This window comes from Nicotiana sylvestris, chromosome 2 (assembly GCF_000393655.2).
Source record: "Nicotiana sylvestris chromosome 2, ASM39365v2, whole genome shotgun sequence".
Taxonomy (NCBI): Eukaryota; Viridiplantae; Streptophyta; class Magnoliopsida; order Solanales; family Solanaceae; genus Nicotiana; species Nicotiana sylvestris.
Genome location: NC_091058.1, coordinates 70,116,002 through 70,188,090, shown reverse-complemented (window position 1 = coordinate 70,188,090; position 72,089 = coordinate 70,116,002). Strand labels below are relative to the sequence as shown.

General features: G+C 38.1%; 3 protein-coding genes across 3 annotated transcripts; all 3 read right to left on the bottom strand.

Annotated features, from left to right (window-relative positions):
• Positions 1-22,150: 22,150 nt before the first annotated feature.
• LOC104229529 (amino acid transporter AVT3B-like) lies at positions 22,151-24,262 on the bottom strand. Its single transcript, XM_009782182.2, has one exon. The coding sequence runs from the start codon at positions 23,926-23,928 to the stop codon at positions 22,651-22,653; it is 1,278 nt and encodes a 425-aa protein (XP_009780484.1). The 5' UTR covers positions 23,929-24,262; the 3' UTR covers positions 22,151-22,650.
• A 10,822-nt stretch (positions 24,263-35,084) lies between these two features.
• Positions 35,085-37,934, bottom strand: LOC104229530 (large ribosomal subunit protein uL11m-like). Its single transcript, XM_009782183.2, has 3 exons — positions 37,804-37,934; positions 37,328-37,409; positions 35,085-35,726 (listed from the first exon to the last, which is right to left on the bottom strand). The coding sequence occupies exons 1-3, from the start codon at positions 37,932-37,934 to the stop codon at positions 35,247-35,249; spliced, it is 693 nt and encodes a 230-aa protein (XP_009780485.2). The 3' UTR covers positions 35,085-35,246.
• A 3,614-nt stretch (positions 37,935-41,548) lies between these two features.
• LOC104229531 (probable protein phosphatase 2C 47) lies at positions 41,549-45,587 on the bottom strand. The gene is made up of 4 exons (XM_009782184.2): positions 44,902-45,587; positions 43,922-44,116; positions 43,128-43,333; positions 41,549-42,371 (listed from the first exon to the last, which is right to left on the bottom strand). Exons 1-4 carry the CDS (start codon positions 45,109-45,111, stop codon positions 41,816-41,818), a joined length of 1,167 nt encoding a protein of 388 aa, XP_009780486.1. The 5' UTR covers positions 45,112-45,587; the 3' UTR covers positions 41,549-41,815.
• Positions 45,588-72,089: the final 26,502 nt, after the last annotated feature.

Genomic DNA, 72,089 nt, shown 5'->3' with positions numbered 1-72,089 from the left:
TTCGACCAACTCCGCTCTGATTCGCGCAAAACTAGTAGGGGACTTGGGACGAGGGTGGTCTAGTGGTCAAAAGGTATGGGTTTGGTAGTTATCGGAGAAGGTGAGGTTTTTGGTTGATTCTTTGATTGAAGATTCGAGAAGATCGGGGATGATTCGAAGGTAGTGGTTTGAGGGGTTAGGGTGGGGAGGTTGAGGGGAAGCTATGGTATGAAATTGGGGGTCATTGGACGGATTAGGGTTTGGTTCGATTCTTCGATCTAAGATTCAAAGCGTCTGGTACTGATTCAAAGAAAACAGATTCGGGATTTGGAAAGATGAATGTCACACCTCCTTTTTCCGCACCCGCGAGGGTACAAGGGAGTTTTTTCCAATTAAAGGACAATCGAAACATGATTGGTTTATTTATTTCAGAGTCGCCACTTGGGAGATTTAGGGTGTCCCAAGTCACCAATTTTAATCCCGAATCGAGGAAAAGAATGACTCCATATTACAGTCTGCATACCAGAAATCCGGATAAGGAATTCTGTTAACCCGGGAGAAGGTGTTAGGCATTCCCGAGTTCCGTGGTTCTAGCACGGTCGCTCAACTGTTATATTCGGCTTATTTATCTGATTTTAAATACAATTATGAACCAATGTGCCAATTTTAACTTTTTACCGCTTTATTATTGTTATTTCAAAAGAATGTGAACATCGCTTAAAACACGTCTTTGGATTGCGTCACATGAAATGCACCCACAATCCGGAACGCATTTTATTTGATGTTTTGAGATTTGGATTCGCATGAAATGCACACCCAAGTTTAAGAAAGTAGATTATTAAACACGTGCCTAAAGAGACTATCGCGTTATTATTTTGGGTAGGGCCGTGAAATTCGCTAAACGGCATGTCCCGAATTCTAGGTATTTTAATATATACATTTAGAGGGCCCCGCAGCTTGTGCATTTTTGTTTGTCGAGGCTCGTCCCATTTATTATTTTAAAAATAAATTTGCAACGTCATGGAAATGCATCTCAGACCACGTCACAGTCAATGTACCCGTGATTAGAGACACATTTCGATTTCGTTGAGATTTGGATTTGGGTCACATAAATGTGCACCCGAGTTTTAGGGAGATAACATTATTAAAGGCGCGCCTAAAACAACTAGCGCATTATTATTTTTGGGTAGGGCCGTGAAATTTGCTAAACGGCCCGTCCCGGAATCTAAGTATTTAATACATATATTTTGTGAGGGCTCCACAATCTGTACATTTTTATTTGGCGAAGCTAGTCTCGTTTTTTATTTACTTATTTATTTATTATTATTTTATTTTATTTTTTAAAAGGATGCCATTTTTACGCCTTTAACAATACTAAACCTTACGGCTTCTTTACAACTAAAATCTCATAACTTGTCAAAAAATTAATAAAATGAGTTTAGTGAACGAGTGTTTCGGAAGTAGTAACAACAAGATACTAATGCTAATTTTGTCCGAATGAACTAAGCAAAGGACCCCGAACAAATTAACGTCAAACTTGTGTCATAGAACAACTAGTCAAACTTAATTAAATGACATCAAATAAACAAGAATAACATAGCGCAAAATGAGCAAAAATGCATACGGTGAGAACATAAGCAGTACATTATCATACCAATTTCCATATTGCATATTCGAACATTTAACGTACCATTTCCTTATCTAATACTCGAGGTTTACCAACCTGAACAAACAAACGGATAGCGCCATGGACCAGCCCTCAACATCGACCTCAACGGACAAGGACGACCTCGACCGAAACAGAAAGCTCAGACCAAAGGCTGTCAACGACCCGAGATGAAGCAGAAGGGGTCGAGGGACAGTGACGACGCAGCAGCAACAGCTGCTGCTTGCCGGGGCTCCGGTGGTCGTTTGGCGTGAGGAACAGGTTGTTTGACGTAGGGTCGACTGCTGCAGCGATGGTTGCTGCTAGACTGGTTTGGGTGGTGGTTCCGACGTCGGGGGGAGGTGCGACTGGTTCGGGTTACGTCGAAGTAGAAGGAGTGGTCGACGAACGTAAAGGAGTGGTGACGGGGGACAGTGGGGGTGGCGACTGGACGATCGCCTTGGTGATGGTTGTTTGCTGGGAACTTCTGTTGGTCGACAAGGCTGGACGGTGAGCTGGTTGCGACAGTAGGGGTACTGGGGAAGGTGACAGAGTGGCCGTTTGGTGGTGTTGTTTGTGGTGGTTTTGGCGGTGGAAGGGTCTGTTTGGTGTAGGGTTTGGTTGCGACAGTAGGGGTGCCGGGGAAGGTGATGGAGTGGTCGTTTGGTTGATGGTTATGGTGTCGACGTGATTGGTTGTTTGGTTGTCGACTGGAAAATGACGACGAGGGGGGGGCTGGTTGCTCGGTGGTGAAGAACGTGAGGCAGTAGGGTTTTGGTTCTTCTTCCCTTGGAAGAAGAAGATGAACAGTGGGTTTTTCCAATTTTTCCCCGTCCTCCTATTTTCCAGTCCCCAGTCCGTGTCTTTGTATGGTTTTGCCCAGGGAAATGAGCCCCACGCGTGGTGGGGTTCGAGACTTGTGTCCCCCACGCGTGGTGGGGTTCCCCATGTGTCGTGGACTCGGTTTATTATGGGCTAGGTCCGAAAATTAGGCCTAAAACCGGGTAGTTTGAACCCGAATATTATTCTTTTGCCCGGATCCGAGAATAAGAAAACGTTGCTTAACTAGTCCTGTGTAAGCAAAATAACTACCAAAAATAAGACTAATATTTAAACAAAATTATATCTTTTTTAAATATTTTTTCAAGATTTAAAATAGCTACAAAATATTAATAAAACTATTTTTTTTGTAATTTTCATTTTTTATATAAAGATAAAATATAAAGTAATATTTTTTATTTTTTTTCAACAATTAAAATGACTACAAAACATTAATAGAATTTCTTTTGGTTATTTTTCGAAATTATATAAAGCACAAAAATAAAGTGCAATTTTTGTATTTTTTTCAAGTTTATGAGAAGTACATAAACTAAAATTTATATATATATTTTTTGTAATTTTTCTTTTACGAGGAAAATAAAGTAAAAATAGTTAAAATGGCTATATTAGACCCAATTTCACATATTCACGCTAAAAATGTGAAAATTTTCGGGGAGGGTCAAAAATCAGGTGTCTACAGCTGCCCCTCTTTGACTGGAAACACAAAGAGTTTTCCGACAAAGAACGACTAGACATGTTTTTGACCCGACCATTATTTGGAGGGACTACACTAAGGAAAGGAAGGGAATGTGACCGAGCCCTGGTATCTGAGCTGCCTACATATCCTTGGTTATACAGGAATCAGGCCACGTGTAGTTCGGAAATGAGAGAGATGGTAAAGTGTACCGAGGTGAAGAGCCGATCGAGGTGCCGTTCCGTTGAGGTTCCGGTCCGCGGTCCTGCCATTACAATGAAAACTGAAAAAGACTAACTAAGCCTATCAACTACTAGTTACAAAGATGTCTATCTTTAAGTCTTCTGAAACTTGATCTTGAGTCTTGAATGGTGCTTCATACAGACTTTGGATTTGAACCTTAACTTGCTAGTTGTAGGTGTTAGTTCTTGAGCAGACCATATCTGTTCTCCACTTCCGTACTCTGGGTTCTTTTTCTTTTTCTTTTTTCTCTTTTTTCTTTTTTTTTTCTATGCTTGCCTTTTTTCTCTTCTTGTTTTTGTTTTTGTGACCAGCTTCTATTGATCATCCCAGACTATTGACTCGCATTCTTGAGGCGAGCTTCTACTATTTCTAACTTGGATTGAATGCTGGGGATTTCTGTTGTAACCTTCTACTTTCCAGTGGGTCACTGCTTGATCTTGAAAAATGTTCCTCTGTTCTACAGGCGGACTCCTGACTTCTTCGATCTTCGACATACCACAAACTCCGTTCTACAGGCGGGTCCCTGACAACCAAAACAAACAAAATTTCCTAACCCAGTTTGTACTGGGAAGATTTGTGAGTCGTTAGCAAAATTGTAACTCACTTACACTACTGATGCAATGATGAGAGTAAACTAAAGACTAGGCTAGGATGTGCATCTCCTATGAGTAAAACCAAAACTCTTGCTAGCAAATGTGTCTGCTAAAATAAAAACCTCAATGACTCAAACTAGAAAGTGTGTCTTCTATGGTTGAATCGGAATGAGCTAAACTAGGAAGTGCGTCTCCTAAGGGTGAAAACTTCAGTGACTAGAACTAGGAAGTGCGTCTCCTATGAATAAAATCTCGATTAGGAAGTGCGTCTCCTACGGGTAAACTTCAAAAACTGGACTAGGAATTGTGTCTCCTATGGTCGAACTTAAAATGAATCAAACTAGGAAGTGCATCTCCTAAGGGTGAAATCTCAATTCCGGAAGTGCGTCTCCTGAAATAAAATATAATCTGAAAAGCCAAACTAGGAAGTGCGTCTCCTAAAGCAAAAGTATAACCTGAGCGAACCAGACTAGGAAGTGTGTCTCCTAATAATGAAAACTTAATTCAGGAAGTGCGTTTCCTGTGCACGAAATTAAACTTAGGAAGTGCGTCTCCTAGGGGTAAAATAGTCTTAGGAAGTGCGCCTCCTAGGGGTGAAACCTTAATGATTTTGAACTAGGAAGTGCGTCTCATATGAATGAAAATAATTTAGGAAGTGCGTCTCCTATGCGTGAAATCTTAATTTAGGAAGTGCGTCTCCTATGCGTGAAATCTTAATTTAGGAAGTGCGTCTCCTATGGGTGAAACCTTAATGATTTTAAACTAGGAAGTGCGTCTCCTATGAATGAAAATATTTTCGGAAGTGCGTCTCCTATGGAAAGTAAACTTAGGAAATGCGTTTCCTATGGGCAAAACTAAACTTTAAGGAAGTGCGTCTCCTATTGGGTACAATAAACTTAGGAAGTGCGTCTCCTGTGGGTACAATAAACTTAGGAAGTGCGTCTCCTGTGGGTACAATAAACTTAGGAAGTGCGTCTCCTGTGGGTACAATAAACTTAGGAAGTGCGTCTCCTATTGGGAAAAACTGTTCTTAGGAAGTGCGTCTCCTATTGGTAAAACTTGCTTAGGAAGTGCGTCTCCTTATGGGTGAAACTATTCTTAGGAAGTGCGTCTCCTTAGGTGAAACTATTCTTAGGAAGTGCGTCTCCTTAGGAAGTGTGTCTCCTATTGGTGAATTTATTTTTAGGAAGTGCGTCTCCTATTGGTGAAACTTATCTTAGGAAGTGCGTCTCCTTAGGAAGTGCGTCTCCTACTGGTGAAACTTGCTTAGGAAGTGCGTCTCCTACTAGTGAAACTTATCTTAGGAAGTGCGTCTCCTATTGGTGAAACTATTTTAGGAAGTGTGTCTCCTATTGGTGAAACTTATCTTAGGAAGTGCGTCTCCTATTGGTAAAACTATTTTAGGAAGTGCGTCTCCTATTGGTGAAACTTATCTTAGGAAGTGCGTCTCCTATTTGTGAAACTTATCTTAGGAAGTGCGTCTCCTATTGGGTGAAATAAGCTTAGGAAGTGCGTCTCCTATTGGGTAAAATGAACTTAGGAAGTGCGTCTCCTATGGTAAAACTGAACTTAGGAAGTGCGTCTCCTATTGGTACAACTATTCTTAGGAAGTGCGTCTCCTATTGGGTGAAATAAACTTAGGAGGAAATGCATCTCCTATGGGTAAAAATAAACTTTAGGAGGAAATACATCTCCTATGGGTAAAAACAAAAACAAACTTAGGAGGAAATGCATCTCCTATGGGTGAAACTAAAACAAACTTAGGAGGAAATGCATCTCCTATGGGTAAAGACGTGGAACGTATTCCCTTGTTATACAGGTGGACGCCTAATGGTAAAGACACAAAATGTATTCCCTTGTTATACAGGTGGGCGCCTAAAAATATGAAATGCACAGACAAAAAGTATTCCTCTCGTTATTCAGGTGGGCGCCTGTCTAAACTAAGACATAAAGTATTCCTCTCGTTATTCAGGTGGGCGCCTGGTATGAAATTTAAAGACTGAAATGTATTCCTCTCGTTATTCAGGTGGGCGCCTGGTATGAAATTTAAAAGCTGAAATGTATTCCTCTCGTTATACAGGTGGGCGCCTGGAATATGAAATGAACAGACAAAAGTATTCCTCTCGTTATTCAGGTGGGCGCCTATCGGTAAAGACGTGAAATGTATTCCCTCGTTATGCAGGTGGGCGCCTAACAGTAAGGACATGAAAAATAATATGCCCGCATTATACTGGTGGGTGACCTAGAATAGAAATGAAAAGACAGAAATGTATTCCTCTTGTTATTCAGGTGCGCGCCTGGAACAGAAATGAAAAGACAGAAATGTATTCCTCTCGTTATTCAGGTGGGCGCCTGTCTTCATCAATAATTTTGAAAATAACATCCTATTTGAGGGTGGATGAACCCAAACTATCCTATTTGAGGGCGGATGAACCCAAACTATCCTGTTTGAGGGCGGATGAACCCGACATATCCTATTTGAGGGCGGATGAACCCGACATATCCTGTTTGAGGGCGGATGAACCCGACATATCCTATTTGAGGGCGGATGAACCCAACATATCCTGTTTTGAGGGCGGATGAACCCGACATATCCTCTTTGAGGGCGGATGAACCCGACATATCCTATTTGAGGGCGGATGAACCCGACATATCCTGTTTTGAGGGCGGATGAACCCGACATATCCTGTTTTGAGGGCGGATGAACCCGACATATCCTTTTTGAGGGCGGATGAACCCGACATATCCTAGTTGAGGGCGGATGAACCCGACATATCCTGTTTTTAGGGCGGATGAACCCAACATATCCTATTTGAGGGCGGATGAACCCAACATATCCTATTTGAGGGCGGATGAACCCAACATATCCTGTTTGAGGGCGGATGAACCCAACATATCCTATTTGAGGGCGGATGAACCCGACATATCCTATTTGAGGGCGGATGAACCCGACATATCCTATTTGAGGGCGGATGAACCCAACATATCCTGTTTGAGGGCGGATGAACCCGACATATCCTATTTGAGGGCGGATGAACCCGACATATCCTATTTGAGGGCGGATAAACCCAACATATCCTATTTGAGGGCGGATGAACCCGACATATCCTGTTTTGAGGGCGGATGAACCCGAAATATCCTTAAGACTTGAAAATGTCTTACCCCGAATACTTGGTGGAGATTGGGATGGATTTCCCTTTCTACCTTCCCCATTTTATTTTTTTATTTTTTTTATATATATTTTTTTTTTATTATTATTAGCTTCTTCCTTTGAAGACTAACTCCTTTGAGACTCGTTTTGCCTTATCCTGAAAGGAACCGCTGAGGATACCGATTTTCACCAAACTTGTGTTGGACTCCTCAAACCTGCTAGGGATAACACTGTTGGGATTATTTACTTACCTGTTAGGGGGTAAAATGTTATCAGCCGGGGATAACGCTTTCGAGGATAACACTGCTGGGGAATTCTGATTCCGTCAGAACTAGTGCTTCACTGAGCTCAAGTTTCATCCATTTGCCAGGGGACAACTTCCTCCCCTTGAAACTTATTATGTTGGGGGCAACGCTGGTTCTAAGACCATTTCCCTTGAGACTGACGTTATCTTTTATTCTTCCCCGAATGGGAATTTGACTTTCAGAAAATTTTCTAAATGAAAAGAGAATTTTCTGCCCCAATTTGATAATCCCTTGTGGCATGCATTTCTGTCATCAATGTCACTTCCTTTACTTGTTAGTTTAAAACACGGTGGTTGGTTATGATACTCCCACTGGGATGGTTTTCCCTTTCTCCTTCCTTGCTATGCGCTCAACAACTCGTTGGGGATGATACTATTTGCTGGGGATATTTTCTTGACACTGGTCTCGCGCTTGTTCCTTGCTGACTATACCATTTAGATGTACTAGTCAGATCCCGCTCTTGCAGAATTGGAAAGCTGATGGCCTATTTTGAAGTCATTTCCCACTGGCTTTGACCAAACAGACTCTATTGGGGATTTTTCTATGAAAGGAAAAAGATAAAAGAGAACAGAATAAAAAAACAAAGGAAAAAGAATGACTCTTTAACAAAAGAAACTATAAATAAAAACCTACCAAATGCAGATACCGACTCTAATGGCCATGACATGCGTATGTGGCCTATCCTCCGTCGTCAATCATCTTTCAAGATCTTCAATTGGCGATTCCCCATCTGATTCTCAATCTTATTCGACTTGTAGTGCCCGAAGGGTTTTCACTATCAAGTCTCTCTCATTTTTGGTTCTTCTCTCAGCTTTCATCGCCTTATGGTGCCTGTGAAGGTTTTCACCTATAAGACTCTCTCATTTGTATCACTTTCCAGCTGGGGGTTTGGAGTGTCGCCGGTATGACTCTTTCTGCTGGGGATCAGAGTCCTTTCTGCTGTGGAACAAAATGTTATGCTCACCGGTGAGACTCTCATTTGTCTGACTTGGCATCTTTTGAAGACTGATCAGAAGGTCTTTCTTTGGACCGTAATGTGGGTTTTGGACAGGGTTAAAAAGAAAGGATATAAAAGGCTCAAAAATTCAAAATAAATTCTGGGTTAAAAAATTACAACCTTCGGAACTAGATTTATTTACAACAAACGCAACCTTTGCCCCAGTTTCTTGCTTGGGGATATTTTGATTGATTTTTTTTTTCATTTTTCCAAAACTATGACCGAGCCGTGAAGCGCCTACGTATCCTCTTTGAGGAATCAGGTCAAACGTAGTTCCCAATTCCTCTTTTTTTTTTTTTTACTTTCCTCTTCTTCTTTTTTTTTTCTTCTCTTTTTTCATCATTTTTCTTTCCTTCTTTTTTCATTTTTCTTTTGTCGTTTTGTTGATTTTTTTTTAGTTGCTACTGATTCCGAACGAGGGGTATGAAAGAAAATAAATAAGGCTCAAAAGGGGTAACGAATGATAAAGTGTTTAGGTAGCAGAACAAAATGCCTTCGTCATTCCAGTCTTCAAAACATGCCAAGTGCAAACAACACGATTAAACAATAGATTTATAGTCTCTTCCGATGGTGCTGGGCTTGACAATTATGTTAAACATTTGCTTTTTCCTTTGTCATTTCTAAATCACCGTTGGGCGACACTCTCATTATCATGAATGACCCTCATGCCAATTTGGCGAATCTTGCTTTTAAACGGTTTTCTTTGTGTTTAACTTGCCCCAGTTCCACATGACTCGAGCTCTGAATAATCTCAAACCGTCGTTATTTTCTTTAAATGGTTTGATCGCCTTACTGGGGTTTTATGATTAACTTTAAATACTAGGCTCAAACTGTGTGTACATGTCATGTCCCTAGAATCGGCATTGAATCAAAAATGATAAAAGGACTAAACAAAAAGATGACTGGAAATAAATAGAAGACCGGATTTTGTATTAGATTACCGGTGAAATGGTTTGAAAAAATAAAAACAAACCGGAATAAAAATCCTAAACAACCTGGACAAAACTTAAACAAACCGCTATGACAAAAAAAATGGAAAGATAAGAAGGTTTGACACAGGACAAAATCCGAATTACAATCCTAATAATCCGAACAACAGAAATGACAACAAAATAAACCACCACAAGCTTCTCTCTTGCTAACCAAGGAACGGAGCGTCCTCCCACTTTATCAAAATTGGCATCTTAGCCACTGAGCTTCGCATCAGTATTGTCCAGACCATTGCCAGCTTTAATATCATCAACCTCCATCAACAAGTTCCCAATAGGATTCAAGTGCTTCTGTTATCAGGCCTGATCCCCGCAGAGTGTGCATCATGAGGTGCAAGTAAAGGATTCCGGGTGTCATTGTCCGGCTTACCACAAACCAACCACCTTAACTTTATTTGCAAAACAAACAGGTTAGAATGGACTCAGTCGGTCCTCATTATTGGCAACATCTTTTTCTTTTTCTTCTTTTTTTTTCTTTCTTTTTTCTTTCTTTTTTCGATATTTTTTTCATCGATTTTTCTCATTTTTTTTTTGCTTTTTTTTTTGTTGTGTTGTGGTCGAATCTTATGGAGATTGCCTACGTATCATGACCCCGCATGAATCAGACCTTGCGTAGTTCGGACCAATAAAAGATAAACTATACTAATCATTTTTTTTTCAATTTACATATTAAAATAAACTGAAAAATCAAACAAACCACATATTTTAATTAAAGATTTATAAACTCAAAAACAACAGGCTAGCTTCCTTTCCCCGTTTGTCAAATGCAACCAAACGGCTATTTTTGCAAATGTTGCCCCTTCCAAATCTCACATGAATTTTGAGGCCGGGGAGGATTATTTTGACACTTTACAATTTTGTCCATTCTTTTACGAAAATAACCTTTCGACAATTGAAAGATACTCTAAGGCTATTTCGGCAAGAACGGTTTAAGGCGCGGCCGAAGCTAGCTCGACTTATTTTTGACTAAAAATTCAAACGGTATTCACCTAACCGCTGACTCTTTGTTTTTTTTTTCAAATTACAATAAAAACCTGGTGTTGCAAACACGACCCTTCAGTTCCTCGGGGACGAAGATTTTTTAAGGCTGTGTGGGTCAATTGGACCAAATCTAAAACAATGACCCAAAGGTGGTTGTTTATACAAAGTCAGCCTTTCGGCGTCCCTTTCGGGAACATTCGGCTATTTATGACAAAACAACATCACCTGACTTATTCATGACTCTTTTTATCGTTTTCCACATTAGAAAACTCAATATTGCAAACACGGCCTTTCAACGTCTCGGGGACGAGGATTTTTAAGGCTGTGTGGGTCAACTGGACCAAATCTTAAAAAATGACCCAAAGGTGGCTGTTTATGCAAAGTCAGCCTTCCGGCGTCCCTTTTGGGAACATTCGGCTATTTATGACAAAACAGCATCACCCGATCTCTTTATGACATAATTGCAATTTTGACATGTTTTTTTTTTATTTGTTTTTGGCTATTTTAGCAAAAGGAGGTTGGACCCGATGAGGGTTGCCTACGTATCTCACATCCGGTGAGAATCAAACCCGCGTAGTTCGGGCAAATAAACTATTTTTGAGAAGACCCTTTTCCATTTTCTATATATTTTGTTTTTATTATTTTCACAACAATCAAATAGACTATTATTTTTCATTCATAACGAACAAACAAATTAACGAAAAACATAAAGCATTCCTTCCTTTTTTTTTGAAGAGGTGGGGTTGGACCCGATGAGGGTTGCCTACGTATCTCACATCCGGTGAGAATCAAACCCGCGTAGTTCGGGCAATCAGGAATAAGTAGATAAACTAACTCCCTTTTTTTGTGAATTTGTGAAAGAACTACTTTAAAAGAAGAACTGAAGTATTTTTTTTTTGGATTTTTGATTGATCTTCTTTTTGAAAGAAATACTTCTAAGATATATTTTTTGAATTTCATTTGCTTTTTTTTTATTCTAAAGAAGAAGAAGAAAATATTTTTCGGAATTTTACTTTTAATAAAAGAAATGCTTCTCAAAATGTTTTTGAATTTTGAATTTTCTTTTCAATTTTGAAAGAAGAATCAAAATATTTTCGGATTTTTTATTATTATATATATATATATATTTTTTAAAACAATTAGAAAGACTTTCTAAAGAAGTCAATAATGGAAAATATTTTTGGATTATTTTAATTTCGGCATTTTCATAAACAAATAAATAAACCTATTTTAAAAACAAGACTTTTTTTTTTATTTAGAAAAACAAGACAAAACAATGATGATTTTTTCTACTTTTCCTTTGCTTTTAATAAAACAAACTAATAAGACATATTTTTTTTATTTTCTCAAAATTTCGGCAGAGTTTCGACACTACTTGGACATTTGCTTTTTTTTTCCTAACAATAAGTAGCCATATCTCTACACTGTTATTTTCTCCTCTTTTCCACTATTTTCTAATTTGTGGATGATGATGAAAACATACACAATCTTTTTTTTGAATTTTCAATGTTTTTTTTATATATATACATATATATTTTATTTTTTATATTTATTATATTTTCAAAAATGTGGCATGGGGGACATAGGGAATTTCAAGACTTCTTGGATTCCGCAAATATTCCTCATGTGCTTTTCCCAAAAATGAAGCGTGGGGGACATAGGTAATTCCAAGACTTCTTGGATACCACAAATGTTCCCCATGTGCTTTTCCCAAAAATGCAGCGTGGGGGACATAGGGAATTCCAAGAATTCTTGGATTCCACAAATGTTCCCTAGGTGCTTTTCCCAAAAATGAAGCGTGGGGGACATAGGGAATTCCAAGGCTTCTTGGATTCCACAAATGTTCCCCATGCTTTGATTAAAATAACACCATGCTGGAAATGACCAAATGACCCATTCGCCCTTGACTAAATACAACATGTAGCACATAGGATGCCGAAAGATGGTCTATTATTTTCAGGTTGCTTGTCCTAGACGGACCCAACCCCTGTGTTGAGTCCCCTAAGTCAAATGCACATGATGCAAATAAACGCTCTTACTAGGGATCCGGCATGAAGTTGAGTTATTCTAGGTTCAAAACCTGGGTATTTGTTCTAGACAGTGTACCCAAGCGGACAACTCGAGTCGAGGAGGGGGCTACGTACCGGGACCCGCGGGATCGTCCGGCTTTGTAACTTATCCGGCCTCTTTCTTATTTCAGGTATCGACACTAACAAAATAGGGAGTCTCGGCCAGCGAGCTTCTCCCCGGAGGTAAGAAGTGAATGGTTTCGGCACAATTTATATGTACAGTTCAAATAATATCAAAGCGGTAAAAGCAGCATTTAGCACATTAGACTCAAAACATGTAATAAAATCAGATAATAAATAAAGCCAAATAATAACAATTATTCTAAGCTCGAATTCTTAACCCTGAACCGGTGGTTCTGGGTCTAATCCCCAGCAGAGTCGCCAGAGCTGTCACACCTCCTTTTTCCGCACCCGCGAGGGTACAAGGGAGTTTTTTCCAATTAAAGGACAATCGAAACGGGATTGGTTTATTTATTTCAGAGTCGCCACTTGGGAGATTTAGGGTGTCCCAAGTCACCAATTTTAATCCCGAATCGAGGAAAAGAATGACTCCATATTACAGTCTGCATACCAGAAATCTGGATAAGGAATTCTGTTAACCCGGGAGAAGGTGTTAGGCATTCCCGAGTTCCGTGGTTCTAGCACGGTCGCTCAACTGTTATATTCGGCTTATTTATCTGATTTTAAATTACAATTATGAACCAATGTGCCAATTTTAACCTTTTGCCACTTTGTTATTGTTATTTTAAAGAATGTGAACATCGCTTAAAACATGTCTTTGGACTGTGTCACATGAAATGCACCCACAATCCGGAACATATTTTATTTGATGTTTTAGGATTTGGATTTGGGTCGCATGAAATGCACACCCAAGTTTAAGAAAGTAGATTATTAAACACGCGCCTAAAGAGACTATCGCGTTATTATTTTGGGTAGGGCCATGAAATTCGCTAAACGGCATGTCCCGAATTCTAGGTATTTTAATATATACATTTAGAGGGCTCCGCAGCTTGTGCATTTTTGTTTGTCGAGGCTCGTCCCATTTATTATTTTAAAAATGAATTTGCAACGTCATGGAAATGCATCTCAGACCACGTCACAGTCAATGTACCCGTGATTAGAGACACATTTCGATTTCGTTGAGATTTGGATTTGGGTCACATAAATGTGCACCCGAGTTTTAGGGAGATAACATTATTAAAGGCGCGCCTAAAGCAACTAGCGCATTATTATTTTTGGGTAGGGCCGTGAAATTTGCTAAACGGCCCGTCCCGGAATCTAAGTATTTAATACATATATTTTGTGAGGGCTCCGCAATCTGTACATTTTTATTTGGCGAAGCTAGTCTCGTTTTTTATTTACTTATTTTTTTTTTATTTTTTTTTAAAGGATGCCATTTTTACGCCTTTAACAATACTAAACCTTACGGCTTCTTTACAACTAAAATCTCATAACTTGTCAAAAAATTAATAAAATGAGTTTAGTGAACGAGTGTTTCGGAAGTAGTAACAACAGGTACTAATGCTAATTTTGTCCGAATGAACTAAGCAAAGGACCCCGAACAAATTAACGTCAAACTTGTGTCATAGAACAACTAGTCAAACTTAATTAAATGACATCAAATTAACAATAATAACATAGCGCAAAATGAGCAAAAATGCATACGATGAGAACATAAGCAGTACATTATCATACCAATTTCCATATTGCATATTCGAACATTTAACGTACCATTTCCTTATCTAATACTCGAGGTTTACTAACCTGAACAAACAAACGGATAGCGCCATGGACCAGCCCTCAACATCGACCTCAACGGACAAGGACGAACTCGACCGAAACAGAAAGCTCAGACCAAAGGCTGTCAACGACCCGAGATGAAGCAGAAGAGGTCGAGGGACAGTGACGACGCAGTAGCAACAGCTGCTGCTTGCCGGGGCTCCGGTGGTCGTTTGGCGTGAGGAACAGGTTGTTTGACGTAGGGTCGACTGCTGCAGCGATGGTTGCTGCTGGACTGGTTTGGGTGGTGGTTCCGACGTCGGGGGGAGGTGCGACTGGTTCGGGTTACGTCGAAGGAGAAGGAGTGGTCGACGAACGTAAGGGAGTGGTGACGGGGGACAGTGGGGGTGGCGACTGGACGATCGCCTTGGCGATGGTCATTTGCTGGGAACTTCTGTTGGTCGACAAGGCTGGACGGTGAGCTGGTTGCGACAGTAGGGATGCTGGGGAAGGTGACGGAGTGGCCGTTTGGTGGTGTTGTTTGTGGTGGTTTTGGCGGTGGAAGGGTCTGTTTGGTGTAGGGTTTGGTTGCGACAGTAGGGGTGCCGGGGAAGGTGACGGAGTGGTCGTTTGGTTGATGGTTATGGCGTCGACGTGACTGGTTGTTTGGTTGTCGACTGGAAAATGAGACGAGGGGGGCTGGTTACTCGGTGGTGAAGAACGTGAGGCAGTAGGGTTTTGGTTCTTCTTCCCTTGGAAGAAGAAGATGAACAGTGGGTTTTGCCAATTTTTCCCCGTCCTCCTGTTTTCCAGTCCCCAGTACGTGTCTTTGTATGGTTTTGCCCAGGGAAATGAGCCCCACGCGTGGTGGGGTTCGAGACTTGTGTCCCCCACGCGTGGTGGGGTTCCCCATGTGTCGTGGACTCGGTTTATTATGGGCTAGTTCCGAAAATTAGGCCTAAAAACGGGTAGTTTGAACCCGAATATTATTCTTTTGCCCGGATCGAAGAATAAGATAACGTTGTTTAACTAGTCCTATGTAAGCAAAATAACTACCAAAAATAAGACTAATATTTAAACAAAACTATATCTTTTTTAAATATTTTTTCAAGATTTAAAATAGCTACAAAATATTAATAAAACTATTTTTTTGTAATTTTCGTTTTTTATATAAAGATAAAATATAAAGTAATATTTTTTTTTTCAACAATTAAAATGACTACAAAACATTAATAGAATTTTTTTTGGTTATTTTCGAAATTATATAAAGCACAAAAATAAAGTGCAATTTTTGTATTTTTTTCAAGTTTATGAGAAGTACATAAACTAAAATTTATATATATATTTTTTGTAATTTTTCTTTTGCGAGGAAAATAAAGTAAAAATAGTTAAAATAGCTATATTAGACCCAATTTCACATATTCACGCTAAAAATGTGAAAATTCTCGGGGAGGGTCAAAAATCAGGTGTCTACAATGACGTCGTGGGGAGGCTGTGGTGTAATTTTGGGGTTGTTTGGACCACCGGAACCGCCGTGAGGCGATTTCCGGTGGGCGGAGCACGGTGGTGAAGGGTGGCAGATGCGTTTGGTCTCTGATGTTTGGAGACGAAGAGGTGAGGGGGGTTTGGCTTGGGGGGGGGGGGCGGGGTATGGTTTTAGGAATATATAGTGGGGTGGGGATTTGATCTTGGCCATTGGATCATTCACGATCAACGGCCTGGATCACTTCACTAATGAGGAACGACGTCGTTTGGTTTCAACTGGGGCTGGACCGGGTGGGGAACGGGTTTTGGGCTGATTTGGGGCGGGTATTGGGGTGGATTTTGCTTGGGCTTGGGTAAAAATGAGAAATAGCCCAACAAACTTTGCCCCTCTTTTATTTAATCATTTCCATTTTCTTTTCTTCCAAAAATTAAAAGTAAAACCCTAATTAACTTTAAAAAGATTAATTAACTTTAAATAATACCTATCACAAATAATTAAATACCAAATTAAAAGATAATCACAAAAATTTGACTAAAATTACAAAACATGTTATTATTTTTGAATTTTCATTTTGTAAGACACCTGATTATTAATTAATTCCAAAAAATCAAAAAATCAGATCTTAAATGCAAACGCTATATTTTTGTATTTTTAATGCATTAATAAAATTAAACATGCACACAAATATATGCAAACAATCAGGGAAATCCCACAATAATTCCTAAAAATAACATATAATTAAAGAAAAGACCTAATTTTGGGAATTCTTTTGGGGTAGTTTGTATGAGGCAAAAATCACGTGCTCACAAGACCCAAATGGTAATTTATTGATCCTAATTTTACAACAAATAAAGAGCATCAAATCGAAAAAAATTAAAATTTTTCTAATCGGACTCTTTCGATTAGCATAATATTATCACTGCTTTTGTTCGAAAAGGGAGGAATGGAGCAAACATGAAAATCATGGTTGTGGTGACGGTGTGATTGTTATGGAGGAAAGTGGGTGGTGGCAACTATGGTGATGGTAGAGTTGAAAAGATGGAGAAATTAATTTTTTTTAACAGTCAAGAGCATGGTTATTTTTTTAGGTGGGTCGGATTTTGGGGTTGGGTTAAAAAAAGGGTTAAGGGTGAATTTATTTAATTGGGATCATAGTTTTAAATTTGACCAAAAAAAATATGTCATGTACAATTTAAATATTTTTTTTTAAATACCGTTAGTCGTAGGGGGCGTAAGTGAGCTAGAAAGATAATTGTGGGGGTGTTTTTGTCTCAATAGGTGGACCGAGGGTATATACCAAATCGAATAGTCCGAGGGTAGTTTTGACCCTTTTTCGTATGATTTATACACACATGTAGGGGTGGCAAACAAGTATGTCGGGTCAAATAATGGGCGGGTAAAAAAATGCAAAAACGGATAAAATATCTGACCCGACACATTTAATACGGATAAATATGTGTTAACCGACGGATAATATGAATATTCATATTATCCACGGCTTCTTGAATATGATCATACCCCAAAGGAGCCCCAATTTAAGTCTTTGCAAATGTAAAATTTAAACTATTGGTTATCTTCTTTTTTTTAAGGGATAATATGAATCTTATTCATATTTGATCCATTTTAAAAATGTTTATTATCCAACCAATTTTTTTAGTAGTAGATAGTATGAATGGATAATTATTATTTGTAGCGATTTTGCCACCAGTACGCACATCCCTTCACCTTTGTCTAAGTACCAACTTACCTTCCCAATTTGCGTGTTAGATTATATAAGCTTTCCAATTGGCAAGATTTTGTATAATAATACCATTAAAATACCTAAAACGAGGCAAATAACTATTGAGCATATTTACCATGTAGGATAATGCTTAAAAACACCACGTCTATTATTTTACAAATATTTGGATGAAGTATTATATTGGATGAAATTGATACGCGTATTGATGTTTTACCGTGACTGATTACTTCAAACTTTTCAGATTCTTCTATTTCTGCATGTATAGTACGGATTAATGTGTGATCTTTTGGTTCATGAACTTGTTAGTATCTCATTCCGTATAACTATAATTATGCTTCAGTCTTAGACCTGTTAAATGGATCGACCCGAATCCGTTGACTCTTGGCCCGTGGGTCCTTAATCGGGCCGGGCCGGTTTAATTTATTTAGGACCGGTCCGGATTAGACCCATTAATCAAAACATGTTGATCCGATCCGGACCCGTAACCCCTTAACCCGGGCTCTAATGGGCCAAATCTAATTTAATTAAAAAATGTTAAAAACTAATAAATGATAAAAAATTCAAACTTTTATACATATATACGAACTTGAAATTACTACATGTTCTTGAAGCCAATTAAAATAAAAATGAAAGAAAAATCATACTTTAGTAATATAGAATTCAATTATTTCTGTATCTAATACATAAGAATAATAATATTCTAATATAATATACTCTAATTCTCATTAGTTACTCCATCCACTCCTTCAACATCGGACATGGTCAGATCTTCAGTTGAGTCTGAATCGTCATTTATATTTCCTTGATTTCTTCTTTCTGCATATATCCAATCTCTAAAAGTTACGAGGACATCCAAAGTGCGAGGGCTTAAAGATAATCTTCGCTCTCCAAGTTGTAATTTTCCTTGGCTAAATGCACTTTTTGAACCAACAGTTAAAACCGGAACCGCCAAAAAATCACGAGCCATTGTAGATAGTGGGTTGAATGGATTTAGTTTCTTTTTATAAAAAAATATATGTAATATTTTATTAAAATAAATCTTACTGAGCTGGTCGACGTCCAATTAGTCAATTACCCGCTCTACTACCACATTCATAAGGGTGGTCCGGTTCAGTGAGTCAAAATATTGTAGCCCAGGCCAGGCCCCTTAAATTTAATGGGTTGGTCCGGTTAGGGTTATGTGGGTCACGGGCTGGTTAAAGGGTCAATTTTAATGGGTTATGTGGGCCGGTTCGTGGGTCGATCCAGCCCATTTGACAGGTCTATTCAGTCTCATATAAGTCAAGGTTGATTATATGAATTCTCACTATATTTCTCCATTTAATTCCATCTCACCTCATGCTAACATTATACAAATAAAACAAAAATAATAAGTACTAGATTTTATTTTATATTTTCTATTGGTTCTTACGTATCTTATTGCATACAGGACAATATTTCGGGATCCTTTACCATACTCCATCAGAGGCGGATTTATAGCCCATATATGGGACAAAAGAACCCATCTCTCTATCAAAATGTATTTTATCTACATATTGTTTAGAATTGCTCTAATATTATCGGTTGGAACCCATGCTCTAAAGAGGCTAAATGGTGCACTTGGTTGAATGTTGAGTTATTTACGTAGAGGAATATAGATCAATTTCCACTTAAGACTTTCTTTTTTATCCTTTCTATAGTGGTGCACCCATATTATAAAAATTCTAGATCTGCCCCTACACTCCATTAGTTACCAATATAGCTTTAATTTGCATCAGCAGGCCTCGTATTAATAATTAGTTAAATAAAAAGTTGAAAATAAGGAAGATTTTCTATAATAATGGACACATAAAAGAGGTAAGTGTGATATTTGAAAGCATTCTTCTTTTTATAAGGAAGATTTCCACTCTCTTTTTAAAAGCATATTTTATTGTCAAGTTTATCATTCAATGAATTGAAACAACTAGAAGGCGAAAAAGCTTTATGGTAGGAACTAAGGTTGTATTGTGGGTCGGGCCTGGGCCTAAATGGGCTAAACGGGCCGGGCCAAACGGTCCCGGACTCTGGCAGGCCGGTCTCGAGCCAAATGGTCTCGGGCTTAGCGGTCCTGGAGGGTGGAACCGGCCCACTACGGGCCTAAGCCCACATGGTACCGGGCTAAATGAGTCGGGCCCACGGGCCTAAACAGGCTAAACGGGCCTAAGTGTTCCGGGCTATTTTTTTTGAAATTGTTTTTATCTAAAGCAATTTCTTGTAAATTATATATATATATATATATATAAGCTATATAATTTACAAGAAATTGTCTTAGATAAAAAAAAATTAAAAAAAATAGTCAAGGCCCGTTTCGTCTTTATTTTAACAGTACAACACAAACACAAACATAGAAACTTAACATAACTTAAATTCAGTACAACTAATGAAAACACATGACACGGGAAACATAAAGATACACTACCAGGCTCAACACGTACATGTCATTGTTTAATCACGACCGCCTAGTATTCTCTGCTCCAACCACTTAAATTTGTCTTCCAGCTTATTTTTTTCTTCTTCCACCTCTTTGAGTTTCTCCTTCAACTCCGCAACTTCTCGTTTGGATTGTCGCTCTCTTTCCCACTTATTCAAACACAAACAATGAAGATACTGCAACTTTTCTTTGTAGTATTCCTGCTGACAGGGTTCATCAATCCATACCTCAAAATTGCAACTTGTTCATACACGCCCAGTAGCGGCGTCTAGCTTCACCATCATCCCAACAGTCTTGCATCATGCATTTTTTGCCGCACTCGCACCTTGGCACATAAAAGGATTCAGACATTTGTTAAAGCGTAAAGAAAAAATTGAAGACTTAACAATTAAGAAATGAGTGATGAGTGAAGACTTGAAGGCTTCAATTTGAGTTTGAGAAATGAGAGAGATTGATGATTTTGTGAGTAAAAATGAAAGAATGAGGGGGTATTTATAGTGGAGAATAGGGAAAAAGTGTAATTATAAAAGGTTTGGGATTAAAACAAAGTTTGGTGTGTATATAAGATATGACAATATACTAACTACTAAGTGTATAATATATAAGCTATATTCGAACTTCGATATAACATTAGCTCTCTCTCTCTCTCTCTCTATATATATATATATATATATATATATATATATATGAACTCGGTATCAAAGCTAAAAATTAAAGTTTACATTTAATACTTCAAATTAAAGTTCAATGCCTTCAACATAATACTTCAAATTAATCTAACAAACTAAAACATTAAGCATAATACGTCTAATAATTTTAAAATAACACAAATTGTCTCAAATCAACTTAAAATCTTAAATACGAATGTCTGGAGAACGCGCAAGACAACTCTTTATATGCCTCCTTAAACTGCATATGCCCTCCTTTGGACGACGAGTGTAGACTCGACCACAGTTCTTGCACTTTATTATGTAAACTTCTTCATTTTCTTCTACCACATTAAAGTGTTCCAAAACAAATGGGTGCAATCTACCATCACCGGACATGATTTAACTTGAATTAAGAATTTGAGTTTGAGAAATGAGAGATGAGTGAAGACTTGAATACTTCAATTTGAGTTTGAGAAATGAGAGAGATTGATGAATTTGTGAGTAAAAATGAAAGAATGAGGGAGTATTTATAGTTGAGAATAGGGAAAAAATGTAATTATAAAAAGTTTGGGGTTAAAACAAAGTTTAGGGGCCAAATGGCTATTTTTTAAAAAGCCAAACGGCTAAAATTGCAGGCCAACAACTACTTTTTAAATTTCAGACCGTTGGCCTTTTTTTTTTTGAAAAATAGCCGTTGGGCTCGTTGGGCCCGGTTGAACCGGCCTAGGCCCGCCTGTCGGTCCCGGGCTCGCGGGCTATTTGGTGAGGACCGGCCCACAGTGGGCTTTAAGGACCGGTAGGGACCGGCCCGTTTGCTAACGATCCCGGGCTAGGCCCGGCCCACAATACACCCTTAGTAGGAACAAGAAAAGTAACATCTGCTTCACTGCACCAGAGAAAGATTTTGTCACCAATCTTGATATACTTAGGAAGATCAGTAGAGTGATGTTGTAGTTGGAACAAAATTTGATGGCAAAGTGTCTAATGCAGCCTCAAACTGTGTTAGTCTATTGTTATAAACTTGTAAGTGAAATTGGGGCTAGGACTATGTTGATTTTAAAGTTTTATTTCATGCCACAACAACAACAACAAACACAGTATAATCTCATCACTGGGATCTGGGGAGGGTAATGTGTATGCAGACCTTACTCTCTACCTTCGAGGCTATTTCCGATAGATCCTCGGCTCAAGGATCAACGAAAAGGCTATTTCCTCACAAGATAAATGGCTTCTGTAGTCGACCCCCCGACATGAATTCGAACTGGTTCTTAGAAGTACACACTTCTCCTCACCCACCTTTCTACCACCCTCTTCCAAACTTTTATAGTGCGATTCGCCAACTTGATACCCCTATTGTTGCAACTCTAGACATCACCTTTATTCTTTTACAAGGGAACCATCAAACTCATGTATTCATGAGCATTTTCCAAATCCACGGGATAAATTTCAACAAACTAATGAGTTCTGCTTTGCTTATTTATATTTTCAAACTCATAAGAGCTAGAAATGATCTTGTATTTCGATCATAATCATTCCTAAGCAAAGATGGAGAGGAAACAGAAAGAAGCTTCAACCCAAAACTTCAATATGGAACCAATAATTAATCAAAACTTCATTTTTAGAAAATATAGATTATCAAATGCAATCAATTCCCAAAGAATATTATATATGCATGATAACAAGTAGTGCTTAGCATTAAGAAGAGAAAACCAATCTGGCCAATTGAGCAATTACACGTTGCATTGCAACAATTAATACACAAGAATATGACCCTCACACACCTCACACCAATACTGTATATCATTTGTGAAAGGATAACTTAACAAACTTATTACTAATAAGAACAAAGAGTGAGCTTACTCTTTGCTAAAAAATAATTTCTTAAAAAGTAATCTGAACTCAATCTAAACCAAGAGTTCATAATATACATCTTCTGAAATAAAAGGGCAACCCGGTGCACTAAGCTCGGGTCCAGGGAAGGGTCGGACCACAAGAGTCTATTGTACGCAGCCTTACCCTATATTTCTACAAGAGGTTGTCTCCACGGCTCGAACTCGTGACCTCCTGGTCACACGGCGGCAACTTTACTAGTTAAGCCAAGTCTCTCCTTCGTACATCTTTTGAAATGCTATGGGAAAAGTTATGCCTTTTTTGCTAAGATCTCCATCAGGGAAGAAGAGGTGCCATAGACTGCAAAAACTGTGCCCATAACAATAAGAGCAGAATCAAAAGCCAAACCATTCCAGCTCAGCTCATCCTTAAACACAATCAGGTGAAACAAAGCAGGCAAAACAAACCCCAAAATAATACACACACTGCTCCCAACAAGTGACAAGAAATCAGCAAAATTAGGCACCACTAATGCCACAAAAGTCACTGCCAAAACCACAAGCCATCTAATCCACAAGCAGTAACTGCCTTCACAAAATCTCCTTTCCATCACTTCATAGACAGGATTCATCATCAGTGGGAAAGTTAAAAACAAGTTTATGCAAAGGCCAATTTGAACCAAACTGCTGAGCAAACCTTGCCCAAGATTTGTAGTGATTATATCCTTAGTATCTTCTCCAAAAGCAAAATAACCCAATATTCCAAAAGCACCAAACATCAAAGATATGAAAGCCATTGCCAAACCCAAGATTTTCCCAAATTTGTCCTTGTCTCTTGTCTCTGATTCCAGAGGCAAAACCATTCCAATCCCTTCAAAAGCATAGACAGCTACACCAAGACCATAGAAAAACACATTAAACCCACCAAACATTTCAAGAACTGGTCTGTTTGTAAGGTAAATCATTACATCCTCAACCATCACTACACCCATAGCTCCTAAATCAACAATATCAGCAAATATGCTCAAAGGGGCTAAAAGGGTCAGTGTGGGAATTGAATTCAACCCCAACTGGAATGGGAAACAGCCCCAAATATACACTGATTTGGGTGAAAATCCCAAGATTTTGGGATCTGGTTTTGTGATGGAGTAATTGAACAAATATGCTAAAGTATTAGCTACAAAAATCAAGTAGCTGATACAAAAACCAGCTTGGGATAGAACAATCATAGCATCAACAGCAAATCTACCCACAGGTCCACACACAGCAAATCCCAAGTCACCAAAAGATGAAACTTTTACAGCTTTGAGTTGGGATTCAATCCTACGCCTTGAATAAACCAAAAGCATCATACAGTGGTAGGTAAGAAAGGCAACTGAGAAAAGCATAATTGAACCTAAAACCCATCCAGTTCTCTTGAAAGTGTAAGGAAGACCAAGAACTCCAGCTCCAACTATTGCTATGAAAATATTAGCAAAAGTTTTTGAAGGAGAAGAGAGGTGTTGAGTCTTGCCTATAAGTGGTGTATCTTCTCTTGGGATGCTCAATACATGGGATGATGAACTTGCTTCATCTTTCTCAAACCCCATATTCTTATCCTCAAATCAAGAATTCAACCCAAGATAATGCAAATTTTACACAAACTAAGAAAAAAGATCAAAACTTCAGATTTGATATACAAGAACAAAGGTCAAGATTGAAACTTTTTCAACTTTTCTTGCTCTTTGTGAAACTTCTAGGAAACAAAAAGGAGGAGAACAGAGATAGAAAATGGGAGTGTGGTATGGTTTCCCCTGTGCTATGTATTATAGTACTAGTCTTTAGGCCGCCGACGGCTGTGGGAGCGTGTTGAAATGTGGTGGGGAGTTGCCGAGCTGTAAGATTTACAAATTGATCAGAGCAAGTTTAAATTATTCAACACGGACAAAAATGAACAGGGACAATAAAATACTATAATTATATTGCATAAATTTCACTTATTTTAATTTTGGTCTGACGAAACCATTAAAATACCTAAAAGATGGGAACTTTTATTTGTTGAAAATGTAGCACTCAAGAATATTTGTTTATATCAGACCAAGTGTCTGCATATTCTCTCTCATTTTTCTTCTAAATATGTTTTTCTCAAGAATCATAAAATTTGATCATATTTTTTGGGTATTATTCTAGTTGATTACTACTTCATTCTGCTATTTTTCGTGGTTGTGTATTCTTGTTGTTGTTGTACACGTTATGACTTGCTTCTTTTTTTTTTTCGTTTTGGATTCATTTATTATTTCTATTCGTACGGCAACTTATTTTTTAGAGGAGGAAGCAAAATGCCTTAATGGACTGATATAATACTTATGTAAGTGTACCTATAGGAAGACAATTTATCGTGGCTCCAAGATTTTCATTCCTAAACATTAGTTGTATAATAATTTAAATAAATAAGAGAGATTTATGTAATATAGGAAACATCAGAAAGGTAAGTGTTACATAACCAAAAATTGCAGGAGGTTTGCTTTCAATTTTTTCTTTTCTTTTTCGTTCTTTTTTTCTTAGGTTTGTGGTTGAAATAAAAAGATGATAAGAACGTTGCTTTCACTCTATCATGATTCATGAAAACTGTTAAAATGGTGTATAAAGGCTTCGCTAACAGTGACTTGTCTACCATTAATTAATTAAAATAAGTAAAATGCTAAAAAAAATTGTGGTAGGAACGAGAAAGCAACACCAGCATCACTGTGGATACGTTGAACCGTAGGAGAAAAAATGGTTTTATTATACAACAACAACAACAACCCAATATAATCCTACAAGTGGGGTATAGGGAGGGTAATATGTACGCAAACCTTACTCCTACCCCGAGGGGCAGAGAGACTGTTTCCAGGAGACTCTCGGCTCAAGAAAGCAACAAGAGACGATATACTAGTGTCATCAATAGAATCATAATAAAATAACAACAATATAAGAAATACGAAATAGATGGAAGGTATAATAATAACCAACAGATAAAGCCTGCATCAGTAGATGACCACTAGCATCCTAAAACTAACTCCTAACTGGCTAATCTCACTCTAGTGCGCTGTAGAAATATTCATAACTTTCCCCTAGCTTACAACCTTAATGCTCGACCTCCATAATTCGCTGGGTCATGTCCTCAGCAATCCTAAGTCGCACCATGTCCTGCCTGATCACCTCTCTCCAATTCTTCTTAGGTCGCCCTCTACCTCTCCTCGTGCCCACCACAGTCAGTCGCTCACACCTCCTCACCGGTGCATCAGTGCTCTTCCTTTGAATGTGCCCGAACCATCTGAGTCTTGCTTCCCGCATCTTGTCCTCCATGGGGGCCACACCCACCTTCTCTCGAATATCTTCATTCCTAATCTTTTTATAAAGACTGTTATGATAAATATCATATTATGGTGGATGTCTACTCTTCCTCCGTGATCTTCCTCTCAAATGCTTAATGACATATTCAATAACATATTTTCTATGTTCAATGACATATTTTCTTCACTTTTCATGCCTATATAAAGGCCTTGTAATAGATAGGAAAATACACACAATTGAAGAAGAAAATCTCTTCCTTCTCTCTATCTCCATTTCTTGTTCATGTTTTACTAAATCGCTTTTATTTTCTTATTCCATATTGTTACTTTGAGTTATATTTCATAACACGTTATCAGCACGAGTCTCTGACCAATTGTATATATATCTACAAAAAAAATTCTACATCCAGAAAAATTGCAATTAGAAGCCATACATATCATCTCATGGTTTGATGTAAAGAGAAACTACATATGGTAAGTAATGAAACGTAAGAAAGTATGTTTATCTTATACTTGTCATTCCTTTAATATCTCATATGCACATAACTCTGTATTACACCTGTATTGCATAAGCATATATTAATATTACATCTTTTATATCACATAAATGGAATGAAATTTTCGAAGTTTTATATGTGAAAATCATAGTAACTAGTTAATTGTTGATATGATGCATGTCATGGTAACCAAAGATATGTTATATAAGTTGTCTTATGCATATTTGTATGTTGACTATCTTCAATATGTCCTGCAGCTTTTAATATTTTCTTTAACTTGGATGAATATTTTTTCCTTTTGGGTTTTTGTACTTGCATATAAATAAATAAAAAAAGGAATTAAAAAAAAATTGGTCATACTGATTAGAAGCATAAATCATCTTGAAGAAAACAAGAAATACTTCACATCTTTATCTAGGTTGATTAATTACTTCTTTGAAATTTGGAAAACAAACCAGCTATTAAGAAAGTACACTTCATAATTTATGATCGTATCATTTGAAAGTAAACAGTGATTAGTATGACTACTAGAAGAGGTATTTTCGAGTATTTATGATCTACTTGATGCTTGCTATTGACTTACCATTTTTAAGTATTTTATATGAATGATGCATAAGCTACAACTAGGAAGTTGTTATCTATAATGTCACTTTTCAGGTAATATAAATGTTGAATTTATGTATTAGTATTATATATGTGTTGTTACCTATATGTTGTACTTTTGATAAATTTATTCACTAATTACTTGGTTGAATTGAGTGAAGGAAAGTCATGGCATTAATTCAAATCCAATAGGTAGGGTATACCCCGAAAACAACAATATTTTTTAGAGAAGCTCAATAAATATTATGACAATGATTTTATAATCCATTTAAACTCTAATAGAATTTAGAAGAAATATTCTGACTACAAACGATTGTATTTCATATAGATGCTACAAATAATTAATAAAACTTTAAACTGATTTGAGATTTGTACACTTATTTAAGAAAGCAAATTTGATTTGCTAAGTTGTAATTTAGTTGTGTATAACTTTCTTGGCATGTGATTGAAATTAAGGCTTGAGAATGAATCTCAATATTGTTTAGTCTATTATACCATTGATTGAGGGTAAGACATTGGGATGCTCCATAATGATAAGAGTTGGGTTTGAGTCCCAATTTATTATGGCCTAACATGTCTTTATATTGATAAGAAATTGAGTTTGAGTCCCACTATACCATATTGATGATATAATGATGACTAAAGAAAAATAATATATTTTTCATTAAAGGCATGAAGATTGTCCCACTTGATTTGCTCCATTCTTGAAGTGAATGTGGTAGCAGTGTATAATAAGTTTAAATGAAGACAAGTGGTTGAACAACGAACGTGGGCGTTCCAAAGATCAAAATAATAATAATTATCACTATGATTATAAAAGGAGAACAATAAGGGTTCTCAAAATAGTCCTTCAAAATGTGAAGGCAATGTTTACCATCAAATTGGTGTGAAAATAATAAAGCACGTCGCTGATTATGATCCATTTCTTGAAAAGAATGTGACTTGTGATAAGCATTGAGAATGCAAACTCATTCCTAAAGTTGAATGTGACAATATGTGATAAAAATAATGAATAAAGACATGTAATTCATGATTATATGAATACCACACAACTCACCTCTAAAGGAGGTTTGAGTGAAATAAAGAGAATAAATATTATTGTATGGTTACATGAATATGTCATTGGTCGCGTACATATGATACGCCAAATATTATTTTTGTCATGCCTTATAAAAGTTATTAAAGGCAAAATTAAAGCAAGAAATGATTTTGCTTATGATAATTCTGACCATGACAATTTATTATGATATAAGTTTCTCCATGAAGGAGACATTTACCATATGAATGGTATGATAAAAGATCTTGTAGTACAAAAATTGTTAAGAGCTCCGAAAAAACTAATTTGTTACTACCCGGATGAATAAAATTATTCATGACATTGATATTGTAAAATCTCAAAAGAAACTTTTTGAGTTTCAAATGTATAAGTCAAAGTGGTTGGCATATTGAGACTATAAATGAAAGGAAGATTGAATATATTCATATTTCTACAATCATACCAGGTAAATATGAAAGGTTACCCGATTTTCTTTCTATTTGTACTACACAAATATAAGTATGATGATGGAATCATATGCCACAAGTAAACTAGAGGTTTACTAAAACAAATATTAGTTAGCATAACCGGTTGACCATCCTGGTTCAATTATGATGCAAAAAATTAATTGAGAATTACATTGGCATATATTGAAGAATAGAAGATTCTTCAAGAATTATCTTGTGCTGCTTATTCTCATGATACACCAGTTAAGGTTGGGATTGAATCCCTTGATTTCTGGAACAAATAAAAAGCTAATAAATATATGGACCCAGTCACCTGCCATATAGACCGTTTACTACTATATGATTTTAATAAATGCATTTATTCTATGGTCACATATGCATTTGTTATCAACTTGCAGTTTGGCTTTTGCAAGATTACTTGCTCAAGTTATTAGAGCACAATTCCAGAATATAAATTATGATGATTTATCTTAATAATACTGGTTTAAATCCAAGTTGGTTTAGCAGAAATTGTATGCCTCCAATTATAGCTAAATCATTGGTTATGAGAACAAAACTAACAAAAATGAAATTTGGTATGAGATGTATTATTTAATATACAGCAGCACTTGTACGCATCTAGCCAACTTATAAAAATTTCTCCCTATCACAATCGGTTCAGGGTCAGAAACTAAATAATTTCTATATAGAAATATGGATATGCTATATGATTTGATTATGCCACCAAAATGCACAAATATGAGTTCCCAAAGAAGGTTGGAAAATGTGTTGGTGATCCCAACTTGAAGTTCAAGTGATAATTCATTTACAAATTATTGCCAGACGCATTTGCTGACCCAAAGCTAAATGTCATATTTCAGCTGCTACTGTTCCAAATAGAATAAAGTCCATGAGGGACAGAGTCTATGGCACGCATGAAGCGTAACAGACCAATCGGTTCCAAAGATAAAACTCCTTGAAGAAGGAGATGGACAAATATTCAAAATGGTCATAATAAGGAGGCAAGTGCCCTAGAAGAGAACCACGACATAACACTTCATAAGACCTCATGGGTGAGGCTCAGGTACCTGAAAATAATGAGATAAAGAGATCTCAATAAGTTATATCTTTATTAGGTAATATGGAACCGACGTAAAGTGATCATCGACGATATTGTTAATATAATGTAGCACTCAATATTATTAATATTGACGAGGATCTTGAGCTCAAATCTGTCATGAAATTTGGACAGATAAATGATTGGCCAAAAATAAAATTAAAAATAAAACACAATCAAGATTGATTTTACCTGAAAAATGTGAAGTTGGACGGATAGTCCAAACACCTGAAAGTATAAAGCCAGTGGAGGTATAAATGTGTTCTTGTGCGAAAAAAGACAAGTCGATAGACATAAAGACGACTTGTGTCACAAGAAGATTTGTAAATAACCTGGCATTTCAGGTTTTAATCTGGCAATATATGAAAAACGTGATATGCGTATAATGAAAATTATTGAAGGATTTAAATTGTTCTGAAGCATATTATGGTTCCCAAGAAATTTATTAAATAAAGCTTCAATAATCCTTATACGGATTGATACAATCAGTGCGCATGTGGTATAATCACCCACGAGAGTACTTGTTGAAAGAATGGTACAAAAATAATTCAATTTGTCCTTGTGTCTTTATAAAAGGATCTGGATTTGAATTTGTTATAATCGTCGTGTATGTTGATGATTTAAATATCATTAGAACTCCCAGGGAGCTTCCTGAAGTAGTAGACTGTTTAAAGAAAGAATTTGAAATGAAAGATCTTGTAAAGACAAAAACAAAATTTTGTCTTGGTTACAAATTGAGTATATGAAAGATGAAATTTTTGTCCATCAATCAGCATACACTTAAAAGATTTTAAAGTGATTCTATATGGATAAAGCACATCCATTGAGTACCCTGATGGTTGTGAGATCACTCGATATAAATAAAGATCCATTCAGACCTCATGAAAATAATGAAGAACTTCTTGGTATTGAAGTATTATATCTTAGTGCAATTGATGTACTAATGTATCTTGCTAACAATACAAGGCGTGACATAACTTTTTCAGTTAATGTCTTAGCAAGATATAACTCTGCTCATACAAGGAGACATTGGAATGAAATCAAACATATATTGCGTTATCTAAAAGGGACTACCGATGTGGGCTTATTTTATGGCAATGATTGCAGTCCTGGTCTTGTTGGTTATACCGATGCAGGGTATTTATCTGACACACACAAGGCTTGATCTCAAACATGCTATATGTTTACATATGGAGGCACTGCCATATCTTGGCGATCGACTAAGCAATCAATCGTGGCTACTTTATCTAATCATGCTGAGATAATTGTTATTCATGAAGAAAGTCGAGAATGTGTATGGTTGAGGTCTATAATAAATATTATTCGAGACAAATGTGATTTGAAGTGTTGCAAACTACCCACAATTTTGTATTGAAGGGAAGATTCATAATATGGCTGATTTGTTCACCAAATCTCTACCGACGTCAACCTTCAAGAAACTAGTGTACAAGATTGAGATGTGAATGATCAAGGATGTGAATTGATGCTCTCATCAGGGGGAGTATATACGCGTTGTACTCTTTTTTCCTTACAAGGTTTTGTCCCACTGGATTTTCCTTGCAAGGTTTTTAACGAGACAACCAAAATGCGTATTTCTAAACATGTGTACTCTTTTTCCTTCACTGAGATTTTTTTTTCCATAGAGTTTTTTTCCTAGTAAGGTTTTAACGAGGCACATTATCTATGGACATCCAAGGGGGAGTGTTATGATAAATATCATATTATGGTGGATGTCTACTCTTCCTCCATGATCTTCATCTCAAATGCTTAATAACATATTCAATGACATATTTTGTATGTTCAATGACATGTTTCATGACATATTTTCTTCACTTTTCATGCCTATATAAAGGCCTTGTAATTGATAGGAAAATACACACAATTGAAGAAGAAAATCTCTTCCTTCTCTCTATCTCCATTTCTTGTTCATGTTTTACTAAATCGCTTTTATTTTCTTGTTCTATATTGTTATTTTGACTTATATTTCATAACAAAAACCTAATATAACAAGATTTTTAGCAAGGGGAGTCTAAATATGAGGAAGTAAAATACGAATAAGATAAATGCATTCAACATCTAGTATATATAGATAAAATATTTTTTTTATCTATCTATATAATACAGTATAATTTTTTCGGCGAAAGGATGTCAATTGTTTATGTATCTCTTGAAATTCAGTTTTATTATAATCTTCCATGAAGTTCTTCTGCCTGATACCCATATAAATGAATTTAGATGCCTTTTTAATAAGGCAAACACTAATTATGTATTTATGTTTTACTATTCTCATTTGTGTGCTCAAAAATTTGTAGGATATCTTGTACAGATATGTCGACCAATTTGGACTCTCCAATTCACAGCTGCATTGGCAGGTAATATAAGAACCATAGTGTTGTACTTTACAGGACTTATCAGGAAAAATATCTGAAATTTTGATGGTGAAAGCAAAAAAGAAGCTTCATTTTTCAAAAGAAAAAAGCATTACTCATTGAATATCCAAAAGCATACTGAGAATTGATTTATTTTGCTCTTCTTTAGTCGAGTAGTATTTAAATAATCAAGTAAGATTGTTGTTTTCTAGGTCATCGTTCGTTTTTTCAATGTCTTATCGTAAAAAAAGTTGGTTGATCACCTATCTTCCCCTTTTGGATAAGGGATCCTGTCCTTTCAGACTTTTGCTCTTTTTAACTCTTTTTTGGGACCCCTAAATATTTGTCCTTTCCAAATAAGATACAATAAAAATATTGAGAAAGCAACTTGAGATCTTGGGGAGAATGTCACTGTCCCTTTGCAATGATCTGGACACAACGCTTAATTTTGCAACCACAAATTAAAGCCTTGAATATTTAACACTAGTGTGATATTGAACCCAACTTTGTTAGTTTTGCAAACACAAAGGTAGCTTTTAGAGTCGATGGATGGAATATTTGACCCTGGTATATATCATATTGAACCAAGATGATCCCTGAAGTTTTTTAAAAAAATTAGCGTCAAAATGTATTACTAATATTTGAACAGTTTGAGTGTTCTTAGTTGAACTAACTTGCTTCATAAAATATCAGAACTTTGCAAAGATAACAGTATGCGCCATTCAATCTATACCTAGTCAAAGTCATGTCTCTAGAAAGGACTGAATTTGGCTTATTGCCTTCTAGCCAGTTCTTTTTTACAATGAATAGTAATCAGGAAAAGTACTATTTATACAATGAATTACAAGTAGCACATTGTTGTATATCATTTGGACCATAAAATACAACTCACTCAACAATCTCTTTTCTTAAATTTTCCCATATAACATAAGAAAGAACTAAATAGGAAACACCAGCAAAAATTAGAAGTTTAAACAACCAGATTTCAAGATTTCAGAGAAACTGAAATGCACTTCTTTAGGGAACAACTATCTAGATTACAATTCTGAGAAACAACTTTCAATATTTTAGTGGAATTAATACACCTCGGATGATTAACCTCAAGCGGGGTATATCATTCTCAGAAAGACAGAAACTTCATTCATGCACAAACAAGAATATGGACTAGCAACAACCACCACTGCCAAATAACTATTATAGGAAACATGCTACCTTTGCAAGCACAAAGGTAGTGTTTAGAGTCCTTTTCCCTTCTTCACACCAGAAGGAAAAGTGAATTTTACCATCTAACACCAGAGTGATCATGAGACGATAATACTTTCTCCTAGCTCCCGCTACCCAAAATAAAATTTGCAAAATGCAAATCTTTTCAGGACTCTCTAGGTTAATGAAAACTAGTACCACATAAAATAGTAACTTCAAATAAAGCCATAACACTCGATCTCAACCCATAACGTATTGCTGTCATAGCATGAAGAATTGTTCCTTCATGCCCTATACTAGAAGGAAAAATGCAAGACACAGAAGCATTAAAAGTCTAGATCAGATTTCTTTGTATCCAATTAAATAACTATGCTGACAAGGTCAAAATCACCAAAGTTCTTTCAGTGGGTCTGCCTATTCTCTTCACATTGTTAAACTAACAGAAGCCATACTTTCAGCTAAGGTGCTTGTCTTTGTATCAGATACTATAAAAAAACTAGCAAAGTTCTGGCTTCAGTAAGTTTGTTTTTCTGAATGACTCCCGGTAATTGCCTGTTACTATGATGCAAGTCTAAATAGTTAAAGAACAGCAACAACAACAACGACCCAGTGAAATCCCACTAGTGGGGTCTAGGGAGGATAGTGTATACGCAGACCTTACCTTTACCCCGAGGGATAGAGAGGTTGTTTCCGAAAGACCCGCGGCTCAAAAGACGAAAAGAGGCAATATATCGGTACCATCAATAAAAACCATAGAAAAAGAAAAAATAACAGCATCATAAGAACCAAAAAATATATGAAAAGCACAATAATAACCGGTAGATTACTAAGATGAACGAAAGAGTAGTGAGAACTCAACACTAACCACTAGCAGTCATACATATACATATACATATACATACATACATATATATATATATATATATATATATATATATATATATATATAACATTTGATATAGAGGTTACAATTTGCAATGCCGATCTATACGTACAACCAGCAATGCCAGATCTATCTCATTTAGCTCTAGATATGCAACTATGATCGCTCGAATTACAGAGCTGTTAAGACTTAAGGTAACAAGGATAAAAGAAAAGCAAGAACCTACTAGGTAGATGCCTACTACACTTAAGCAGAAGTTCTCAGTAAGGGCTTTTCAAGTACTCTAGTAAATAGTTAAAGAACAACATTTATGGAAAATGGCAATCAATGATCAAACCTGACAACTGGCTTACAATCTCCTGCCAGGAAACTTAGATGCATAAAATGAGGAAAAGAATAGGATATGGCAAATAAAATACACAAGCAACTATGGTTTCAACAGCTTAAGGATGCTAAGAGGGATTGATAATTAAAGATAAGACAGACACCAAGCGCCCAACTCGATGCAAGAGATGGCTATGGAATCTATACTTACATTAGGGCATTAAAGATATGGTCTATTTTATAAGACTAAGATTAGAGACTACCTCCAATGGAAGAGTTAAAAAAATTGTGAAACGGCAAATGTAGAAATGGAAGACTTGACTAAAAAATTGCACGAAATGCTTTCTAGATGAATGCCAAAACTAACAGCAGAGAACTCAGCAAACTTATCAAATAAAAGAGCTAAATTTCAAAGAAAAAAATCCGTGAGAAAACACTACAGAACCTGTCTTATTCTATGACAAACATAGGCTAACTTTTGAACCTTTTCCCTTTTCGTGGGTGTCATCATTCAGCAGGAGTCGTGCTAATATTCCCTGTATAATCCAATTCTGTCAGAAGTACCCAGAGCAACAGGCAAAAACAGACAGTTACTTGAACATACAATTCAAAAATCCAGAATAAGTTGTGACAATCAGTATGACATAACACCATAACCACTATTCGTTGGCTACATCCTTCTTACCGCAGCCATCCATTCTCTAACCTAACAAGGAACATTTCCCTAAACCAAGATTGCACCATATAAGGATTACTATCATCGTAACAGACCTTGTATCAATAGCAAAAAATGATCGGTCTAATTTTCCATCCTCGGCTCTACCTACGATAACTAATGCTTACACACACAAATAGAAAAAGAGAGGCAGTAGAATCCACATAGGTTAGCTCATTCTTCTCGATTCACAGTAACGGTATCAAAAAGCATTAATCTTGCTCAAACAACTCTAATGGACTTCAAAAAAACTAACTTTATTGCTAAGAAAACATTCATAATTCATATCATGCTTCCTTAAACAGCAAAATCGTTACTTCAACCAACTTTACTACTCTTCATTTCCAAATCTTAGTACAAAAACTACAGAAATAGCAAAAATACAGTTCAATAGTTTCATTTAATCCAGCTCCTTCTGAACTTTAATCCCCATAGAATTCGACGTCCCAATAATAGACTTACAAATCGACTCCAAGGGCATGTACTGGCAAAATAGATCACTCTGTTTGATTTTAGCAATCTCATAAACATGCTTTAGGGTTAGAGTTGACGTCGTTACATGACCAGGGCGACCACTTCCCAGCTCAATTCCAGTAGCCTGCTTTAGGTACCATGTAACTGACGGAGACTTAACGGTGAACTTGAAAGTCCCGTCCTTGAACGCCGATATGGTGATGGCCATAGGTGTACCGGGCTTGAACTTCTGGGTCCGAGCATTGAAGTCCTTGCAGAAAGCCATGGAGTTGAGCTTGTATTGACCCAGGGCCGGTCCTACTGGTGGGCCGAGCTTAGCTGCACCCGCATCGACGGTGAGACGGATCGTGGCTGAGATAGGGCGGCGCGTTAAGATCTCTTTTAGTGTCGTAAAAGGGGGGTTTTGCTACTGCTTTAGCTGCGCCGGTGATGAGGCAGCGGTGATGAGGGAGGGGCTTTGCTACTGCTTTAGCTGCACCGGTGACGAGGCTTTTTGTTCATTTGTGGTGCTTTTTTAACTTATGGGCTTATGGCCCATAATGTTATGGGCTGCCTCATTTATGTCAATAAGAAGAAAAAAGTAAAAATTGCACAGGGCGCCCTATTTGGTCGCCCCCATTTAACCTATACCCATATTTTTTAAATTTTTTTAACTTGTACCTACTTTTTAAATAACTTCAACCCCCTTTCTCCTACTCCTTCTCCTCCTTCGTTTTATTCTTCTTCTTCTTCTTCTTCTTCTTCTTCTTCTTCTTCTTCTTTTTCTGCTGCTGTTGGTGCTGCTATGTAACTTTAGTTATTAAAATTTTGTGTAGACATATCTAGTTCAATTATAAGACGAAAATTTTCTTACACTACTGTATTCCAGTCAAGAAATACGAAAGGATCTGCAAGTGGTCATTGTTTGGCACCATGTCCTTTTTCACCCTTAACTTCAGGCTGAAGTGAAAGCAATTCACCACAAATTTAGCATCTTGCCCATGACAAGGAAACACCAAGTTACTTGTATAGTTGTATGCAATAAGAAATAAAATGGCCATTGCTTATATAGTGCTGAAGTTTTTACAGTGAACTAAATAACTTTGCCAGTTACAAAAACAAAAACTTCAGCTCTAGAGCTGAAGTTCGCCAGTTACAAAACAAAAACTTCAGCAATGCAAATAGAGAACAAAACTTCAGCTATTATACTTAAGTTCAACAATTACAAACAAAAGCTTCAGCACACTTGGTTCAACACACTTGCTACTTTAGGCCCGTCTGCTAGAATGCTGAAATTTTGCGTGATTGCATTTGCTACTTCAGCCCCGTATGCTGAAGTTATGCAAAAAAGCGGGTACACTTGCAATTTTTTTGCAAAGCGGGCACAAGTTAAAACGTGACACAAAAAGCGGGTATAGATGCAAATCCCCCAAGAAAAAAAGTAAAAATTGCATGGGGCGCCCTATTTGGTCGCCCCCATTTAAGGGGGAAGTGCACGGTCAGCCACTAATAACACATGTATTTACTTTTAAGCCAATGTTTAAAATATCTTTAGTCTTTAGACACTGCTTTAATAAACTTTACCTGCCCGGACGAAAACACTCTTCTGCTCATAAAGTTCAGGACCAGGTGTCCTTAACTTTTGAACTTGCAACTCTAAGTTTAGGACTTCAGAACTACATGTCCTTAACTTTTGAACTTGGAACTCAAAGTTCAGGACCTATTGTCCTTAACTTTTAAGCTTGTAAGACTAAGTTCAGGACCAAATGTCCTTAACTTTTGAGCTTGTTAGTCTAAGTTCAGGACCAAATGTCCTTAACTTTTGAACTTGTAACTGTAAGTTCAGGACCAAGTGTCATTAACCTTTGAGCTTGTTAGTCTAAGTTCAGGACCTATTGTCCTTAACTTTTGAGCTTGTTAGTCTAAGTTCAGGACTTCAGGACCTATTGTCCTTAACTTTTGAACTTGTAACTATAAGTTTAGGACCTATTGTCCTTAACTTTTGAGCGTGTTAGTCTAATTCAGGACCAATGTTCGAGGAGTAGGCCTTGTATATTCCTTTGACTCAATCTCCCATTCTCCATTAACTACATACTCTGGCATAGCTTTTCTGAGATCATAAAAAAGGAGTTACTTTTCAACGACAAAGACAAAGCAAAATATATAGGAAGAAGACGATAAAGAAAAAGAAAGAAAATGGAGGTTGGGAATGGAAGAAGAATATGCAAAGAGAATAGCCCAGAAAGAATATGCAGAGAGAATAGCCCAGAAAGAGAATCTGAAAATAGCGTATCTATCCAACCTGTGATACCACTGTATTTCCGTTTGGGAAGGAAAGGGTAACAACGTCCTTTCATATTAATTTTAATAAACTAGTGGCTACTATTGCTCAGCATTAAAAATATTGGATAAAAAGTAAATACCACTTTAAATAGTGGCTACCCCATACAATTTTTACCCCATTTAACCTATACCCATTTTTTAAAAAAAGTTTTAACTTGTACCCATTTTTAAACAATTTCAGGAACTCTTTCTCCTCCCCCTCCTCCTTCTCCTCCTTCGTTTTCTGAATGCTGAAGCTTGGGATATTGCTATGCGTTGCCTGCTGATTCATATATATATATGCTTGTCCCATTATGTTCAGTTTAGTTTTATTCACAATAATTTAACCTCTTAGATATTTTAGCTTTACAGGAACATTGGTTTTTAGTTCTAATTTATCTGTAGTAACTTGTTTTCATGTCGAAAATATTTTTTATTCTTTAATATTTGAAATGAACAGCATCAATTGCTGCTAATCATGATCTATTAAATTCATTGTTGTTTAGAACTTCAGCTCTAAAAATGCTGAAGTTCAGCAAATATAAACAAAAACATCAGCTCCTATAATGTTGAAGTTCAACAAATATAAAACAAACTTCAGTCCTAGAATGCTGAAGTTTAGCAATTACAAAACAAACTTCAGCTCATAGAATGCTGAAGTTCAACAATTACAAAACAAACTGCAGCTCCTGGAATGCTGAAGTTCAGCAATTACAAAAGAAAAACTTCAGCCAAAACGTGTTGTAGTTTTATTGAACTGAAATTTGCCATTGCACTATGAACTGAAGTTTGCGTGATTGCCTTTGCAAGTCAGGCTAAACTTCAGGCAAAAATATCTGAAGTTTTGCTATACTTCAGGTAAAACATTCTGAAGTTCAAACTTCAGACATAAATTTTTGCTACTTCATGCTCGTATGTCTAAAGTTACGCGAAAAGTGGGTACGCTTGCAATTTTTTTTTTGCAAAGCGGGTATAGGTTAAAAGGTGACCCAAAAATTGAGTATAGATGCAAATGCCCCGGAAAAAAAATAGTTTAAAGTTTTGAGTTATTTCATTTATAGCCAGTTTAGCCAAGCTTCATAAACCAGCTTAGTTTGAGATTCTTTTTTTCAAAAGTACTTTTGGTGAGAAGCAATTTGTGTTTGACTAATTAATTTAAAAAGCACTTCTGAGCAGCAATTTAATGTTTAGCCAAATTTTTAATAAGTGCTTCTAAGTGTAGTTTTCCCAAAAATGTTTTTTTATAATGGAAAAAAACATAATTAGGCAATATTCAAGAAAAAAAAATTCAGAATCCTAGCAGGAACTAGTAATTAATAAACTAGCACCTAATTAATTACAGTCCTGAACAAAACATATAATGCTGGAACAAAAATCAAGTTTCCACATGTGTGAACAGATTCTAATAAAACAAAGGACCGAAAATCAGTCCTATTAATTGCCCAAAATTAGTCCTTTTAATACTCATCTCTACCAAAACGTTTAATCAGATTATACAACCCATTTAATTACCTTCAACACACATCTCTCTTCTAACATTAATGTCACTATCAAAAGGCATATATGTACGAATCCTCCAAAGGAAAGTAGCACTTATTTTATATATTTTTAGTTGTTATTTTCGTATATAGTAATAAAAATATAATTAGATTAATGAAATATTATAAGTATTTTATGGATCTGTAAACTTAAAGTTATTTCCATAGTAAATGTGTTCATAATGTACATCAAATCTAAATTAAAAATATATCACATATATATACGAAGTTTATGTTTCAAATGTCAAATATAATTAAACTATATATTGATCACATCAAGTATTTATAATTATACATTAAATATATATAATACATGTATTGAATATGTATATTTGTTTATACGTTATGTATGCAAAATTATACGTTGCATAGACATAAAACGAGTTCCGAATAGTCAAATATACACAATATATTCATTACATATGTATATATTTATAATTAATTTTCTGTTTATATTTTAAAAAAATTCAAAATTATAATTTTATTTATATATTATAGAATTTCGATTATATATAAAATTTAAAATGAAAAAAACTAATTATAATATTATAGTAGAAAAAATGTACAAAGATGAAAATGGAGATAATATGAGGATATTTCAACATCGAATTAATTTAGAAAAATAAAATAAATTAAGTAAATAATACACATATTATTGATAAATTTAGGAAATTGAAGATTTTGAACAATAAAATAAAATTTTAAAATGTTGTTTTGAGAAGTAATAGTGAAATGATATTAAGCCAAGTGACATGCTAATAAATTGTCATATTAATAATGTAATAAAATTAAATAATAAAAATTATAATAAAGAAAAATAAAAAACAAAAATAGTATATGTTGACTATATAATTCATTTTTCTTTAATTTCATATAGTTTAGTTAATGAAATATTGTATTGAGAAGTAAGATGCCAATTGAAATTTTATTAAGGCAACATGATATAATATACTAGAAAGAAAAATTATAATTAAAATAATTAATATTTCTAATATTGACCGCGTAACACGCGGGTCCTAATACTAGTATAAATTTAAAATATATCACATATATATACAGAGTATATGTTTCAAATGTCAAATATACTCAAACTATATATTGATCACATCAAGTATTTATAATTATACATTAAATATACAGAATACATATATTGAATATGTATATTTGTTTATACATTATGTATATAAAATTATACATTGCATAGACATAAAACGAGTTCGGTATAGGCAAATATACACAATATATTCATTACATATGTATATATTTATAATTATATTGTAAAAAATATATCACATATATATATATATACACCTTCAAACATGGAATAAAAATGTGAATTTACTTAGACTTTGTTTGATATAATAATGAAAAAGGGGATCCTAAGAGGGGGAACTTTCATAAAAATGGCAAGTATATATTAATGATGGGAGAAAAATAGGGACAAATTAATATGGTTCAAAATCAAATTCTTAAATTGTGGACTATGTTTAAAAATTTGGAGAGTACTAAATGTACATGATTTTGAAAAAATACTGCAATTGTAAATGAATGTGCTCTTTTTGGAATAAAACAAAAATAATGATCTTTATTTAAATATTATTTAATAAGTAACTGACAATGTAAAAACCTTTTTTTAAAAAGTGCTTTTAGGGAGAAGCTATTTTTTATGCTTCTCCAAAATTGCTTCTGCTTCTACTCAAAAGCACATTTTTTCTTCTAAAAATTTGGCCAAACACTTCAACTTTAAAAAAAAAAAAACACATTTTTCCCTTTTGAATTTGGAGAAGCTTGGCCAAACAGGCTATTAGCCAGCTGGAATTTAGTCTCTTATAAAAGATGATTAAGTTTCATGTTAGAGATTTTAACCAGTTGATTTATTCTGTAATATTGAGTACTGTTATATCTTAATTCAGGTTAAAAAGTTGTGAAAGCTTGTTTTATCTTAATAAGAGTGGTGCATTCTAAAGAAACTGTTCATTTTAAGATTGAAAATGAAATTGCGAAAATTCAACATAATCTGAGAATTGTCCAACATAGAAATGATTTATGAATGCTGCTTTATACAGAAACTGTTCATTTTTAAAACTAGTGGCTATTTGAAGCTTCACTACTTAAGTGTGTGCATTTCACTTGTACAAGTGAGTAGATTCGTTATGCATGGTGCGTGCTATTGAGGTTTTGTGGGAGGATGAAAAGTACATAAATTCTTGAAAAGCAATGGGTCTGTTCCCTTTTTGGCAAGTTATCCAAAACACAGAAGCTATGTAACAAAAGTGACATATCAAGAACATCCATCTTGTTTGCACGAGTAATGCTCAGCGTTACAATCATTTTGTAGAGAAACGAAACTTTTAACTTTTTTCTTATTTTGGGTTCTGGAAGGAAGGAAGGAAAGCACAATCCAGTCATTTTCATAGATTATGGTCAGTCCCTTCACAAGACCAAACTGTGGCTATGAATGAATCTTGCATCTTATAATGGTAACCAGCAAAGAATAGTAACAGAAAAAGGACAAACATCGAGTTCCAAGATTACAGGAGCTCCGTGTTTCTCAGCAACAGATCAATATGAACCATGGACAGCAGAAACTCAGAAAAATTGCTGACCTATGGTCTATGCTAAGTTATCTCTATAAACAGTTGCCAAACTCTCTTTTTTATATGTCACTTAACACCCCCTTTAAAAGATCCAGTCCTTCAGCTGATATACTTCTCCTCCTTGTAGTTCTTGGTATTTCAATTCGAGGTGGCGGATCATGAGAGAAGCAGATTACAAGAGCGGTTAGATTATCACAACTGTTACGCTTTAGTGCCTCCTTGACAAGAAATTTTGAGCATTTCTCGGGATCATTATGCAGCATGAGTTCCTTTCTTACGATTGTTACTGCGTATTGGCTACTCATGACATCCCATAAGCCATCGCAACCAATTATTAAGAACTCATCCTCTTCTGACAGGACCACCTCTTCGAACTCCGGCTCTGAGCTTAAGGGTCCCTTTGAACCTTTGGCGCCCTTTATATGCCAGTCGCCCAGTGCTCGTGCAACGGACAGCTGACCATTGAGGTAGCCATCAAAAATTGTTCCCCCTAGTTTTTCAATTCTCAATTTCTCGGAAGTAGCATTTGGCTTGTGGTCTTTTGACAATTCAATTGCTCTTCCGCGCTTCCCTAGTACAGCTCGAGAGTCCCCAGCATTAGCTATTAGCATGGTCCTGTGTATTACAAAAGAAAATACAAATAAATGAGTACAAGTTACAATTTGAGACAACTAAGTGCGATACGCAGGAAAGATAAATGTAATAAATACATAGATGTATGTCCAAATGTGTCCTTGTAAATGAAAATCATAATTAAAACGTGAAAGGTTTGCCCCTACATGGTATGTAATTTGAGGGCCGAAATCAATAGGAAGATCACCTTTGCACGATGGACTTACACATTTCAAAGCAGTAATGCCATTTACTCGGCCATGAACTTCAAATATATAAGGGCCTATTGCACGTGTTCAAACTACTCTCATCTCAAATCAAATAAAAGCCTTGTCAGCTGTAAACTAAAAAGAAATTTGGAGAATCCCTAGAAAAAGTTGCAAAGCTGATATGCCAAAAGAAAAGTGGACTAATATGTGGCCATTCCTTACGAAGCTGAGGAAAAACAAGTATTGCGATATGATTTTCAGCTACGATGATTTTATCATCATTTTATCTTCCGATTTTTCGACTTGCCTCTATTTCATTATCGACATTCCCCAACCTGATAAACTTTGTGTTTAGGTTTCGGTGATGCCTTTCCTTTCAGTAGAAAGGTATTCTACCATTTGATCAGAACACAGACAATAGTCCAAAATATTCATAATTTTGCTTAAACAATGTTTAGGGACAATGATGGATTCACTATTTGTTGCTCCCTTCTGACATGAAGAATTAGAACATAGGACTGAACTACACAGAAGCAGATCAATGTCTTACCTTCCTAAAATAAGTGCGACCAGAGCAGTTGTTCCAGAGGTACTATCAAGAGACTTCGTATCAGCTAGCGCATTATCAGCTTTTGCAAAAGCATTCCTGACAGCTTTTTTTACCATCGATGGAAAATGGGAATCATTTACAATAAATTTAAGGAGATTCTTCTGAGTGAATGATGCAGCATCAACGCCACCATGGCCATCAAACACCTGAAAGTACAAAAAACAACAATCAGACAAGTAATATCCAAGGAGTTGACTTTTCAAGTTAGCGCATTTTTTGTTGATATCATACAACTACCAAAAACTAGATAGAAATCTTTGAACTCAATAATATATGTTTTTATTAAAAACACCAGTGCTCATTATATTCAACTTTCTAATTTTAATCCTGAATTTTAGATTTATGACAAGAGGGGTTGCTCTGATGGTAAGCAATCTCCACTTCCAACCAAGAGGTTGTGAGTTCGAGTCACCCCAAGAGCAAGGTGGGGAGTTCTTGGAGGGAAGGATGTCGAGGGTCTATTTGGAAACAGCCTCTATACCCTAGGGTAGGGGTAAGGTCTGCGTACACACTACCCTCCCCAGACCCCACTAGTGGGATTATACTGGGTTGTTATTGTTGTGACTAGTACTAGAATTCAATACAAGACAGTCAAAGAACCTGGTGACATCAGGCTGTATCAGTCAAGAATCATGTTTTGACATTACATACAGAATGTAACTTTCAACAAATTATGTGGCCTTTCAGCTCTTTCTCAAAAACTGACAATTTGGATCAAATAAGAAACAACATACACCATAAAATGCTCCTTGTGAAAGAAGACCTTTGGAGTCATCAACATATTCCCGAAGATTATCAACACGGATATGTTCATCTTCCATGTACGTTTTGGGTCCCATGTCAGAACAGCTTCCTGAGCGAAAGATGGGGACATAAGCACAATTGTCACTTGATGGTGATCTCAGACCGATCATTACTGTTTTTGGTTCCTAGAGATTTGATAACACAAAGACAGCTTTCAATCAGCAAGCAGCATAAACACACACTGACAGATGAAAAGCCTCTCTAACTAAACAACCTACAAGGTGATACGCTTTCAAAACAGTCATCGTGCACAAATTCATATAGGCAAGGCTAACTGTTGTAATGCAAATAAATGACAGTTCACCAACAGCTTATAATTCATGATGCGACCTACAAAGTCATTGTTGGCATAATCATGGTATTAAAATCCTAAAAGTTGAAAACGGTTGCCAGAAGTTAGAAAATCTTTTAACAGTTCACTTAGAGCAAATCAAGCTACTCAATCTTGAAATGAAGAACAATGTCTGTACTGGGATCTCCTTTTCACTACTATCAGCACCAAGATACTTCTCCTTGGGAGAAAGATTTAAAACCAGACATTGCTGATTGTTGTTAGGAAGTAATTAGGATTGCCACTAGTGAACAATGACCAGGAACCACCGCGCAATTGACACAATTTTAACAAGTAATTATCCGATCCAATTTTCCTTTTTTGTTTTTGAAATAGTTCATTTCCACGACAGGAGTACCATACAAGCTTTCACAGATCACCTCAAGCAATTGATACAAAATCCTGCTAAAGGATATAACTTTAGTACATAACATACATCACAGAGACTATGGAAAACAAGGGACTTGGTCACTTATACATAACTGAATTACTTGAAAACCTACAACATAAGAATCTCAGTTTTAAATAAACCAAGGAAAGATCAAACTATCATGTTTTGCAAAAATTGGATCCACTTACCAATGCAGAAGTAGCTGCCAAGCTAGCTTGGCTAATACAATGCCTCATCCCTGGATTGTTTCTTGGTGGCTTCCCTGCATTTGGCTGATTCAAATCATCAGATATTTCTTTATTTTCTTCAATTGCTGACATATTTCCCTTACAGAAACCATTCTCTATTTCCCCATTACAGGGTAACATACTGGTGCCTGGTGCCATCATTTCTTCCATTCACTCCATCAAACATACAACAGATCCCTTTTTTTGTAACCTTTAAACCAGAAATAGCAAGCTCAAAAATGTACATTCACTTTCCTTACTTTCATGATTTCTTTTTGTATTATATCTTCTTGGTTTTGAGGCTTCACATGGACAGCTGTGTAACTGTTCCTTGATCACAGCTCAGAAACACCACATTAACCCACATTTTAAGGCAGAAATTGAGTATGACAGACCCTTCTTCTAATTTCAGAAACAAGCAAAGTCACCCACATGCCAAGATTCAAACTTTATCAAAATTCAGATTGCCCTTGGAAATAAGAACTGAAAAAGATTATGATATAAGATCTAGATTAAGGATAAGATAAGAATTTAACAAAGAAGATTAAGAGTGATTAAACCAACAAAAAAAAAACTAAGTGAAAAAATCAAAGCATTGTAAAATGTGTAGTAAGAAAAAGGAATGGACTTAACATAGAAGAATGTATAGAGAGGGGGAGTGGCGATCCCAGCTTTGAGCTTTTTCATGGCCGGCATTGTAGGTTTGTGGGGATTGGGAGATTGGGTTTGTGACACGTGGGACAGTTATTTGGATGGCAGGTATTTTAGTTGACCACACATCCTTTGTATATTTTGTCATATGGGTTAATCAAGAACGCCATGATTTTACATTTTGCTGTTGAAACATGCAAAATGCTGTTGAAATTTGCTCATCTTAATACTAGGTAATTATTTTCTTTTTTATGGACGAACTAGTTTAATGTGTCTTATAATTATTATATACGGTTGAAGAACATGCATTGATTTGTGATTATAGTAAGGGCTTCATTGTGCTTATACCTTTATATGTTCTCAATTCTATTATATTTGTGTCTTAATATTGGTCAGACATCTAAAGATTAACAGCATAACTATTACTTTGCCAATCATAAATTCAACTTATTCTCGAATAAAGTTTTTTCAATTGTATATATTATCAGTCAGTTACCATGTATTATAGGCGACAGTATATCTTATTTTAAGCGTGGTTTCAAATTTGATACAAATGGTATTCAATTCCTAACTGTATGGGGGCGAAGTCCAGCAATATCCACATTTAAGCCCGTTATTTAAAATATATTAACAGTTTATAATATATTTAAATATTAGCCAATTCACCCAAATTTCAGGGCTAAGTATCTTGAATTTGGAAATTCAGGACTTAGTGTCCTGAATTATTTAGATGCTAATTTGAAATTCAGGACTAAGTGTCCTGAATTTCTGAACTGCTAATTTAAAATTCAGGACATAAGATTCGAACTTCTCGACATAACTTTCGAAAGGACACGATGTACTGAAATTTGAACTTTGAGGTTTAAACTCTAGGATGTCGTTGTTACACCTAAGTTTCAATAATGACAATAGTGCAAATCTAATCTAATCTACTTGATCGTAGGAAATTAGGATGACAATACTAAATCAAAGAGAGCCAAAGGAAATCAAGATGTCAAGGCCATCAAAAAGGAAACAAGATCAAGTGCGGCCGTTATAGGAAGGCAGTCCTTACTTCAAGGATATATTTGATAAAAGAAATTTGAAGATTGACCAATCAAGTCAAGTTGCAAATCATTCCCTTGATTATGAATGCGGAAAGGAAGGAAATCATTGAATCTAGCCCATCTTTTGAGCAGGATTCTGAGGCAATCCTTGGGTCAAAACTCTTAGAATATTTTGTGCCTCAATCAATGGCCAATCTGCAATGGCTAGCTCAAAAATAAGTTCACATGATCTCAAGACTCTCGTATAAGAAGACTGACAGACTCAAGAAAAAGACTACGCAACTTATCACTGCTTCTATACCTTTCTAGTTCTTAGCACAAACATTGTATTCTTGAGTTTACAAGTGTCTTAAAATAGAAAGTGTTAGAAAACAAAACAAGAGTCGTGTCAAATTAAGAGAAACATTGTTGCTGAAAATCGTTGGTGGTGAACGATCCAAAAACCACTACTGTTGTAACGAATTATTGAAGATCTAAGAGAACCCTTGTGACCCAATGAAACTGGATGTAGGTACCACACTATTACTGGACCAATATAAAACTCATATGTTCTCAGCCTTTAAATTCTGCACAATTTATTTCTGCTGCAAATTAAACCTGCTGAAACAGTTGAGTCGACTGGTTCCCTTTAAAGTCAACTAAATTTTTAATTTGGTTACAATTTACCCCTCCCCCCTCCCCCGTGTACTTCAGTTGGTATCAGAGCAAGGACTCACAATATTGTCTAACAGCAACTGAGGAAAAGATCATGACATCAAACACAATTGTTGGAGCACTATTTCAAGAAGGGACTTCTCAGATAAGACCACCATACTTTAATGGCCAACACTTTTCACATTGGAAAGTGCGTATGGAAACCTATACAATCTCATACGACATTAAAGTATGGCGTGTGATAAAAAAGGGAAATCTTCAAATTCCTCCAAAAAAGGATAAAGATGGTGAGATCATAGTATCATATGATCCTCTTGACTTAAATGATTACACTGAAGAACAAGCAGACGTTATTCAAGTGAATACTAAGGCTAAAAATCTCTTATACAATACCATAAATGGTGAAGAGTATGAGAAGATGTCAAGCTGTGAAACTGCTAAAGAAATGTGGGACAAGTTAGAAGTCACATATGAAGGAACCAACAAAGTGAAGGAAACAAGAATAAATCACCTGGTGCATGACTATAAATTATTTCAAATGAAAGACGGAGAATCAATTGAAGAAATGTTCTATCGATTCAGCAAAATTCTTGGGGATTTGAAATTTTTTGGTAGACCAATCGGAAGTGGAGAACAACAACAACATACTCAGTATTATCCCACGCCGTAGGGTCTGGGAAGGGTAGTGTGTATACAGACCTTACCCCTACCTTGTAAGGATAGAGAGGTTGCTTCCAATAGACCCTCAGCTGGAAAGCATAAGCACCACATTAATAAAAATATAGACAAGAAGGGACAGTACCACAAAGCCATATAAAAGCAGAATAAAACCAACAAGATAGTAAGGTGATCAACAATGAAAGAAAACAATGGTTAGTCATAAAAATCTACTATGTGCCAATACTACTGTTATGAACACTTTAGACTACTTACTCTACTACCTTAATCCTCTACCTTCATACCTTCCTATCAAGGGTCATCTCCTCGGTCAGCTGAAGTTGCACCATGTCTTGCCTAATCACCTATCCCCTTCTCTTCTTTGGCCTACCTCTACCTCTTTGTAGTCCATCCAATGTCAACATATCACACCTCCTCACTGGGGCGTCTGTACTCCTCCTCCTCACATGCCCAAACTTCTTAAGGCGCGCTTCTCGCATCTTATCCTCAATAGGGGCCATACCTACCTTGTCGCGAATAACCTCATTTCTGATCTTATCTAACTTGGTGTCCCACACATCCATCGCAACATCCTTATCTCTGCTACCTTCATCTTCTAGGCATGAGCAATCTTGATGTCACGACCCAAATCAATGGGCCGCGATGGGCACCCGGTACCTTTCTCAATCGAGTACCAACATAACGTATCTTTTTGTATCATACTATCATAGGTAAATGAGACGAAAAAGCTGCCATAGGATAACTAGAATAAAACATGTAATACCAACTTATACATAAGACATACAAGCCTATAAGACCAAAATGACCACTCGTACACTGAACATAGGCCGACAAGGCCATACAATCTTTTACGTACATAACATATGTCTACAAGCCTCTAAGAGTACATAAACATCATAAAGGTTGGGATAGGGCCCCGCCATACCAATCAATACATATCATAATCATACTGACCAAATAAGCAACTCCAGAGGAATTGGAGCGCACCAACATCTTCCGCTGAGCTGATAGCCTACTTGGAGGAATCTCGACATGTCTATCGGGACCTGCGGGCATGAAATGCAGCGTCCCTAGGCAAAAGAGACGTCAATAAAAATAGTATACCGAATATGTAAGAATGAAAATCAATAAATAATAGACATGAGAGAAACATGGAGTAAAAGACTCGACATGTAAGTCTGGATAACTCTACAAATCATGAGATACTTATAGTGTCATGCATATGCATATGAATGTCATGTCGTGCATAGGTACATGTGTTCATAACATCATCAAGCCTCTGAGGGCATTCCATCATATCATCTCGGCCACTGTGGGCAAAATCATCAACATATACCAGCTGATCAGGTGGCGGTACGTATATAAAGTCGTAACCTTTTACCATATATATATATATATATATATATATATATATATATATATATAATATAGTGTATATAACGACATCTGGTTATGGGTCAATGTACATGTATAAATGAATGCAATACATGAGAATTATGTCAAAAAAATATCTCAGAATGTCATAAGACCATTATGCCTTGTAGTAATATGATGAAGTAAACTTTTTTCAACTTACGCATTTTTTTTGAGACCCATGAACAGAAGATGTAATAGTAAGACACATGGGAATCCAAGAACATAGACACCTCTAATACTTCTATGAATAGAGTCATTTATGAAAATTGTGCATTTGCTCGTTTCGTTCGTGTCGTATAGATCATGCCAAAAGGAAAGAAGGGATAGCCTTAACATACCTGAGTCGATTCTCTTGACAATCCCTCTAACACATATTAATTGCGGGAAAACACGTGACAACAAAATCAGAGTAGGAAAAAATCCATATGATATTCTTGAGAAAGATTGCACCGTACTCCCTTATAATTGCAAAATCTCACGTTGCTTAAGATGCTATGAACTCTCGCATTTTGAATTGTTGAAGAACCTATGAAATCTCACGTTGCTTATGAAGTTTATCTTGCTGAAGCCTTTCTTGGATGTAATACCCTTTATTTTGAATTAGAGAAGGATTCTTATTCTTGGTGGTGTGGGGCCCACCTTTCAAAACTTGGTGTCACATTCTTTCTTAAAATATGCCACCTTTCAATCTTTATTAAGAGTCACTAGATGGGAAGGGGGTGTTGCCATGTCGGGGAGGTTTTCATCTCATCCAAATTCTTTAATTAATCACCCAACAATTTCTTAATTAACTAGGTAATCTCTCATTACCCAACAATCAACCAATTACCTACATAATTAAGAATTATCTCAACTTACTTAAAATACTACTCACTTTTAATATACCTTATACACCTTACTATTATGATCATATAGTACCTTGTATGGCACTAGTCCATAAATACTGATATTATAGCTCGGACCGTATTTTATCCCAAATCGACAATCTTCCATGAAACTCGTTTTCTTTGATTCGTTTACCCTTTAACCTTTAAGGAACTTTACTTATCGCTTGTTATAAATAACATAAATGCTTATAACCTCAAGATAATCTCATCCCCGAGTCTACATCAATTACCTTACTACGAAACTTTTACGTACGAAGTGCGGGATATAACACTTGACTGGCCAATGCTCCGCCCCACACAACATTGTTGATCTGACCACCACTCTGTAGAACTTACCCTTAAGTTTTGGTGGAACCTTCTAGTCACACAAAACACCGAAAGCAAGTTTCCATTTCATCCATCCCGTCCCAATACAATGTGTGACATCTTCATCAATCTCCCCATCCCCCTGAATAATAGGCCCAAGGTACTTAAAACTCCTTCTTCTAGGGGTGACTTGCGAGTCCAGCCTCACCTCCACTTCCTCTCCTTGAGTCTTGCCACTGAACTAACACTCCAAGTATTCTATCTTGGTCTTGCTCAACTTGAAACCTTTAGATTTCAGAGTTTGCCTCCATACCTCTAATGCGCGTTCACACTATCTCGCGTATCGTCAATCAATATAATATCATCTGCAAATAGCAAGCACCACGGTACCTTCCCTTAGATGTGACGCATCAGTACGTCCATCACCAGAGCAAACAAAAAAGGGCTGTGTACCGACCCTTGATGCAACCCTATCTAACTAGAAAATGGCTTGAGTCCCAACCCACTGTCCTCACTCGGGTCTTTACTCCATCATACATGTCCTTAATCAACCTAATGTATGCAACATGTACACCTCTAGCCTCCAAATATCTCCACAAAACCTCCCTCGAAACTTTATCGTGCGCCTTTCTAAGTCGATGAACACCATATGCAAATCCTTCTTTCTCTCCCTATACTTCTCCATCAATCTCCTAACAAGTTGGATGGCTTCTGTAGTTGAACGCCCCGGCATAAACCCAAACTACCTCTTAAAAATAGACATACTCCTCATCACCCTTAGCTTTACCACTCTCTCCCACACTTTCATAGTATGACTAAGCTGCTTGATAGCCCGATAGTTCTTGTATATAGGAACCATTGATGTGTGGCTATAATAACATAGTTTCATACATTATTTTCCTTGAATTTATATGTTTTAATGATAAAATACACTTTATTTGCACGTAATGGAGTCTATTTTATATGTAGATGAATTGAAGATGAAAGTAGAGCAAAAGGAATACTTAAACATTGAAAGCGTGCTCAAGAATAGTGAACGAGAGACCCTAGCGACACCAGGCTTGAAGTTGGCGTTAGGCTGGAGAGTCCATGCAAAGGCCAAGCTTGAAGCTAGCGTTAGGCTAGGAAGGACAGGTCCACCAGGCGTTAAGCTGGCGACGCCAGGCTTGGGGCGAGATCCAGTCCGAGTTTTGAAGATTTATTTCGCCTCCTGGTTTGACTAGGACTTGACCTACACGTTTAGGTCTTTTCCTACACATATAAATAGACCTAAAAACGTCACTTTTAGGGGAGATACGAGAGAGATTGGACAGGGAGACCAACATTAGATTGGGGATACGACCTAAGGAGGCAAGAACACACTAGGAGCAAGGCGGAGAATTCTTCTACGAGTTTTTCACTTCCTTCTTCCTATTTCCATTATTGGTTATGAATTCTAGTATTGTAGTTATGCATACTATTATGAATAGCTAATTTGTTATCTAGGGTTTTGATGGAACCTATTGGAGGATGATTTTCCTGTTATGTTAATATAGATTTGATGTATTATTTTCTCTATTTGTTAAACTACGTTATTATTGTGGTTGCTTGAAGATCTCTCAATCGACTGTGCCTATTTAGTGTGTATTACTCTGGAGAGAATGCATATCTAGGTAATTGTTCAACAACATCATTCCTAACATATATGAGGGATCAATACGGAGGGTTTAAAAGTGAGATTAGGGATAACAAAATCATGGTGCGATCCGAGTGAGCCGTACTTAATGCCAGCTAGCGTAATTCGGGAGAATATGTCTAGTAAATTGTGGTAATTACTCGGGAGAGAGTTACGACAGTCAGAGTGCTCATGATTGGTAGAGAAGACTTAGGCAAATTTATAGAAAAAAACGTAGCAGAAAGGTTTCCGATAATAGGGAAAATCATAACTCTAGACCTCTTTAATCTTGTCTCCAATCCTTATCCTTGTTAATTGATAGTTTTACTGCTTTCTAGTATTTGTTAGTTTATTAGATAAAAATAAATATTATAATCTTTATAATTAAAAAATTGTTTGGATTTGTATTTCTTAGCGATATTGAACAACTGTAGCTAAGCCTTAGTTCTCTGTGGGATTTGACTCCGGACTTGTAAATCAGATTATATTTGCAACGACCGTTAATCCTTTTTATAAGGCATAGTTGGGCGTGAACAAATTTTGGTGACGTTGCCGGGGAATTAATGGTATAACTGTAGGTGTACATATTTCTAGGTTGCAAGTTTGAACTTTTATTTTTGTTTTCTTGTATTTGATTTTTTTTTTAAAAAATATTTTTTTTGATTTGAGAACATAGCATCTTGGAATTATGAGAGTTTTGATGTTGGTAATTCTACTTTTAACCCTCCTTATGCGTATTGTGAAGAAAACCACCCATGGAAAAATTATCAAAATATTCCCGAGAGCGAGTTATGTGCACCAACTCAATCTTTTGTGTGGAATGTGTGTGATATGTGTGGTGGTCAAGATGGTTACTTTCATGGTTGTGCTTATAATTCTTATCTTTCCCCAACCACTTACTTTAATGGTTCTTCTTTTTCTTGTGAAGTTAATAGGAACAAAGAACCATGAGAAGCTGACCTAAAGGAGATCAACAATATGTTAAAGTATTTCATGGAACTATATGATACGAAACCACTGCAGATACAAATGCAAGAGGCAACTATTCATTACTTGGAGGCTCAAATTGTGGATAGTATCTAAGAAGAGCATGAATTGACTGCAGAAATTACTTTTATAATAGAGGAGTTGAGAGTAGCATATGACCAAACCAATCAACTAGAATTTGAGGATGCATGCTGATGTTGTAGAAGAAATACTAGAGTCAACCAAGGACATTGATGATACATATTTAGTTGACTCTAATGTTATTAGTGTTGAGGATGTAGATAATCCTAATGTTTATGTAGTTGAGCACATTGGTCCATACTCCAAATATTTTTCCACATTGTGTTTAGATGATGATATAGAAATAGAGTCATCCGAGCCACTTGAGGAGTCAAGGAATGAGGAAAAAGATGCCTACATTCTAGAATTCTTCTTGCCAGAAAGTCGGGAATAAACATCTCATCTAAAGGCCAAGAAGTGCAGAATACTATATTGTTTTATTGGGCTAGTCATATTCGTTCCATCACTCCATGAGCATGATCATAGAGCAGAATAAAAACTTGGGGTCCAATTCATAAGTTCAAAGTGGAGGCAAAAAGTGTTTCATGTCATGCCGCGATATTAAATCAAGCGCTTGTTCGGAGGCAACCCAGCTTTACTACTTTTTTATTTTTTTATTTTTTTCAATTGTATTATTTTTGTATGTCAATTTTTGATTTTCTAGGAGCATAGAAAGCAAAGCTATTGGAAGGATGCAACAACAAACCAGATGGTTGGAACTAAGTGTGAGGTACCCGTACGAAGGACCAAGCCTGGGAGAAGTCTGAGTAGCTGCTAGTGCTTAGGCCTTTGGCCTATCAGGTAGTTTATTTTATCCTCTTATTAGTATGGTGTGCATTGGGGACAATGCACTATTTTAAGTGTGGGGTTAGGAGATTTTCTGGGTGACTTTCTATGCTACTTTAGCTGTGTTAGTTTAATTGAATAATGTTTTTAAAAAAATAATAATTGGACTTTGCCCGATGATGGATCTATTAGACAATTTTCTTGAGGGATTTAAGTCTAAATAAAAAAAAAATTTTCTTGTTAGGTAGTGTAGTAATTCCCCTTGGTTTTTTCTTTGTGCCGTGGTTCTTTTTCAAGAGTTTTGTTTGAATCGGGTAGTGGTTTTTCCTTTTATATTTTTTGTACTTTTTTATTTATTTTTAGAGTAGATTAGAATTAGGAAATAAATGGAGGAAGAAAGATGAGATTCCTAGGCGCCCTTGACTTGTTTGATAGTAGCATATTTAGGCTTTGGCATGTGTAGTGTAAGCACGTGATTTTTGACCCTCCCCGAGGATTTTCACATTTTTTAGCATAAATATGTAATTGGGTCTAATATAGTCATTTTAACTATTTTACTTTATTTCGTTGCAAAAAAGAAAAATCACAAAAATATATATATAAATTTTAGTTTATGTATTTCTCATAAACTTGAAAAATACAAAAAAAAATTGTACTTTATTTTGGTACTTTATATAAATTCGAAAATTACAAAAAATATATAATTCTATTAATGTTTTGTAGTCGTTTTAATTTTGGAAAAATACAAAAAAATATTACTTTATATTTTGTCTTTATTAAAAAACGAAAATTACAAAAAATAGTCTTATTAATATTTTATAGTCATTTTAACTTTGAAAAATACAAAAAATATTACTTCATATTTTATCTTAATATTTAAAAAAAACGAAGATTACAAAAAATAGTTTTATTAATATTTTGTAGCTATTTTAAATCTTGAAAAATATTTTAAAAAGATATAGTTTTGTTTAAATACTAGTCTTATTTTTGGTAGTTATTTTGCTTACATAGGACTAGTTAAGCAACGTGTTCCCATTTCTCGGGTCCGGGCGAAAGAATAATATTCAGGTTCAAACTACCCGGTTTTAGGCCTAATTTCGGACCTAGGCCATAATAAACCGAGTCCATGACACATGGGGAACCCCACCACGCGTGGGGAACACAAGCCTCGAACCCCACCATGCGTGGGGCTCATTTTTCTGGGCAAAGACAATACAAATACACGGACAAACTTTGAAAGAAGGGGAGGACTTTGGATTTTTTTTTTTAAAAAAGGCCTGCACTGTTCAACTCTCTTCTTCAGAAGGAAGAAGAAAACGAAAAGCAAAGAAAACCTAGCAACAAACAACCTTAACCACCTGCTTCCACCTCCGTCAAACCACCCAAACAACCACCCCTTCTTCCTCCTCCATAACCATCGTCGTCAACCCGTCAGCAGCCCTCACCCCGTCATAACTAAAACCAGTCGCGACAGTGACGACTATCGCTTTCATCCTCCTTGAATCTGCCATTGTTGTCGTTACTAGCTCCGTCCTCGACCACTGCCCCGACGACACTGCTGTTCGTCGTCACTGACCCTCCGCCAACGTCCAAACACCACCATCGCAGCTTCAGCCTCCTCCGCCATCGTCAACAAACCACGCAAAAACCCACCAGCTCATCTCCGTCGTTACTGCCCCAAACACCATCCATAACCACCAACCTTCAAACTAGCCCCAAAACCAGTGGAAACCATTTCCCTCCGTCACCTTCACCAAACGCCTGAAACCACCTGCTGAGCGAGCAAAACCCAACAGCCATCGTCGACCACTACCCACGACAACCCCCGTTGTTAGTGTACTCCAAAACCACCACCCACAACGCCATAACCTCCACTCCCTCACGTCGCAACCAGCTCCCCCCCCAACGCCTGAACCTAACCAAACCCTACCCCAAAACCACCTGCCGAGCCAAAAATCCAGCAACCCTCGTCGTCACCCCCCTCGTCGGAACGTAGGCAGCTGTTGCTGCGTTCTTCTACTCCGTCACTGTCCCTCGACCCCTTCTGCTTCATCTTTTCGCACCGAGCAGCTGGGTCGAGAAAGGTCAGTAGCAGCGAACATGGCAGGTTGTTAGCACTCGTGGGTCCGAGCTTTCTATTTCCATCAAGGTCGGCTTTGGTTCGTCGAGGTCCGGTACATCGAGGTGTTTGTCCGAGGTTCCGTCGTTGTTCAGTGAGATCCGGTTTGAGTTCCGTCGGGGGCACTATTTGTCGTTCTAGGTTTGTCGAGGTTCGAAGGTTAGTGTTCTTCGTCCTTTGTTTCATTTCGTTCGATTCGCATATTATGGTTTAAGATGAATGTCAACAATGCAATTTTCGTCGTTTTTTGTTAAAAATGTTCATCTTATGATTAGTTACTGCATATGCTTAAAGTAAATGTGAGAACATATTGTGAACTTAAGTTTTTTTGTACGAGAATGTCTACTTCTATGCATATATTTGTGTTTATTAAGGGAACAATTTGACATCCGGTGATTTGTTGCGAACATATGTGCTCGCATATATTATGTATTCTCGTTGTAATGGGTATGTGAACGTCTGAATGAAAAAAAATCATGACTACTAGCGTTTAAACCTTATTTCTCATTTGTTAGTAATGGAAGTTGGGTTTAATAACAATAACAATACGTTAGCAAAGTTAGGAATAATAGGAACCCTATTAAAATTCTTAGAATTCGGGACAGGCCGCTTAGCGAATTTCACGGCCTTTCCCAAAATAACAATACGCTAGTTGCTTTAAGCGCGTATTTAATAATGTTACCTTCTTAACTCGGGTGCACATTTATGTGACCCAAATCCAAGTCTCAACGGAGTCGAAATGTGTTTCTAATCACGGGTACATTGATTGTGACGTGGTCTGAGACGCATTTCCATAACGTTGTAAATTCTTTTTTTTAAAAATATAATAATAAAATGAGGCGAGCCTCGCCAAATAAAAGGGACAAATTGCGGGGCCCTCACAAAATATATGTATTAAATACTTAGATTCCGGGACGGGCCGTTTAGCAAATTTCACGGCCCTACCCCAAAATAATAATGCGCTAGTTGCTTTAGGCGCGACTTTAATAATGATATCTCCCTAAATTCGGGTGCACATTTATGTGGCCCAAATCCAAATCTCAACTGAGTCGAAATATGTCAATAACCACGGGTGCATTGATGTAACGTGGTTCGAGATATGTTTTCACGACGTTGCAAGTCCTATAAAAATAACATTGAATGATAAAAGCGGTTAAAAGATAAAATTGGCACATAAGTTCACATTTGTATAAAATCAGATAATCAAGCCGAATATAACAGTTGAGCGACCGTGCTAGAACCACGGAACTCGGGAATGCCTAACACCTTCTCCCGAGTTAACAGAATTCCTTATCTAGATTTCTGGTACGCAGACTGTAATATGGAGTCATTCTTTTCCTCGATTCGGGATTAAAATTGGTGACTTGGGACACCCTAAATCTCCCAAGTGGCGACTCTGAAATAAATAAATAAATCCCCTTTCGATTGTCCTTTAATTGGAAAAACTCCCCTGTGCCCTAGCGGGTGCGGAAAAAGGAGGTGTGACAGCTCTGGCGACTCTGCTGGGGATCTAACACTCAGAACCACTGGTTCAGGGTTAAGAATTCGAGCTTAGAATAATTGTTATTATTTGGCTTTATTTATTATCTGATTTTTACATGTTTGAGCCTAATGTGCTAAATGTTGCTTTTACCGCTTTGATATTATTTGAACTGTATATAAATTGTGCCGAAACCTTTCTCTTCTTACCTCCGGGGATGTGCTTACTGGTTGAGACTCCCTATTCTGTTAGTGTCATACCCTGAATAAAAGAGGCTCGGAAAGTTTCTAAGCCGGCTGGCCTTTTGGTTCCCGGAAAGGAGCTCCTTCCTCAGCTCGAGTTGTCCGCTCGGGTACACTGTCTAGAACACCGACCCAGGTTTTTGAACATAGAATAACGTGACTTCATGCCGGATCCCTAGTAGGAACGCTTATTTGCATCACGTTGCATTTGACTCAGGGGACTCAACACAGGGGTTGGGTCCGTCTAGGACTAGCGACCTGATATGAAAAGGCCATCCTGATGCATCCTATTTGTTTTCCGTGCATTTATTTGTCTCGTACCCGCATGCTGACCGGTGTTTGAATATTATGAATTTTGTGAAATTGAAAAAAAAAAGAGAAATAACGGTTAAGGAATTGATTGTTTATTTTTGAAAAAAACCAATACCCAAATACTGTCAAAACTCTGCCGAAATTTTGAGAAAATGAAAAAAAAACGTCTTATTAGTTTGTTTTATTAAAAGCAAAGGAAAAATAGAAAAAATCGTTGTTCTGTTTTGTTTTTCAGAAAATATAGCAATATATAGTTTGTCTTGTTATAAAAATAAATAAAAAAAAATTCTAAAAAAAAAGGTCTTATTTTAAAAGTTTTTTTTTTATGAAAATTCAAAAAATATAATAATAAAAAAGAGTCTTTCATTATTTGTCACAAATATATACATGTATATATATATATATATATCCAATTTTTTTTTTTTTTCCAAAAAAATATATATATGTCTTTATTTGTTGCAAAAATATTTGTCTTGCCAAAAAATTTAGAAAAGTTTTTAGACTCCCAATTTTCAAAAACAAAAAAAAGATCCAAAAATATTTTCCATTATTAACTTCTTTAGAAAGTCTTTTAATTATTATTTTTTTTAAAAAAAATGTATAATAAGAAGAAAAATCCGAAAATATTTTGATTCTTCTTTCAAAATTGAAAAGAAAATGCAAAATTAAAAAAAAAACATTTTAGAAGCATTTCTTTTATTAAAGGGAAAATTCCAAAAAAAATATATTCTTCTTTTCTTTAGAATAAAAAATAATGCAAATGAAAATTCAAAAAATATATCTTAGAAGTGTTTCTTTTAAAAAGAAAATCAATCAAAAATCAAAAATATACTTCCTTTCTTCTTTTAAAGTAGTTCTTTCACAAATTCAGAAAAAAGTTAGTTCATCTACTTATTCTTGATTACCCGAACTACGCGGGTTTGATTCTCACCGGGTGTGAGATACGTAGGCAACCCTCATCGGGTCCAACCCCACCTTTTTGCTAAAAAACCAAAAACAAATAAAAAAAATGTCAAAGATTTTTAATTTTGTCGTAAATAAGTCTAGCGATGTAACTTCCCCCTTTTTACAAAAATAAAAAATAAAAAAAAATAGCAAAAACAAATATGTCAAATTTTAATTGTCATAAAGAAGTCGGGTGCCGCTGTTTTATCAAGACATAGCCGAATGTTCCCGAAAGGGACGCCGGAGGGCTGACTTTGCATAATCAGCCACCTTTGGGTCATTTTTAAGACTTGGTCCAGTCGACCCACATAGCCTTAAAAATCTTCGTCCCCGAGGCATTGAAAGGCCGTGTTTGCGATGTTGAATTTTCTATTTTTGAAAAATGATAAAAGAGTCATAAACAAGTCCGGGTGATGCCGCTTATGTCAAAAATGGCCAAATGTTCCCGAAAGGAACTCCGGAAGGCTGCCTTGGTACAGACGGCCACCTCGTTTTTTTTCTCCTCACACAACCTTAAAAATCTTCGTTCATGAAGTACTGAGAGGTCGTGTTCAGAAATCCTTTGGAGAAAAATCGCATATATTTTTGTTTTTTATCAGGATAAGTTTCGTTTGTTAAAATCTTATTAATAAATGTGCAAAATGAGCACGACTCCAAATGAACCCTTTTCAATCATGAATAAAATCCCCCTCCAATTGCGGCTCTGGTGGAATGATTTAAGCAAAGAAGGGCATGACGAAATCAAGAAGTATCTGAAAGGCCTCACGAGTTTGTTGGATATCAGGCCACGAGGAGATATCATAAGGGCACTAGTCCCCCACTGGGATCCTGCGCACAATGTCTTCCGTTTCTCAGATTTTGAACTTACCCCAACTTTAGAAGAAATAGCAGGGTATATCGGCAGCGCTGAGACTCCTTTGAGGCACAAATATCTGATTGCTCCAAGAGCTGTAGCAATACACCGGTTTCTGGACTCCTTAAAGATAGTCAGAACAATTCATAACCCTGACTTGGCAAAAGGTTTTTGCAGCATGAGTTTCATATATCAAAGATATGGTCACATAGGAGGATTCGACAAGCCAGAAAACCAGTTGTGCAGCAAAAGTAATCGTCAAAAGTGGGAAGAACATAGACGGATTGCTTTCATGATAACTTTCTTAGGACTACTAGTATTCCCAAGAAAAGACGGGAATATTGACATAAAGATAGCAGGGGTCGTCAGTACGTTGCTCACACAGAGAGATAGTACGTTGGCGCCCATGATAGTATCTGATATGTTCCGGGCTCTCACGTCTTGCAAAGCCGGAGGAAGCTTTTTCGAGGGTTGCAATTTGTTGTTGCAAATGTGGATGACCGAACACCTATGTCACCGAGCCCAGTTTCTGAGCCATGGATCCGCTGAAAAGACCTGCATAGAGGAGTTCTATACCAGAGTTAATGAGACCTACCTACCGGAAGGAGTCACAGCATGGACCTCATATTTCCATACCCTCAACGCCAGTCAAATACAGTGGGCGCTAGGATGGTTACCGATCGACGAAGTCATATACATGCCAGCAGCCAGACCCCATTTTCTCTTAATGGGACTTAAGAGCATTCAACCATACGCGCCGCATCGGGTTTTAAGGCAACTTGGGAGGTGTCAGATAGTGCCGAAAGACGAGGATCTAAGCACCCAGGTGATTGAGATCAGTCCCGACGGCCAGTTTCCTGAAGCAAGGGTTCGCCAAATTTGGAGCCAATGTCAATACTTAGAAGCAAATACTTGTGTAATGAATCGGGCAAAAGGGGAAGTTTCGCCCGGGTATCAGGCCTGGTACAAAGGGGAGACATCATCTGGAAGGCCGACCAAAAGACCTCACCTGCAAGAATTTGCCAAATCTTCACAAGAGCAGTGGGGCTGGTTGGCCAAAGAGCGGGAATATCTTGCCGAAACAGGCAAACTGAAGCAACAAGTTCAGGATATGAGGTTTGAATGCCAATTACAGTCTGCTGCCCACAAGGGAGAAAAGAACAGATTAATCAGAGAAGGCGAGATCCTCAAAGCTCAGATCCGGAGGATGAAAAAGGAGGCTGATAACCAGCTGAGAAGCCGGGCTGATAAAAGATTGATAGCGGGGTTAAAGGATCAGGTTGCGGAATACCAGGAAGATTTGGAAAGAGCCAAGGCTAGCACAGCAAGATTGCGGACCAAGTGGGCAAAGGGTACAATGGCCCGGAGGCAGCGCCTACAACAAGTCATAAGGGATTATGAACTGAGCATCGGGACATTAAGGGAGACGAATTCCTCTCTTCAAGAGAGGATCTTCAAGCAAACACGAGATGCCCAAGCCGACAGAAGGCGATGTTACGATGCAATGACCAGAATGGAAAGACAAATGGAGATGTTCCAGGATCAGCTTGCCAACAATGCGCAAACACTAGGATTGAAGAACCGACAGATAAGGCAGTTGTTCGCAGAAAGGGACAACATTCGAGGAAGGATCGACGAGATTGGGCATTACATCTACATGAGATGCCTGGCATGCGAGCAAATGCCTCGGAAGACCCTCCTTGTTTCCATCATGGGTTGCGTCCACCGAATCATGAATGAGTTGAAAAGCCTGCAGAGGGACCTCACACCAAGGGCCGCGGAAAGGCCGAATGATGCCTCGCGGGCCCCTAAGTTGGAAAATTAATCTTTGGTTGAGTCTTGTTTATTTGGCTTTGTTGCTTTTCCATATGTTGTTTTCTTTTCTTTTAGTCAAAACGGGTTAAGAACTGTGGAGTCTGTACTATTGCTATTCCTTGCTTGAAGTAATTTGTAATAGCAAAATTTTGAGAATGAATTTAACGATTTCACAAGAATTTTGTGTTTCTTTACTTTAAGGCAGAACTACGCCTGGTCTGATTCACGCGGGGACGTGATACGTAGGCAATCCCCATAAGATTCGACCGCTTTTAATAAAGAAAATATAAAAATAAAAAAGGAAAAATAATATAAAAAAAAAACAAGAAAAGGGGATAAATGAGCAAACCGGGATGACGCATGTTGTTTAAAGCAAAGCATGTAGAAACGGTTAACTGCCTAGGAGCATTGCATCCTCTATGTGTTGAGATTAAATCCGTTAAACTCTAACGCTAACGAAGTTTGTTGTTGTCTGATCAAGACAGTTAGTTGTTAAAGAATTCTGGCAACACACCCTTACCAAACCAGATCCAAAGGACCGGTAGCAATAAGCATGACTACTTCAGAGAATAGTAACGAGGAAGAAAGGCCGATGAGCCAGTTGTTAAAAGAAGCGATGGAAAAGATTGAAAGGATGGGACTAGAGATGAATGCAATGCAGCTAGCTTTAGCCAAAGCACAAAAGAGTCCTGAGCCATTGGGGCGCATGCCGGAATACCCTCATTCCGGCCCTTCCACAAGCCTCCCGAATCCCCGTTATCATCAAGAAAGAAGCCCTCATGATTCCCAAGCTCCACCACCCCATCAACCTCTCCCAACACCCAATATTCCCATTTTTGTGGGACCAACATCAGCTCCTTTTCAAAGAACGACCAGTGAGCCATTGTTTCAGGCTCACGATAAACAATACTACCCCCCCGAGCCTACGTTTCATGCCCCCGAACCACAGGCTTACAATCCACATTTGGAAGTGCCGGCAGAGATTGAGAAGCCGGCTAAGGCCCCTGAACAGGATGAAGTATTGAGAAAGTTCAAAAGCCTGGAGCAGTCCTTCAGGAACTTGCACGGGCTGGGCAATCAAGTCAGCGTAGCATACAAAGATCTGTGCCCTTTCCCAGACGTCCAACTCCCGGCTGGGTTCAAGATGCCTAAGTTTGATTTATATGAAGGGCACGGTGATCCCATGGCACATTTGCGGGGATTCTGTAGCAAAATGAGGGGGGCAGGCGGCAAGGATGAGCTGCTGATAGCTTATTTCGGCCAAAGTCTGAGCGGATCTGCACTAGAATGGTATACCAGGCAGGATTCCAGCAGGTGGTACACGTGGGATGATCTGGCGCAGGCTTTTGCAGGTCATTTCCAGTACAATCTCGAGATAGTCCCTGACCGTCTCACATTATTGAGAACTGGGAAGAAACCCGGGGAAAGTTTTCGCGAGTTCGGGTTCCGCTGGAGAGAACAAGCAGCTAGAGTCGATCCTCCCATGAGAGAGGGAGAGATGGTGGACTATTTCTTGCAGACACTGGATCCAACCTACTTTGGTCACTTGGTGACAACAGTTGGAAAATCTTTCAACGAGGTGGTCAAGATAGGGGTCATGATAGAAGAGGGTCTGAGGTCTGACAAAATCTTGAACTATTCGGCACTCAAAGCCACAACCCAGGCTATTCAAAGCGGCACGGGAGGTGCGCTGAGAAGAAAGAAAGAAGAGGTTGCCACGATCGAGGCAGGCAGTTGGTCCAGGGCTGGCAGGCCGCACTACAACCAACCCAGACCTCACAGGTCAAACTACCCATACAACCCACCACAAAATTTCTATCCACCTCGAGAACCACATTGTTCCGTACACCAGGCCCAAGCATACACTCAGCCTCCGGTTCGCCCACAATGGCGCGCGCCGGCTCCCCAGAACATATATGCACCACCACAAAACACCTATCCTCCACCGAGGGCGTATAGAAACCCTTCAGGGGCAGGCTTCCGGGGAAATCCAGATGCTAGGAATGACAGGTTGCGGAAGCAGAGAACTTTCACGGAGTTGGGAGAAACCTACACCGCTTTGTTCCACAAGCTGAGGCAATTGGGTTTGGTTAGTCCTGTCCAGACTCGAGAACCAAATCCCCCACCTCAGAATTTGGATCGATCAATAAGTTGTGAATACTGCTCAGGGATGCTCGGGCATGACACCGAGAAGTGTTGGAAGTTAAGGCATGCCATACAGGATCTTATCGACACCAATAAGATCGAGGTCCAGACACCAGAAGCTCCTAACATCAACCAAAACCCACTGCCAGCGCACCACGAAACTCACATGATTGAGTTGGTGTGTGAGGGAGGAGAGTTGAGAAAACCCTCACAAACAGTGATGATGATCCAAGCCGCCCCGAAAGAAGTCTCGACCAGTGGAGGGACGAGTGTACAGTCGCAGGGAGAAGGCGTCAAGCCGGTAGTGATATTGGGAAAGAGCCCGTCCGCCATAACAAGCAAACCCGAGCCAAGCAAGTTGGTAATATCAGGAATCCCGCCCACACCGGCAGTCGTGTTAAAAGGGGTATGTAGAGAACTGGTGACCATAAAGCCTGTGGTCCAGCTGCCGATGATTGACAGCAGGGCTGTGCCTTGGAAATATGAAAAGGCGGTGGTGATGTACAAAGGAAAACAGGTGGAAGAAGTCAGTTGTGAAGCGCAAGGGCTGACTCGATCAGGTCGATGTTTTGCTCCGGTGGAGCTAAGAAGAACCAACCCAGTTGCAACCAAGAAACCTGTGTCCGAAGAAGAGGCTGAAGAGTTCCTGAGGAAGATGAAAGTACAAGACTATTCTGTGGTCGAACAGCTGAGAAAAACACCGGCCCAGATCTCACTGTTGTCATTACTGATCCATTCTGAGGAGCATCGTCGGGCCCTGTTGAAGATATTGAACGAAGCTCATGTACCCAGTGAGATTTCTGTAAACCACCTGGAAACCATTGCCAGCAAGATTTTCGAGGTGAACAGGGTAACATTCTCAGATGATGACCTACCGGTGGAAGGTACGGAGCATAATAAAGCTCTATACCTAGCTGTCAAATGTGAAGACTCGGTGGTAACTCGAGTATTGGTGGATAATGGCTCAAGCGCCAATATTTGCCCACTATCTACCTTGAACCAGTTAAAGATCGACCACGGAAGGATCCACAAGAACAGTATCTGTGTCCGAGGGTTTGACGGAAACGGAACAGCTACTGTAGGGGATGTTGTACTTGAACTGACCATTGGTCCGGTCCTGTTTACCATGGAATTCCAGGTGTTGGACGCCACAGTATCTTATAACCTGCTGTTGGGACGACCCTGGATTCATGCAGCCAAAGCGGTGCCTTCCACCCTACATCAGATGGTGAAGTTCGAGTGGGAAAGACAAGAGGTCGTGTTACACGGCGAGGATACAACGTGCACCATGGGCGGAACCATTGTACCTTTCATAGAGACCGCTGATGACAAAGGTCCTTGGGTCTACCAGATTTTCGATACAGGGTCGGCCAACAAAATTTCTGAAGGAGAAATCATCCCGCACCCTAGGGTAGCTGCCGCAACAGTCATGATGGTCTCAGAAATGCTGGGTAATGGATTTGTGCCGGGAAAAGGCCTGGGAGTCGAGCTTCAAGGGATTGTCCAACCTGTCTCCCTTCCTAAAAATCTGGAAAATTTCGGATTGGGGTTCAAACCAACCGCAGCAGATAGAAAGCAAGCGCGAAAAATGAAGAAGAGGGTCTGGTTTCTGCCTAAACCAGTGCCACGCCTCTCAAGGTCTTTTGTCAAAGCAAGTGCCAAGGGGTCACCGGTCCCGAAGATTCTAGGACCATTGATCGGTATAAATGAGGACCTGAATCAGAGTTTTGAGAGGCTCTTCGCTGATGTCAGCGTGGTAGAAGCTGGGGAAGGTTCCAGCAGAACAGAGATACAGTTTGTGGGACCTGAGGCCAAGACCAACAATTGGACAGTTACTCCTCTTCCTGTCCGAGGGGAGTCTTGGTAGTAGGCTTTGATTTATGTTTTATGTGTTTTGTTTTGTTCGGATTATCCCATGGTGTAATCCAAATTTTACTTTTGTTTTGTAAAAGTGTGAACCCTTTTATCCCGCAAGTTTAATAAAGTTCTCTTCTTTTGTCCCATTTTAATTTTGTTTTGTTCTTTTTCTTTCTGAACAGTTCTCTTTTTACTGGTTCTAATGACATGGCATGCACAGCGGATCTTCGACCTAGTCTAATAAATCAATCTGAATCTGACTCAATGATGCAAGAGGTCGTTTGTGATGATGAATCTGAATGTGATGAAGGTGAAGCCTTCGAAGAGATAAACCGAGAATTATGCCAATTTGAAGAAAAACCCAAGCCTAACCTAAATGACACTGAGGCTGTAAACCTAGGAGACGCTGATAACGTCCAAGAAACCAAAATCAGCATCCACATTGAGCCGAATGTCAGGGAAGAATTGATCAGAACCCTCATGGAATTCAAAGATGTTTTTGCATGGTCCTATGACGATATGCCTGGATTAAGCACAAATTTAGTGGTTCACAAATTGCCCACTGACCCGGCATACCCTCCGGTCAAGCAAAAACTAAGGAAATTTAAAACAGAAATGAGTGTAAAAATCAAAGAAGAGGTGATTAAGCAGTTGCAGGCAAAGGTCATTCGGGTCACTCGATATCCCGAGTGGTTGGCCAATGTGGTACCAGTCCCAAAGAAGGATGGAAAAATCAGGGTGTGCGTCGACTACCGCAACCTCAACAAAGCAAGTCCCAAGGACAATTTTCCGTTACCCAACATTCATATCCTGATCGATAATTGCGCTGGGCGCGAGATCGGATCCTTTGTGGATTGCTATGCGGGTTATCATCAGATCCTAATGGACGAAGAGGATGCTGAGAAGACAGCGTTTATTACGCCATGGGGAACCTACTGCTATCGGGTAATGCCGTTCGGGTTAAAGAACGCCGGGGCAACGTACATGCGAGCAATGACTGCTGTGTTTCATGACATGATACACAAAGAAATCGAGGTGTACGTCGATGATGTGATCATCAAATCTTGGCGTCAGGAGGACCATGTAGCAGACCTAAGGAGATTTTTCCAAAGATTCCGGAGGTATGATATCAATCTTAACCCGGCCAAATGAGCATTCGGGGTTCCCTCAGAAAAGTTGCTAGGATTCATCGTCAGTCGACGGGGGATTGAGTTAGACCCATCCAAAATTGAATCCATCCGAGATTTGCCACTGCCAAGGAACAAAACAGAGGTAATGAGTTTGCTGGGTAGACTCAATTACATCAGCAGGTTCATCGCTCAACTCACAGCAACTTGTGAGCCCATATTTCGGCTGCTGAGAAAGGATGCTGCGGTAGGTTGGACGGCAGAGTGTCAGGAGGCTTTCGACCAAATCAAAGGGTATCTGTCTAATCCACCCGTATTGGTCCCGCCTAAGCCCGGGAAGCCCCTAATTCTTTACCTGACGGTCTTGGAAAATTCATTTGGTTGTGTATTGGGGCAACATGATGACACAGGAAGGAAGGAGCAGGCCATCTACTATCTTAGCAAGAAATTCACAGTACATGAGGTCAAGTACACTCAACTCGAGAAAACATGTTGCGCCCTAACTTGGGTAGCTCAGAAGTTGAAACACTACCTGTCTTCGTATACTACTTATCTCATATCCCGCTTGGACCCATTGAAGTATATCTTTCAGAAACCTATGCCCACGGGAAGGTTGGCAAAATGGCAAATTCTGCTCACAGAGTTTGATATCGTCTATGTAACGAGGACGGCCATGAAAGCCCAGGCGCTGGCAGACCATTTGGCAGAGAATCCCGTTGATGAAAAATACGAGCCCTTAAGAACGTATTTTCCTGACGAAGAGGTAATGCATACAAATGAGTTGGAATTGCCTGAGGAACCGGGTTGGAAGCTTTTCTTCGATGGAGCTGCAAACGCGAAAGGGGTTGGAATAGGAGCAGTACTCATTTCTGAAACAGGACGGCATTATCCTGTTACGGCTCAACTACGCTTCTATTGCACCAACAATATGGCCGAGTATGAGGCTTGCATTCTGGGTCTGCGCTTGGCTGCTGACATGGATGTCCAAGACGTCTTGGTCTTGGGAGACTCGGACCTCTTGGTACATCAAATTCAGGGTGAATGGGAAACACGAGATCTAAAACTCATACCATACCGACAATGCTTGCATGATCTGAGCAAGCAATTTCGATCGGTGAAGTTCAAACACATCCCGAGAGTTCACAACGAGGTTGCGGATGCATTGGCCACCTTAGCATCAATGTTGCACCACCCTGACAAAATGTATGTTGATCCTCTGCACATCCAGGTCCGTGATCAGCACGCTTATTGCAACGCCGTAGAAGAGGAAGCAGATGGCGAGCCCTGGTTTCATGATATCAAAGAATACCTCAGAATGGGGATATATCCGGAACAGGCCACTGGAGACCAAAAGAGAGCCCTTCGGCGTTTGTCAAATGGTTTCTTCCTCAGCGCAGGAGTGCTATACAAAAGGACCCCAGATTTGGGATTGTTGAGATGTATAGATGCCGGTCAAGCCACGACGGTTATGGCAGAGGTACATGCTGGAGTTTGCGGGCCACATATGAGCGGATATGTATTGGCAAGGAAGATCCTTCGGGCAGGGTTTTATTGGCTCACCATGGAACATGACTGTATCACTTTCGTGAGGAAATGCCATCAGTGTCAGATACATGGAGATTTGATTCATTCTCTGCCAACAGAGTTACATACGATGTCAACACCCTGGCCGTTTGTGGCATGGGGCATGGATGTCATTGGGCCCATCGAGCCGTCAACATCCAACGGTCATAGGTTCATTCTAGTGACCATTGATTACTTCACCAAATGGGTTGAGGCTAAAACCTTCAAATCGGTAACCAAAAAGGCAGTGGTGGACTTTGTTCATTCCCATATCATCTGCAGATTTGGGATCCCAAAAGTGATCATCACGGATAACGGTGCGAATCTTAATAGCAGCTTGATGAGAGAGGTATGCCAACAATTCAAGATTACACACCGCAATTCCACCCCATATCGTCCCAAGGCGAATGGAGCAGTCGAAGCAGCCAATAAGAATATCAAGAAGATACTGCGAAAAATGGTGGAAGGGTCCAGACAATGGCACGAGAGATTACCCTTTGCTTTGTTGGGTTACCGCACTACCGTCCGAACTTCCATAGGCACAACTCCTTATTTGTTGGTGTACGGAACTGAGGCCGTAATACCAGCGGAAGTCGAAATTCCGTCCCTCCGAATTGTCGCTGAAGCCGGGATTGATGATGATGAATGGGTCAAAGCTCGATTGGAACAGTTGAGCCTGATAGATGAGAAAAGATTGGCAGCAGTGTGCCATGGTCAGCTGTACCAGAAGAGAATGGCAAGAACATATAATAAGAAGGTGCGCCCCAGGAAGTTTGAAGTAGGGCAGCAGGTATTGAAGAAGATCCTCCCACATCAGGTCGAGGCAAAAGGCAAATTCGCCCCAAATTGGCAAGGGCCTTATATCGTGACCAGAGTATTGTCCAACGGTGCTTTGTGTTTGACAGATGTCGAGGGTAGATGTGTCGACATGGCTATCAATTCAGATGCAGTCAAGAGATATTATGCGTAATTTCTTTAATTATGGCAATTTTTGGTTCATTTGTTTGTATTTGGCATTTATTGGATAATGAGATGACGGAGGCAATTCTTTCTTCTATCCACACACTTTTAACCCTTGCTTCCCCCTTTGAGCCTTAAGTTATTCTTTCATACCCCTCTTTTGGAATCACTAATGGAAAAAAAAAGAAGAAAAAAAGAGGAGAAAAGAAAAGAAAAAGAAAATAAAAAGAAGGAAAAAGAAAAAGGAAGATAAAAATCATAAGAAATGCAAAACCGTGGGAACTACGTTTGACCTGATTCCTCAAAGAGGATACGTAGGCGCCTCACGGCTCGGTCATAGTATGCATCATAGTGAATATAGGATGCATAATGTACATAGTGTGCATAATAGGCACAGTGTGCGTAACGCACATAGCGCAACATAAGTGTAAAAAAATAAATTCCCCAAGCAAGAAAACTGGGGCAGAGGTTATGTTTTAAGTTCCAACAAAGGTTTGATTCCAAAAGTTGTAGCACATCACCCATCAAATTATTTTCATTTTTATAGCCTTTCTTTAACCCCACACCAGTGCCAACATCAACGTCCAAAAGACCTCCCGATCAATGTCCAAGAGATGCCAAGTCAGGCAAATAAGACCGAGAATAATACACCGATCCCCAGCAAAGAAGAGGATCGTAAGATTGGGAATGAATCGATGATCAAAGGAATCTCCAGAAGAGAGGGTCGTATCTACAACACCCCGATTCCTCGAAAGAAATAAAAGGAGAGAGTCTTATCGGTGAAAACCTTCACAGGCACCGAGAGGCGATGTAAGATGAGGAATATGAAATGAGAGAGTCTTATTGGTGAAAACCTTCACAGGCACCATAAGGCGCCGGGAGATGAGAGAAAAGAGAGAGTCTTATTGGTGAAAACCTTCATAGGCACCATAAGGCGCCGGGAGATGAGAGAAAAGAGAGAGTCTCATTAGTGAAAACCCCTCGAAGGGCACTATGAGGCGACATGACAGATCAACAAAAGCTACAACATTCGAAATGGACACTCCTTTATCATCCCCAGCAAATCAAACCATCGGGCAAATCGATTGATACAAATAGACTGGGTCGGGAATCGGTGGTACACGTCATGATCACGGGGACCAGTCATGTCCTCCAGATAAGTTCTTTTGAGTTTCTTCTCCCACTAAAATATTGGTTCAGAAAGATTTTCTCCTTTTTCTATCTTTTATTTCTTTTCCTAAAATGTGTCTTGAAAGGATTTTTCAAAGCTTACTACCAGAAACCGGAGGGGAATTCATCCAATGCAGGATAATACAAACAGTCTTAAAGGCCGATCCCAGGCAATGCAGTGATCGTGCCCGGCAATTTTGGAGGAAGTAAGCTCATAAAGGGAGTGGTTTCGGGAGTTAAAAACAGACTCCCGCAGCATGTGCTTAAAGAGAAAGCAGAAAAGGGGATTAATTGAAAGCCAATCCCCAGCAGGCTAGAGACCCCCAGCAGGCAACTCTGCCCATTAATCAATTATGGGGACATAGAGCAAGAAAAGGGGAAGAGAGAAAAATCGTTCGACGGAGAGGCACCCTCTACCACCACGATTAAAACTGACTAAATCCTTTTGTTTGCTGCAGGAGAACAAAGGATTGATAATGGCAGCAAGACGCAACGCCAGGGAAACCACCAAAAACTGGGGCAGAAGATTTTCTGTCGATTGTCGAAAATTTTCTCGGAAGAACGGGGAAACAATTTCAAATACATTTAAGTTCTAGGTCGCCCACCAGTATAATGCGGGAATACATATAAGTTCTAGGTCGCCCACCAGTATAATGCGGGAATACATTTAAGTTCTAGGTCGCCCACCAGTATAATGCGGGAATACATTTAAGTTCTAGGTCGCCCACCAGTAAAATGCGGGAATACTTTTAAATTCTAGGTCGCCCACCAGTAAAATGCGGGAATACATTTAAGTTCTAGGTCGCCCACCAGTAAAATGCGGGAATACTTTTAAATTCTAGGTCGCCCACCAGTAAAATGCGGGAATGCATTTAAGTTCTAGGTCGCCCACCAGTAAAATGCGGGAATACATTTAAGTTCTAGGTCGCCCACCAGTATAATGCGGGAATACATTTTAAGTTTTAGGTCGCCCACCAGTAAAATGCGGGAATACTTTTAAGTTCTAGGTTGCCCACCAGTAAAATACGGGAATACTTTTAAGTTCTAGGTCGCCCACCAGTAAAATGCGGGAATACTTTTAAATTCTAGGTCGCCTACCAGTAAAATACGGGAATACATTAAGTTCTAGGTCGCCCACCAGTATAATGCGGGAATACTTTTAAGTTCTAGGTCGCCCACCAGTATAATGCGGGAATACATTTTGTCTGTTCATTCCATATTCTAGGTCGCCCACAAGTATAAATGCAGGCATGTCATTACCAATAGGAGACGCACTTCCTCAGTTTAGTTTCACCATAGGAGACGCACTTCCTAAGTTTAATCTTACCAATAGGAGACCTGCCTGTAGAACGGAGTTTGTTGTATGTCGAAGAAAATAGAAATCAGGCGTCCACTTGGAGAACAAGGACAAAGAAAAGAAGTAATCAGGCGTCCAC

Bases quoted from the DNA above. Each gene is read 5' to 3' on its own strand.
- LOC104229529 (XM_009782182.2), bottom strand. From the start codon at position 23,928: ATGGGGTTTGAGAAAGATGAAGCAAGTTCATCATCCCATGTATTGAGC.
- LOC104229530 (XM_009782183.2), bottom strand. From the start codon at position 37,934: ATGGGACAAGCATATATATATATGAATCAGCAGGCAACGCATAGCAAT. The intron at 37,410-37,803 runs GTACAAGTTAAA...TTATGATCTCAG, and splicing joins CTGAAATTGTTTAAAAATGG to AAAAGCTATGCCAGAGTATG. The intron at 35,727-37,327 runs GTCCTGAATTAG...CTAAAGCAGTAG, and splicing joins GGCCTACTCCTCGAACATTG to CAAAACCCCCCTTTTACGAC.
- LOC104229531 (XM_009782184.2), bottom strand. From the start codon at position 45,111: ATGGAAGAAATGATGGCACCAGGCACCAGTATGTTACCCTGTAATGGG. The intron at 44,117-44,901 runs GTAAGTGGATCC...TCAAATCTCTAG, and splicing joins TGGCAGCTACTTCTGCATTG to GAACCAAAAACAGTAATGAT. The intron at 42,372-43,127 runs GTAAGACATTGA...TGTAATACACAG, and splicing joins GTCGCACTTATTTTAGGAAG to GACCATGCTAATAGCTAATG.